At 35.2% G+C, this 65,666-nt stretch overlaps 2 protein-coding genes and 1 pseudogene across 2 annotated transcripts; all 3 read left to right on the plus strand.

The window, feature by feature from the left end:
• Positions 1 to 241: 241 nt before the first annotated feature.
• On the plus strand, positions 242 to 20,396 carry LOC129922753 (peptidyl-glycine alpha-amidating monooxygenase A-like; the record flags this gene model as incomplete). The annotated part of the gene is given in 19 exon segments (XM_056009703.1): positions 242 to 327; positions 532 to 617; positions 1,972 to 2,048; positions 2,519 to 2,581; positions 3,053 to 3,103; positions 3,218 to 3,270; positions 3,593 to 3,816; positions 7,584 to 7,662; positions 7,930 to 8,015; positions 8,396 to 8,447; positions 8,543 to 8,610; positions 9,206 to 9,224; positions 16,926 to 17,033; positions 18,338 to 18,410; positions 18,652 to 18,774; positions 18,776 to 18,792; positions 18,974 to 19,059; positions 19,222 to 19,410; positions 19,974 to 20,396. Coding segments are annotated over 19 exon segments (1,611 nt in total), but the record flags the coding sequence as incomplete, so codon positions are not given.
• LOC106071792 (peptidyl-glycine alpha-amidating monooxygenase A-like) lies at positions 10,376 to 14,633 on the plus strand. The gene is made up of 3 exons (XM_056010120.1): positions 10,376 to 10,432; positions 10,525 to 10,745; positions 14,590 to 14,633. The coding sequence occupies exons 1-3, from the start codon at positions 10,410 to 10,412 to the stop codon at positions 14,616 to 14,618; spliced, it is 273 nt and encodes a 90-aa protein (XP_055866095.1). The 5' UTR covers positions 10,376 to 10,409; the 3' UTR covers positions 14,619 to 14,633.
• A 2,241-nt stretch (positions 20,397 to 22,637) lies between the features above and the next one.
• On the plus strand, positions 22,638 to 45,126 carry LOC129922754 (uncharacterized; annotated as a pseudogene).
• The last annotated feature ends 20,540 nt before the right edge of the window (positions 45,127 to 65,666 follow it).

Consider the following 65,666-nt stretch of genomic DNA (forward strand, 5'->3'; position numbering starts at 1 on the left):
TAATCTAGTCAATTAATGTGTTTGTGAGATGATATTGTTTCTCTTGTCCTGTAACCTGATGCCTATCTATGTACAACCTATCCAGTTCTAGAAGAGGAGCTTTACATTTGTTAGTCATCTCCAAGTCTTGCTGACTAAACTATAGTTACAGTGGTGTATATGACATATACTGAATAGTTAATTAAAAAAAAAATCATATAATATATCTAATGCTATTCAATTATCTTGCTTATCAGATTAATTTGAAGCTCTGGCCAATGCTGCCACTGCACACCACATGTTGCTGTATGGATGTGATGGTGAACCTTTTTCTACAGACAGCATCTGGTAAGTAAGAAGCTTTAATTTTTTTCGGGTAAAGTTTTTTTTTTTTTTTTTTTTTAAATAAAATCCAAATAGTAATAAAATGATTCTAGATAATTAATATATTTTATTTGCGACAAAGTACTTGACCTTCTAGTTTGTAGCTAAAAATAAATAAGAATGGCCTCCAGCTTTTGCTGTATTAGAATTATACTTTTTCTCTTTCAGGAACTGTCCACCAATGTGTAAAAATGGTCAGCCTACAATAATGTTTGCCTGGGCTAAGAATGCTCCTCCAACAGTTATGCCTAAAGGTAACAAATAAACAGTTGACATGTTTTAAGCTTAACAAACTGACTAGAAAGAAACAAGTTTGTTTTTTTTCAAAATTCAGTGATGAGTGAAGACTTCTGTTTGAGCAATTCACTTGTTAATTGATGGTGGAATAGCATTTCTGAACTTGTTATTAAATGTTAATATCCTCTCACCCCATCAATATGTAACAATTTTTAAAAATTTAATACTATAACCTAGATATCTTTTTCTATGTACCCGAAATTGATTTTCAGATAGGATCTTTGCTTATGTTTTTGACAGTAAATGGACTTAAAAGAGCCTGGTAATGGTCCATTTTTTAAAACCTGCATAAAATATATTTCAAAATAATTTTTGTAAAAACGCTATATTTCTCTTCAGCAAGCTGACAATTTAAAATGATTACATAATATTCTAAGATCTTTGATAAACCATTTTAGTATTTTTTCTTCTTGGCACTTATGTGTTGGTGACTGCGCCTTGCCATTTTATTTCCAGAGTCTTGCACAAAAAAGACAGACACTTTTAATGTGGCATTCAAGACATGCATTCTTTTGTTTATCTCTCACTGCCACTGAGGCATGTACTAAGCATAAATGCAATTGGTGAAAACCAGCTGGAAAGGTTTAACATAGGTTAATGACCTGTCAAGAACTATGTTAGGCTAAGAACATTACAAGCATGCTGAAACTCAGATATAAGCTCTCAGTAGTCCTTTTATATTATCATCATCACATGATGACAGGTCAGAGGGATTTATCTGTGAAGAAATTGAGTTAGGCATACTATTGTTAAAATTAGAAGATTACTGAAACTTTACAGATCAGACTATGCCCACCTGCTCTCCATTGAAAGTATTTTAACACAAGTAAGGGCTCAAGGTAGCAAATGTAATTTCCAAGATATAAGCTGCATGATCTGTGATAAAGTTCTGAGTTGTGTTCTTAGGAACACCTGACCAACTTGGTGGTAAAACATTGAAAGGAGGTTCATTAACATATTCAGTGCAGTGAACAGTAATGCATTAAGAACATCTGGGTTAACATTGACAAAAGAAATAGAACACCTCAACAAGATACACTGAGTGTTTCATTGGGAACGTTTAAGTAGGGAGAACTTATTCTGCAATTCTTTCTATTAATAATCCATCATGTTGCTTGTATCACCTTTACAAAAGGTTCCTTTTCACCTATTCCTTACTATTGCTAAAAAAAAAAAATCTAGACTTTAAAGTCAGTAAAAAAGTCATTGAAGATCAGATTTCTCCTGTCTCTACCATTACTTGTCAATACTCACACACACAACATGTAGGAATTAAAATGTTATCAAGAATGTCATGTTCTTTCTTTAAAGGTGTAGGTCTCAGGGTCGGCAGGAAAACATCAATTAAGACTATTGTACTCCAGGTACACTATGCAAAGATTTTGAAGGTTAGTTTTATTTACTAATATATAAATGTAGATGAACCTATAAAATTGTATTCTATATAATTATTGGAAAAAAATTTAGACAATGTATTAGAATGCATTATGGGGGTGAGGTGGCTGAGTTGTTAAGTGTTTGGCTTCCAAACCTGGCGTCCTGGGTTCGAATCTCAGTGAAGACTGTGATTTTTAATTTCGGGATTTTTAGGGCGCCCCTGAGTCCACCCAACTCTAATGGGTATCTGACTTTAGTTGGGGAAAGTAAAGGCAGTTGTGCTGCCCATTAACCATTAGCCAGAGAAACAGATGACTTTATGTCATCTGCTCTATAGACCACAAGACTAAGTAGTTCATCTTGAAATAATTCTCTTGTATTAGATTATTATTGATATATTTGCCCCTCCTCACCCCCCCCCCCTGGAAAAACAAAAAAAAAACTGCATGTTTTGACACCTTGTATTTGTCATCTTCACTAGGCCTCAGTATGTTGCTGGTATATTTTTATTAGATTCTGGGGACTTCACCATTCTTCTACATACTAATTTACAAAATTTAAAATTATTACATTGTCTGCTTAACAACTAGTTTACTACTTTGAATTGTATTAGAAGATAGTGTGTGTGTGTGTAAATTATGTTAAACCTTTATGTATGATGATGACCAATAGATTACTATGAACATTGCCAAACTCATTTCTAACCGTAACAAAAATAATCTGAAAAAAAAAAGTAAACTATCTTCAACTCTGAAGGAACATCCGAAACATGTAAAACATTTTACAAACATCATATCTCTTCTAATTGTTATTAATTGTAATGTTCTTCAGGTACAGTCATAACTGGTTATCAATACAATGGAACGTATCATGAAATCGGTAAAGGAAATCCACAATGGCCCTAAGTAAGTCTTAAAGTGACCATATTTGATATTCAATTATTCTAACATTATATGATCTTATACAAACTTACACTTAAAGTGCCACATGTTTATGATATGAAATAAATCTAAAGGCCTTCTATCCAGTGAAGGAAGTAATTGAAGTCAAACCAGGAGATGCTGTAGTAAGTCTGATATAAATATTTACCAACTGTAATGTCAGCTTTTCTTTTTCTGAATTATTATTAAAGCTCTTATGGTGTTTTTTGTCTAAATTTGAAATGTAACTTATGTTCCAGGCTGTTAGATGCACTTATAACTCAAGCTCGATGGATCATGTTGTTGGTGTTGGGTGAGTTTCTTGAAGGTTTAGCTTTTAACTCTAAAATTTAAACAAACTAACTAGAGTAGTCAAAATTGCTGAAATGTGATTTCTGTTTACAAATTCTGTCATCAGCAACATAAATTTTTTTAAAATAAAACATTCATCTGTAATATGGACACCTAATAAATAATTGGAGAAAGAAACAAAATTGACTAAAAAAAAAGTAAAGAAAAATATATTTGTTGAAAAACTGCATCTCTAATATTAACTTTAAACATAAGAAAGATTAATATATTTCAATTAAACCAATTTAGAGTTGTTCACTTACTGATGATAGTTTCTGATGCAGGTCAACAGGCAATGATGAGATGTGCAATTATTACATCATGTTCTACACAGACAGTTCTGTGGCTGACCCATCAGGAGAATGTGCTTTCGATGAACTTACACAGCTGACTGGAAAAAAATTTCCCATAGATGTCAGCGTTCCTCTTCCACCCAATCCAGCCCTTGAAGAAGTAGCTATAGGATCTCATCACCATGCTGGCATGAATCATCCAGGTGAAGCCAATGGTAAATTTTTTCTCAAAAGCTTTAAGCACAACATTGCCAATAAGATTGCATAGTCTTGTAATGTTTTCAGTCTATTGTTTGTTGGCTTGTGTTGTGCATGAACAGAGCGAATTTTAAAATATTGTTCAGCATTTCTGATTCTTTTTTATCTGTAGTTGACTTTGAAGACAAATAACAAACCCCCAACCTATAAAAGGCACTGACGACATAATAACAGAAAACCTTAAAAAGGCTGAAACCTTCAACAAATATTTTGCCAGCATTAACAAGTCAAAGCCAAGAAAACAACTGGACCAGGCCTTCAGTAATATCTTAAAGAAAGAAGAAAAAGCTCCAACAGTCAACTGTCAGATCTTTGACACTATCTTCACTCTACATGAACTCAATACTGCCCTAAAAAGCCTCAAGTCAAGAAAATCCCCTGGACCCGATAAAATAACAAATGAAATGATTCGGGGACTAGGACCACAGGCCCAAAACTGTATACTTAACTTTATCAACCATACATGGAAAACTGGAGACATACCACAGGAATGAAGAACCGCAAACATAATACCCATTTTAAAGAAAAATAAACCACCTGGAGACCCAAAAAGTTATAGACCAATATCTCTAACATCCAACATTGGCAAAATGGCAGAAAAAATGATCAATAACCGACTTTATTGGTGGCTAGAAAGCACTTGCTCACTCCACAATGCACAAGCTGGCTTCAGGAAAGCAAGTAGAACAGAAGACCACCTCTTTCGTTTTATCCAGGACACAGTAGAAGGATTTCATGAAAACAAGCACACTACAGCAGTATTTATAGATTTGCAGCAAGCCTATGATAGAGTGTGGAGAAAAGGTCTATTTTTGAAGATGAAAAAAATGGGCATCCATGGAAAAATGTACAGCTGGATCAGGGCATTCTTAAAAAACAGAACCATCCAAACCCGATTCGAAGGTGCCATCTCTAGTAAAAAAAAGTTTGGAAGAAGGACTACCACAAGGTTCAGCCCTTAGCTGCACTCTCTTTCTAATCTTCATGAATGCCCTCCCGGACCTCATTTCGGTCAATAAGGCACTTTACGCAGACGACCTTTTAATTTGGACTACAGAGAAATATCCAGTGCTGACTAGATCCAAACTAAATAGAGCCCTCACAACTATCTCCACATATTCAAAATTATGGAAAATGGAAATAAACAAAGAAAAGTCAGTTTATTCAATCTTTAGCCACAGCAACAAAACAGCAAAAAGAAACTACATCCTAAAAATAGATTCACAGCCAATAAATAAAGAAGAAAATCCAACATATCTTTGTGTAAAACTAGACCAAAGACTGTCTCTAAAACACTTTATGGCAGTTTTGAAAGAAAAGGCATCACAAAGATTAAACATAATAAAACACCTAGCAGGAACATCCTGGGGAGCTGAAAAGAAAACCTTAAGACAGTTATACACTGGATACGTCAGATCTGTAATGGATAACTGTCTCTCCATACAAGTAGCTGCCAACAAAACCTATCAATCATCATTAGATACAATCCAAAACAAAGCCTTGTGGCTAATTAGTGGAGGTATGAGAACTACTCCCACAGCAGCCTGTGAAATAGACTCCAATATTGAACCTCTTAAGTTAAGGCACAACAGAGCAGCATTAGAAACTATTGAGAGATACAGGCTGGAGGACGATCATCCAAATAAATTACTAACACAGAGAAATAGGAAAAACAATAAAAAAAAACAAAGGACTCTGATTCAACTTACTGACGAACTAGCCCTAAAACACCACCTACCCAATAACAGAGAAAAAATTACCAGATTTTCAAACATTACACCCGGACTAAGCTACAATTAACCAACCATCAAAACACATTTACTAAATAACACCTTAACAAAAGAATCAAATCCACTGGAGCTTGAAACAATTAAAAGCTATCAAAAAACAGCTGTCCATATTTATACAGACGGATCGGCTTTCAAAGCCACCATCAATGCTGGTCTTGGTGCCTTCCTGGTCTTCCCTAAAAATAATCACAAGCCGAAATTGAGGCAATTACCATAGCACTACAGACAGTGGAAAACAAATTATATGAAGGAGTGCAACGTGCAACCACCATAAGATATTGTTGTCTTTACAGACTCCCAATCTACTCTGCGAGCACTTAACAGCAGCACCTCAAACAGCCCAAGAGAGTTGACAACACTCATTGTGATAATCCATCAGATGATATCAAAATTAAATATCAATATCACACTACAGTGGATCCCTGGACACATTGGCATCATGGGAAATGAAAAGGCAGATAAGCTATCAAAGGCAGGTTCATCTATGGAACAACCAGATAGACCTGTTAACTACCTCACCCTAAGGTCAATGTTAGTCAACAATCACAAAGAGGAGTGGCTCAACCAGTGGGCATCAGGAAACACAGGCAGAGCCATGTAGAAAGAAATGACTATGCCTAACAAACTGGACAGTATTAACTTCCTTCCCTGCAAAGAACAATCTAAAATCTTCCACACACCACTATTAAATTACCACCTGAACAAAATAAACTCCATACAACTACCCCTTTGCAGACACTGCGCCCACCCATTTGAAACCGTAAACCATATCCTCTTTGAATGCCCCTCACTAATCCACCTTAGGCAGACCCTACTTCCACTACAGCCCAACATGACCAACACCCTGTACGGCAGTGCTGAACATCTGAAGAAAACAGCACACTTTTTTTCCTTGGCAAAGTCTGCAAAAGAGCTCACAGCTCAGCAACAATAAAGCTGGCTAGAAGAAGAAGAAGAAGTAATTGTTCATGGGACATAAGAAGAGAGCGAAGATGCTTTCAAGGATTCTATTTTAATAATCAATTTAGTCATATTTCTATAAAGTACTAAGAAATTGAATAAGGAAATCAAAATGTGTAATTTCAAAACTGAGTTAGGAGTTGTCAACAAAAGAGAAATAGTTGAATATCTTAACAAATTGAGTTTCTGTTTTCATATTTTTAGTTTCTGCCTTTATAAATAAACACATATTTCTACAAAATCTTTATTGTGTTTAAACATTTTCAGCCGGATTCTTATTTATTCACAGCTTACCCTGCACAGGATTTGGAATCATATATTTGTGAGTGTATAATCCACATTTTTTTAATGATAAACATAGCCTCTTTCTATTCTTTAGAAGATTTAACTAATTTAATATAATACAGTATAGGCTAAATTGTATGTTGAGCAATACAGCAAACAAGTGACTGAAAGGTTATTAAGTACAGAAAATGTTATTAAAAAAAAAATCATGATGAAAGCAATTGACTTTCTTTATTGATGAAGGCATAAAGTCTGATTTGTTGTTGAAATAGAGAGTTATATTCAAAGTATATGTTTCTTTTTTCCTTGTTTTGCATTAACTTTTGGGTGCCTAAGTTTTTATCTTTGCTCTGAAGCCAGCCTTCTCCCCATCATTCCCATTTCTTCAACAAGAATATAAAACTTCTCTTACAAACATTTATTGGTATTCTGTATAGTAAAGTGCTTAAATCATCACTTGCCCTGAAGTTGCTGTTTGTCCAGACAAACCTACTGCTGACTTATTTTTTTTAAGTATAATAGAAACATCTTTCTTAGCGAAAATTGAAACAAGTATGTACTTAATATAGGATCTTATGTACATTATGTCATAGGCCTGTTTTGCTGATACCTCAAGTTAGTTTTGAAGACCTATTTTAACTCTGGGAACTCTGTAGTTACTGTCATGAGTTTGGTGCTTTTTATTTCAGATAAGTTTGAAGCTGTAGCTGACGCCAACAGAGCTCATCACATGCTGTTGTATGGATGTGAAGGTGAAGCCTGTTCTCAGTAGCCAGTTTGGTAAATATTTTCATTTGTGCATGATAGGGAATGCAAGGATAGTCATTGTAGTGTGTTGGTGTAGTGGTGTATTGGTTGTGATACGCTGGTGAAATGGTGGTCTGTTATATCTGTTCATTATTCATTCAGATTTTTTTACAATGTTTCTTTTAGGAACTGTCCTGCAATGTGCAAGAATAGTCATCCTGTGGTGAAATGGTACTCTGTTCTATCTGTTCATTATTCATTCAGATTTTTTTACAATGTTTCTTTTAGGAACTGTCCTGCAATGTGCAAGAATAGTCATCCTGTGATTTTATTTGCTCGGGCTAAAAATGCTCCTCCAACTATCTTGCCTAAAGGTACATTAATAAACTCATTGTTATTTTAATTATTAGTTATTGGTATTGAGAGAAATACATGCAATGGAAACTTTTTTTGGTTACTTAATGTTCTTTGTATTATCTTAGATGTTGGTTTGAGATTTGGCAACAGAACATTCATTAAAAACATTACTAAACATTAGTACTGCAAGTTCACTATGCTAGGATATTTACTGGTGAGGAAAGAGAATGTAACCATATACTTCACTATAGAAAACTTTGTAACATGTATTGTCTATACTTTTTATTTTGTATAGTTATACTGTTTTGTTTGGTGTAAAGAGATTTTATCAACTCTCTGTTTCTTAGTTAAATAACTGAAAACAAAAACCAAAATGTCTTTCTTATTAATTGAACAGATGCTGAAGATGAAGACCACTCAGGTTTGAAGATTTATGTCACACACAAAAAGTAAGTCAATCTGATAAAAATAATTATAGGCTGTTGTAATTAGAACTTTTTTTTAGAGCTAACTTGGCTGTAAACTTCATTTTGTGTTTTCACAGGCAGCCATATGTTGCAGGAGTTTTTTTCTTGGCATCTGCATCGTTTAGGATACCTCAAGGACATTCCTGTAAGTACAAGCCTAGTTTGTTGTGTCTCTATCAATATATCTCGCTAGTGGCATGGTTTTATCTGGTCACTTTAAACTTCTCCCATAATGTAGAATATCAGCATTAAACAAGACTCAGAAATGTACTTCATCATTGTTTTATGCCATTTTTTAGGCTAATCAGCCTCTGTAAGAAATGTAAATCCTCCCCCCCCCCCCCCCACCCCCCGGCTGAAAAATAAAAGTGAAGGATCACTGTTTTATACCATTTCTTAGGCTGTTAGTCATTTTTGACATTTCTACAAGGCTATCCACATGGTTGAAGTTCAAACAACCTTGACCCAACAATTACTTTACTCAGTCAATTACAATTACCCACAGTTCTCCACAGTAAATGACAAGAGACCTACAGTTAACATTTAACCCTCAGAGACCTGCAGTTAACTTTTATTCTTTTTTTTTAAATATTTAATATTTAATAATAATTTAATAATATTTAAGATTTTGTATAGAAAAAAAGGCTGTAACATTTGTATTAAATTTATTAACAGCCTTCCCTGTGGATGTCGGCTGTAGATTTTCAAAAGAAAAAAGTATTTTTCCATTTGCCTACAAGCCACATGCCCATGGTTTAGGTGAGAATATCTTTGTTTTTTAGTCTAATATAAATAGTTTAGGCAAAAATATAGTTATGATTTTAGTGTAAAATATGTGCCCATGGTTTTAGAGGAGAATATCTTGGTTTTTAGTGTACAATACATTCCCATGGTTTAGGTTTTCAGTGTGTACTAATGACACAATGGTGTTAAGTTTTTTTAGTCATGTCAAATTTTGTTATCTTTAAAATGACAATTCTAAATATACTTGTTCTTGTTTAACTGTCATATTTTGTTAGGCCGAGACATCACAGGCTACCAATATAATGGATCCTACCATGAGATTGACAAAGGACACCCTCAGTGGCCACAGGTCAGTACTAGTCCATTCACTTATCTAAATACTTCATTCAATGTATCCCTGTAAATTTGTAATAGTTTGTAAAAATTAACTATTTCTTGCAGTTTGTTTTAATTGAAACCATTGTCATGGGAAACTAAAAAAAATTACTTGGTGACCTTTTCAAATTGTGATAGTCAATTACAGTCTTTTTAGACCCTTATGTTGGACTGCTGTTTGGTTTGTTTGTTTAATATGTTTTAGACATTCCTTCAAAAATGAAGACTATTATATCTTTTACATCCTAGGTCAAACTTCATTTAATATAATGGGTTGATGGAAGGGCTGAGTTTGAGCTCAGGACCATTGTGATGATAGCCTGAAACATATAGCACATGACAACAATCATATGTATCTAGCACTATAATAATTAGGTTTCCAATCTTATGTCTTAAAATACAGAGAATATTTGGTCAATTTGAATTGTAGTATCAAACTGCTAATTGGAAGAAGCTGTGATTTAATTCTGAAAAAAAAGACTTATCCTATCATTTAGTTTTATGTTTGATTATTTCTCCTGCCACAAGATTTTTTTTCTCCAAGCTAACAGTATTTTAACTTACATTTATTATTGAGTCTACTTTCCTTCTTGCAGACTTTCTATCCAGTCACAAATAAAATTGAGGTCAAAAATGGTGACTATTTGGTAATAAGCTTTTTTTTAATTACTAATGTTTCAAAAAAACAATAGAAGTTTTTAAAATATAAATTTATATTGTATATTACATATTATTGTAACAATTTTTGAATAAAAAATTATTTGATTTTGTTTTGTTTTTTTTTCACTATTTTAGCTTTGAAGATGTACTTATGATTCAACATCCATGGATTGTCCTGTGAATGTGGGGTAGGCTACAACAATTTTAAGTTTATTTCAGAATCAAAAGTACCAGACAAAGATTGCAAATATAAACTGGGTTTTTTTATTTGCTGTTACAGGTCGACTGGCAATGATGAGATGTGTAATTTCTACATCGTGTTTTACACAGACAGCTCTGTGCAGGAGCCTTATGGAGAATGTTTAGGTAATTCAGAACCAGATTTAACTGGCAACAACTTCCCAGCTGATGTGAGTTTTCCATTACCGCCAAACCCTGCCCTTGAAGAAGAAGCCAAGGGTGTTCACAACCATCATGGTGGCATGGCAGGCGGAAACAATGGTGAGTTTTTATGATGTAGTGATTATTAATTAGTTACTCTATTTATACTGCACAGACCAGAAAACATATGAAGAATCGCGCTACTCTTGTTATTTAGATTCTTCTCAGGAGTGATCCAGTAGTCCATTTATTGATTTGCTATATTAATGCATTCATGGGCAAATTTGAATTATTGCTATAGCCATTTAATAATAATGTAGTTTACTAAAAAAGAAAAAAAAAAAAGTGGCTTCTTAATGTATCATACTATATTTTACATTTGTAAATAACTTTCTTTTGTACCATACAATATTACGCTAACAAGTGCAACTTTAAAAATCACTCTGATTAATAATGATCTACAGAAAGTGACTATTAGCTTGTAAGTAAATTAGATTTCATGAAAAACAAATAAATTCCTAAGTGTATGAAACTTTTATGAAACTTGAAGTATGTCAGGTAATTGTTTTGGTAATAGCTCTTAAATGTTCGTTAGTATGCATTGGACTGTATCCGTTGGGCTAAGGACTGGATCTAAAGGTTCTAGAACAATTCCAGAAGATTCAAATTATTACCTGAAACAGAAATTTGGATTTAAAACTTTTAAGCTGGTTTCTTGAACTACCCACCTTGATGTTATCAAGATCACTGTATCCTACAATGAGAAACAAGCCACACAATACATATATACATTGTCAAACTGTAGATTAAACCAATCATTTTACATTTTTCTTATTGATTGACTACTTTATCTTGAGAGTCTTTTATATGAGTATGTTTTGAAATAGTTGTGATTTTGTTGTATTCAATCTCCAATCTGTGTAAGCTCTGCTCTAAGACACAGTTCTGATGGAAGCTCTGCTCTAAAACACAGTTCTAATGGAAGCTCTGCTCTAAGACACAGGTTCTGATGGAAGAAAGTGAGAAAGACAAAATAAGATGGGAAGGAACATCTTGGACTGACTTGTGTTTTATTGAGTACTTGAAAATAGTATAGGATTGAAACAGATAACATGAAGATGTGAAAAAGTTAACATTGGTGCCCCAATGCTGCCCTCCGTCATGTGGATATAGGATAAATGAAGAATGTGTTATTTACATTTAAAAGTGGGATGGTCTTATGGATCTTTTCCTTTATCAATTATTTCCTTTATCAAGAAGCTATTTGAAATATTTCCGGTTGATGTAAATGCTACAAGAAAAATATTCTGTCAGGGAACCAGGTTTAACCAAACAAAATGTTGAACTGCTTTGGACAATAAGCTATTCAGGAGAAAAATCACTGTTTGAACATGAATACACTGTCAGGTCTTTGTTGAATGCAATTACTGAATTATTATGAATGTATTAATGTGTCTAGAAATTACAGTAATTTTGAATTACAAATGTGTGTTATATATATTACTTTGTAACTTGTAATATTTTCGGCCCAAGTTCAGCTTGACAGTCACACCATACACACTCTGTTATACATAAATTAATAAACGAGCTCAACAACAACAGCAAAAAAACTGTTATTCAATGGATACCAGCTCACATACAACTAGCAGGAAATGAGAAAGCTGACACACTCGCCAAAAGTGGGAGAACAAACTCACAAGTAAACTCTGCACGCTATCCAGAAGAAATGAAGAAATTAAATGTAGATAAAATAAATGAGAAATGGACGAGCTCCCATCCAAATTACAAGAAAGATGACGCTTACTTTAAGCTATCCCGACAAGACCAACGTCTAGTCTTTCGACTCAGGACCGGACACAACAGAATGCGACAACACATGTTCCAGAAGCTCAAAATTGGAACCAGTGAAATCTGCCCATGTGGAGTATCACCAGAAAATGCCAACCACGTCCTCCAAAACTGCTCTCTCTACCAAGAGGCCCGTATAAGACATTGGCCCCAAATCACCCCAATAGAAAGAAAACTATATGGAGAGCTCCATGATTTGGAAACCACTGCGCAGTTCATCTCATGTATTGGTCTAGTCATATGAACACTCCAACATAACAGAAGAAATAAACGAGGTGTATGATGATTTAAATAAAATTATGAATTTAATCTAATGATATATTTACAAATGATAATGACATCTGATCTATGAAATGATAAATAAATGTAAGTGCATATAATATGATATGAAAATTCACCTTAATTATATGGTTCAGTACAATAGTCCACATAGACTTTCAAGACAACGACTGGTAATCCCCGTAGATCTAGCTTCTGGCTCAGATACTGTTCACCGAGGACTATTTATAAAAAATTCATAGTTCACACTGTACCACCAGGTCTTGAGATAACGACCCGCAGTCTGGAATCTGGAACCTCAGACTCGTGAAAAACATACCTGAATGTCAGACAGACTAACCGAGATGAAGACCTCTGTCCTGTAGACTAAAGCTGAAATCTCAATATTGAAAAATTGAGACTGGAACTGAGATGACACTGAGACTGGCACTGAGTCTAACACTGAGACTTGACACTGAGTCTATCACTGAGATTTGAAACTGAGTCTTGACACTAAAACTAAGACCCTATAGAAAAACAAAAGAAAAGATTCTTCTAATCTTCTAGTCTATTTATAGAATTACAAATAGATCGAATCCAAATAGTAATAACTATACAATGGGAAAATAAACTCACCCTAAACAGGGGTCAAGATAATCCTTTAAGAATAGATCTATATCCAAGGCAAATGCTAAGGCTGTCCAGTAACATAAGCACAAGGAGAAATTCAAGAGCTCCCCAAAATACAACGTGTCTCTACAGTACAAGATGGAAAGAATGAAACAGACGATCTATGACGAAAGTCATATGCGCACTCTTTCTACGTCACAAGAAATAATGACAAGCAACAATGGGATATCATTCCACTGCACAAAAACTAATTATTGCAAATGACATCATCGTCTAGTGATGAACGCGGCGCTAAGCAACCAATTCAGTAGGTGCGACATACACCATCCTTATTTTTCAGGAATCAAATCTTATCAACCCCATATTGTAAAATGTTTTACATGTTTCGGATGTTCCTTCAGAGTTGAAGATAATTACTTCCTAGTCCAAACCTCCCGCAGGACGACGGGGGATGGGAGCGGACAGGGTTTGAACCCGGGACCATCGATAAATCTGAACGACAGTCCAGCGTGCAAACCGCACGACCAGGCAGCCATCCATATTGTCCAGTCTAGTTCATTTATTCATTACATCCAAATCTTATCAGTCATCATAGTGACAGCCCTGTACAGTTGATGAATACACCTTGGTTTATTTAGTTGAATTGAGTTGAAACATTAGTAAAAAATCACATTGTAAATGCAAACTTCATGTGCGAAAACTAGTTGGTGTGCGCAGCGGAAGAATACCCAGTGATGCAGCTGTGCATCACCCCAGTCGCTTTGTTGGCAACTTTGGCTTGCTGCTTTGTCAGTCTCTCTATCATGTGTGTGTTTTGATTTTGATAACCTTTTGCTCATTAATATGACTCCCAAGGTTACAGCCAACTCTTCTGATGTCTGTGCCCTCTACTTTAGCTGCCTCTCCAGATTCACCTACCCCAGTATCTTCAGCTACTTCCTCCTCTTAATAAGTCAGTCCCTTCTTTTTTTTTTTTATTGCTGTTTCATTTCATTACTAAATGTATATATTTTCTTAATGTGTTTTTTGATAATTATGTGGGATACTCTGTTAGGATTGGTTTTAGGATAGGATAAGTTCTTATTGTATTTACATACAGTGGGTATGCATTTTCCAACTTTACACCGAAAATTGTTTTACGACACAATGGATCAATGTCGAAACTCTAGAACCCCCTTGTATATTGCTAAAAGACAACTACTTTCTTTTTCTATTTCTCTTTTTTAAGGAAAATTTTTTTTTAAAAATAAAAACTAATTGAAAAAAGGAATAACAATTGAATAGTAACAATGACGCATGCTCAGGAATATTATGATGAATATGCTGCCAATGATATGAGAGAGAAAGGAATGTATGGAACTGCCACCTCTAGCGAGGAAGGACTCAGTCGGAACAGGAACAAGGGTTTTGAAGCCATCAGTCAACAGCTAGAGCATTTCCCTCGCAAGAACGCAGCTGGTCGGATCAATCAATCCCAGCGTTTGGATCAGAATCAAGGGAAACAGCCTCTGTCAGAGAACACAAATCATGCCTCAATCAACAGACAAAACAGTGAGCTCAGAAAACTCCCTAACTCAGTTAGAGCTATAGAAGTTGGTCAGTCAGAAGCAGTCCATAAACCACATAGTTGTGAGTGATTTAGAAGTTGTGTTCACCTCAACATTATCTTGTACCTTTTTTTGTTATTGTGGCCTGCACTATGTATGTTGTCATTGTGTGTTGACTATGTTCCCACAGCTGTAAGTGGCATGAGTAAGCAGCTGCAGTGTGCTCACACATTTATGTTTGCTGTATGTATAATGTAACTTACACAATATGTGTTGTTGTTTTATTCTAAGCTTTATATGAGTGTAGCACACCAATAGATCTAGTTTTTTAGTAAATGCATGGCAATAATAGCCACACTGCAAAGTGAATATTGTGGTTAAAAATTAAACTGGAAATATTTGTCTTTTTAACTTGTATAATAATGAGAATATGTAGTGATATGTTGACCCTTAAGAATGCTAATAACATATCTGAAAATAAAAGATTGCCCTTTGTTAGTCTACATTCAGAGGACATACATGTGTATAGTTTTAAGCTGCAACATAAATTCACTGAGTTATTTTTCTTCAAATAATTATTTCAATTAAAGTATAAATTCAGTTATTCCTTATAGTTTATATCATCTACATTTTTTTTTAGATTCATACATGCAGAGCATATTTCTAACACTGTTTATTTGTTATGTAGTAAATCTTTTCAAACCTTTAGCTGCTTGTATGATTAAGTTCTTGGACTCCATCTGTAAACAAATGTGCATTAAGCTTTTTGAAGATAATCGAAAGCTAAAGATTTGCTGTTTACCATCCACACATATCTCAAGGCATCTTTCTGCTATTCTAGCATACACTGATAGTGAACTTTATAGACATTCTGTATCAGCTAGTTCTTGTAAGACATTGGTGAAAGAAAAAATAACATGCAAGATTTCATTTACCTTGTATAAAACAGAAACATAATTTTTTCAAATGTGAAATATAGATTAAATAATGTTTGAACACATTACAATGGTTTACTGTGATATTAAATTAGCTAACTCATTGTGATATACTTTGATTCAATACATATATAATATAAATGATTGGATCAATCATTTGTGAACTGAAACCCTAATATTAATTTGTTGCCATTCGCCATTGCTGCATAGAAGGAAAATGAGTACTGACATGCATTTGAATAGCTTAATTTTGTTTTCCTTAGTGTCCTGCTTCAAAATGTGTTTGGAATAATATGTAGATTGGTGTGGTATTAGTTATATTCATAATTATCATTAGCTGGTAACTTGATGATAGACTAAGGCAGATAGTTTGTACACACTTTTCCTATAAATTTAAGTCCAACTTTAAGACCCTGTGATTTACTTCCTTTAGATATGTTACATGTACCTTTGTCAGTGTTATTAGCTTATGACTCTGGTGTCTCTCTCTCTCTCTTATTATAGAAATATTAAAAACTCACATGAGTTCTCCTTTATCTTTTGCTTTTGTAGTGTGATACATTTGTTTACTTTCTACATGTATTTTGTTTGGAGAGTGGATGTTTAACTTAATCCTTAGTCATGCAATCTTGTAAACAAAAAATATTTAGCACATGTTGTATGTAGAAGCTGCATAGTTGTGATCCTGTTGTGTAGATTTGTTAATTGCACAAGCAATAGAACTTTTGGAATGATATTTGTTTACTGTTTTCATTTTTGTGATTTCCTTATATCATACCTTAACATAGAATTTAAAAAAAAAAAGAAAATTAAGTAAATAAAAAATTAGGATGCAGTAAATGTTTAAAGTTACAAAACTTCATCAGATAATGGTAATAAGACAAAATATCATTTAAAATATAGTAAAGTAAAAAGTTGAGTTCCCCTTTCAGACCTTTGATCTATAGGGCAGATGGTGTTAAGGTCATTTAATATAAAAATGGAATAAAAAAAAAAACCACTTGCACTTTTGGTAGATAATAGATATAATGGATTATATTAGCTATTTAACTCGTTTCTTTTTAACTCATTCTGTTCTTCAGATGTTCATTTGGAGAAACCTATATTCAATTCATCATGGATAGAAGAGTCTATTACATTTGGTTAGGTGTGGCTATTGACACAAGTGGCTCTAGAAAATGGACTGCACAGTAAGTGTTGGAACCTGATCGTCTTTTCTTCCTGTCACAGATCTATAATGATCACATCAAGAGCTAAATTAAAGATTTCTTTATTTTAATGGGAGTCCTCTATTCTTTAAAATAAAAAAATAAAAAAAAAGAGAGTAATGCAAAACTGGTTTGTAGGCTTAACCTCTAAATCAAAGTTATACAGAGAAAAAGGGGGGAAATAATTAATTTGACTATAATGCAAAACTGGTTTGTAGGCTTAACCTCTAAATCAAAGTTATACAGAGAAAAAGGGGGGAAATAATTAATTTGACTGAGCTATTTGTTAAGGATTAACTCTTTCTCTCCATAATTATTTACCACATTCTGGTGGAATCAACGCTGGTATCGTCAGTTAGAAGAGAAAGAGTTAAGGAGTACAGGTGCAAGGTTTCTTTTAAATAATTTTTTATAGGAATGGAATATATCATCCCATTTTTCTCAACTGAGGACAAGTCTCTTTAGAACTAGATCTAGATTATATCTAGGTAGTATTTAATGATCCAAATTGAACTAAAAGTATTTTAATGATAGTTATTCATATTTTCACAAAACTTAATATCTAACACTTAAAATATATAAAACATTTAAATTAATTGTCTTGAGGTCACTATCCAAAATAATCACCCTATGAAAAATTAATATAGAAAAAAAAAATTTTTTTTGTTTACTCTTTAAAAACCTTTTTTTTTTTTGGTAAATGCATGTTGAAAATGAAATGAATCTATATTTTTTCCTAAAGGAAACTTTTAAAGTGGGAAGCGTGGTCGAGAGGTTAAGGGCTCTTGAACTTGGCTTGGCTTGGCTACCAATCAAGGAGGCTCGAGGTTCGACATCCGACTTAGGCAGAGTTGTGTTTATTGAGCGCCTAAAGGCAGCACAGAAAAACCTTCTCCTAGATACCCCCTCCTCCCCCACAACTGAGATTGGACCAAAGCGCTCAGAGCATGCTATAAGCATGAAAGTAGCGCTATATAAAAGCCATAATTTAATTTAATTCTAAGCAATTAAAAACATTTTGGAAGGAAAGAAAACAAAACAACTGACTTTTTAAGCTTCGACGAGAATATCATCATTAGGCTGCAGAATAGGGAAAAATCAACAATGGTATCCTTGATTAAGAGAGAAAGAGTTAAAACAAATGATTAACAAAGGGAATATGTATGAGACTAATCAGATATTAAAGAAACATCACAGATTTGAAAATTTGCCTTTTTTTTAAATATTGTAAACTTTGTTTCAATAGTCTGAATGAGCGACTGCAACCCAACTTGTATTATTTTCAGGTATTTTATGCCTCATGGTATTACAGCAGACCATCAAGGCACTATTTGGTTAACAGATGTAGCAATGCATCAGGTGAAACATTTCTTTGTTGTTCTTCTCAACATGTGTTAAACAAATTGAATTGATCTTATTGACAACATAAAAGCTTTAAAAAAAAAACACAAGAATTCTAACACTGAATATTATAGCACTTGATAGCAGATGAAAAAATGTAACAAAATAATTAATTTGTTTTAGTTATGTAAGATTGATTTCCTTCACTACTGTACTTTTTTTTTGGTCTACAAATTAATATAATTTTGTTTCTCTTTAGGTTTTTAAAACATCACCAGGTCAGACTGAACCAAAAATGACACTAGGACAGAAGTTCCAGCATGGTGAAGATACAAATCTTTTTTGTAAACCTACTGATGTAGCTGTTCTTATGTCTGGAGAGTTTTTTTGTATCTGATGGGTAATACTAGGCTTTGCAATTAATTGTTATTATATATTGTGTCAGCAAATATTGCTTTAAATAAATGAGTCCATTGATACTAATTAGGCATTAAAAAAGTATATTTAAATTTGTATTTTGAATTATGTAAAAATAATCAAATCTTGATTGTTTTATTACAAACCTACTTTTTGTAAAACAGGTACTGTAAGAGCAGAGTTCTGAAATTTTCCAAAGATGGAACTTTTTTGATGTCCTTTGGGAAAAGAAACGTTCAGTTTGGTGCAGGTAACTTCCTAAATATATATCTGATTCTTAGTTTGATGTGCATGATTTTCAAGTCATGTTTCATGATAACAATTTAAAATAATATCTGAGTTCTTAGTTTGATGTGCCTAATTCTCAAGTCATGTTTTGTTATAACAATTTTAAAAACTCTTTTGTCTTTAGTTCCTCCTGTTGTGACATTTGACATCCCTCATAACATCACTGTGTCAGAGGAGCATCATTTGGTTTGTGTGGCTGACAGAGAGAATAATCGCATACAATGTTCTGATCTGGATGGAAATTTCAAGCAGGTCATCAAACGCCCAGAATTTGGTCCACGGCTGTTCGCTTTAGAATATTGTCCTGCACATGGTATGTATGGGCTATGTGTCTGTAGAAATAGGTTTGGTTACCTTCTGTTCATTATTTGTAAAACTATATGTGCTTTGTATATGAACAGTTAGATTAGCTTTGTTTATTTCATATAAAGCTCAAATACTCTTTCCACTAACTATACCACTAGATATAAAACTATAAAACCAGATACCATATGAATTGTATTCAATAGCCACATTTTGTGGTATGCACTTCGAACTCATCAGGATTGTTTTGAGTTTGAACACTGCCATCCCCTGTTATCCTGCAGGAGGTTTGGGTTAGAACGTAGTTATGTTTAGTTCTGAAGGAACATCCAGAACTTAAAAAAAAAAAGCAAAATAAAGATTTTAAGCTAAATAAATTAGGTTATATAAATGTGCTTAGCTTGGTAGGTTTTTCCCCTTATCAGCGTTTTATAAAGTTCAAACTATGTTTCTACTGTTTCTTCATTATTTTGTAAACAAAGAAAAATGTTACAATATCACCATCAATATTTTATTGTAGATTTTGGTCAGTAGTTTGCTGCATTGTCAAACAGCTCATTTTTTGTTCTATAGGAGGTTTACTGTATGCTGTGAATGGTCCTGCTTTTGAGATTTGTTGGAAATGTGGAATGTACCAGATGTAAGGTTCTATTTCATGTGACAACAAAACTCAGCTTGGTTTAACTACAAATAGCTAATCTCTCTGTTTCATTGTATCATAATTTATCAAAGTTATGTTTTATTTACTTATTCTTATTCAACTTTTACAAAGTAAAAATGTTATGAATGAAAAAAAATGTATTTTTTGTAAATTTAGTTACAGTTATATTGAATAGAATTATTTATGTTAGCAACTTTTGAATGCATCACATAATTTTAATTTGACAAAGAAACTGAAAATCATTTCAATTAAAGATTGTTGACTGTTGTTTCACCTCAGATGAATTGATTACATTTTAAGAGGTTATCAGATATTTATATTTATGACATACAATCTTTTGGCTATGTTATGAGTTGTTTTTGTTTTTATTTTCTACATGTTTAGGGTATAAAGTTCTAGTGCATACATACGTAGATTTCAACCCACATTTTTTTAGTTCTTACTTATGTATTTATGTATTTACATACATGTACTAAGAACTAATGTCTTTTTTTATTAAAATCATTTGTATCATGAAATATTCCACTTGATCTTTGGCAACTGCATTTAATTTATGTAATTTTTTTATTTCTTTCTGGAAATGATCTGCTGTTTGAATATTTTAGTTTCAGCTCAAGGGCTGTGATAAAAGTTTAAAAAAAAATAATTTTTTTGATTATACACTGTCGCCTGAAATTACAACTTAATCATTTTTTGTGTGATCTTTATGTATTTGAACCAATTTTTGTTTTAAATTAGCACAAGTTAAATCTGTTGATCAGAATTTTTTTCCTCGGTAATAGTTATATTTATACTCAAACCCATTTGATGTTACTTCTGCAAAGATTTATAGACACTCAGAGGAAATGATAGCATGGTAGACACAGCTAGACTTTTAAGGCAGAGTTTTGGAATTCAAACTAAAATTTTAAAATAAATCAAAAACATTGATAAACAAGCTGTTTACTGCTAGTTCAGTGAATCAATCCATTGTCTGCCTTTGCTTTAATCTTTTGTTCTTGATTTCTATGCTGCACTGTGTCAATGTTAACTTTTTAAAGCAGTTCTATTAATCTCTTTCAAATACTATTTGCTTATACTAATCATAATGTAAGATTAAATGGGTTTGATATTTGTTTCAACTGGTGATGGTCCCCCTAAAGTATTGTATTAGTACTTCAAAACTTACTTATGTACAGTTTTATTAAGCCCGAGCCTTTATTTTTTACTTTTATTTTTTAGGCTGTTGAAGGTTTATCAATTTATTTATTTTTTTATCTGGTGGAGACATTTAACCATTTTGTTTTTGACACAAAAAAAAAATTCAACTTGTCTGTTGTGAAAAATGAAATCAAAAGTGAATGATCACCTAGTCTTTGAGAGTTCAAAATATTTGTACTACTTTATTGATGTCATGTACTCACATAATATTTGTGTGTTAGTGTTGGTCTTAACATGTTGATGTTTTGTGATATCTATATCAACATTGTCTCTTGTTGGTGGGGTATGCAAGACATTGGTTCTATGCTGTTGGTAAACATTTCTCATCCTTCATTGACTTCCAATGTACTCCACCTTGCACTTAGAGTGTTTTATGGAGTGCTAGAAATCTAAAACTTATCCCAGTCATAATAGAAGTTTATAGATTTTTTAAACTAACCACATTCAGAGCATTTCATTTTTACTTTGCTCTTTTTTTTTATTGTGTATGTTCTTAATTGTAATCAACATCTGACAGTGCTACATAATGTTTTATTTATTGACTGAACATAATGCTTAATTTGATTTTAATGTGGCTAAGATTCAAGAAACATGTTTACAAGTTTATTGCTAAAAACACCTGGTGCAGAGTCAATGTATAATGAATCTCTGAAATGAAATGGGACTAACAATGACTTTCAAAATAGTGATGTCATTTGTTTCTCAAATGTTAGTAGCATAGAAAACATGGACTGTGTGGTCTATTTATCTTAATGTGTGTTTGATGTATTGTAAGTGATCATATGTAACAGTTATGGGTATAGAGAATAAAATACAAAATATTTAACTCATTATGTTGTTTCATTTTTCTTAAATAGATGACCAGACTAGAATTAATCCACCATTATGAAACTGCCAATCATACCTGCTTAAGCACAATTTAAGTTCCCTCAGACTGACTTTATTAAAGCTAATCTTGAGATAAAAAAAACAACAAAAAAACTTGATCATTTAGCTTGAAAAATAATAATAAGGCTAGTCTTCGAGTCCGAAGATCAGTGAGGAATGCAGTATTTCACGTGGCTGCGTAGTCCCAGCTGTGACCTACATATTTTGCCACATCCAGGGCAAGCATAACCATTGTCCGCAGGTGGTCGATTTAGATTTTCTTTTCGCCGTCTGTTCTCGACAGCAGATTTTCTTTTGGTTTTAAAATGTGTATCCCGCGGCCTTCGTAAGTGACCTCCAGCTGTCTCGTTCTGAGGCCGCATGCAACCAGTGCTCTCATCTGTCAGCCAAGGAAAGTTGACGCCTAAGCTGGTCTTTGGAGCGTTTCCGCGGGGGAAAAAAATGGGGGTGGGGAGGATTTAGATCTAGTTGCGCCATAAATCTAGAATCTAGACTATATGTAAGAAGAATAGAACTACAGAAAACTGAAAAATATCCTTGGTAACTGATAATTTAGTTTATTTGATTTCGTGGCTTTTCAAAAAAAACTTTTTTAAGCTTACGTACAGTCAACTCATTTGTTTTGAAATCACGGAAATGGCAACACTCAATGTTTGTCGTAGAAATTGAGGGAAAATTGATAGATTTCAAATTCCCATATTGATATTAGATCTTATATATCAAGTCTAGATCTAGATGATTCTGTTGATTCTCTTGCAATTGAAATTAGTAAACAGATTCTAGATCTAACTGACGATTATCACATTCATGATTACCGATTTCGGTAACCTAAAATTTTTATAAATAGTTAAAAATACTTTAAATTTTTAATTTTAAATGAATCTGGTACTACTAGATCTACTTAACTAGTACTACTAGATCTAGTAGATCTAGAGTCTAAGAGTGCTACTAATAGTACTACTACACACTGAGTACTACTCGGAGTACTAGATCTAGTACTAGCTCAAGATCAAGAGACTCAAGACGTCAAGAGTTAGTCTAGAACTAAGAAATAAAGAATACTTATACTAATGAGTTATACTAGAGACAGAGACTAGAGAGTAAGAGAGATGTCTAGAGCTAGATCTAGAACTTATAGTTTAAGTAATAAGTTATAGAAGATGATATTGATATCTAATCTTAGATATTACCCAAATAACTAAGTAGTACTACTTACTAGATCTAGTACTGTGAGTGAGTAGTAGTACTACTACTAGCCTCATACTCATAATCATATTAAATATTACTAGTCTCAAGTCTGGTCTAGTTGTAGAAATCAGGGTTCATAGCGCTCCTAAAAACTCCTAAAATCTCCTAAAAAATGAAAAGTCTCCAAAAATCCTAAAATTCTCCTAAAAATTGCTGAAAGTCTCCAAAAATTTTGTCCACTCTCCTAAAATTTTTACCCTATTTATTGTTACCACTAAAGACGCGCTAGATCTAGTCTGTAGTGACTATTGTCTATAATTAGAGCAATTACCAGACTAATTTGTAGGCTACACCCCTCCGTGCCCTCCCTCACCTAAAATCTTCTTGTAAGTGTAATAGTGACTTCGCGTGGAAAGTCGGTTAATCTTCTAGATCTAGCTAGTATCTAGTAATAGTATTTAGATTCAGATCTAAGTTAGATCTAGTGAAGATAATTCGCACCTAACATGAAAAATCAGTGAATTTTAGTCAATTTAATGATCTTGATACATCTAATGTTCTAGATTACTCTAGAAATACGCTAGAGCTAGAGATTCTAGATTTACGCTAAATCACTTAGAGTCTAGTGAAGGTAATTAGCACAAAGAAGTGAAAAGCCCGCAAATTTAGTGACTTAGATCTAGACTCTAGATCTACGGTATATCCAGTGAAGATAATTCGCATACTGCCGCGAAAAGTCAGCAAATTTTAGTGACTTAGATCTAGACTCTAGATCTACGGTATATTCAATGAAGATAATTCGCACACAGCTGCAAATTTTAGTGACTTATATCTAGACTCTAGATTTACTTGAAATCACTAGAATCTAGTGAAGATAATTCTCACACAGCCGTGAAAAGTCCGCAAAATTGAGTGACTTAAGAGTTAAAGTCCGCAAATTTTAGCGAATTAGCTTTAGAGTCTAGATCTTCTGTAAATTTAGTGAAGATAATATTTACACAGCAGTGAAAAGTCCGCGAATTTTCTCGACTTTGATCTAGACCAGGGGTGGGCAAATTACGGCCCGTGGACACCTACGGAAATATGGTGTGTCCACAGTTTATACATATTAAAAATAAATAATTTTAAATATCTCTATAAATTATTGAAACTTCTGATTCTTATCACTTATGTCGAAAAGGCTAAATGTCGAAACATTCAGTCAAAGACACAAACTCAGGCCAGTATATATTTAATGCTTTGAAGAATTGTGTTGAGCACGAGCTTTGACTGAGTTTTTGTAATAAATAAAAGAATACTATTCAAACCATAAACTCAAAACGGAGTAATCGGGAAAGTTTGCGCCAAGCTGCATTGAATATCAAACATATTGTTGGCCCAAGTATGTCAGTGATCAAACTTATCAGAGCTAGGTGTCTTAAGTACAGGCAATTCCGAAAAGTACTTGAAGATGTGGAAACAAAACATTCCGATGTTCGGTACCACAGTAGTATCCGCTGGCTTAGCATGGGCAAGGTATTGAGAAGAAAATGGGATCACAAGGAAGAATTTGTTATGTTCATTGAAGGACAAAACTTTGTGACTAATATTTCTAATAAAGAGTGGAAGACAGACTTTATCTTTTTCATCTGAATTATTACAATGGGTTGCTTGCACTGGAAACGTACATGCATGTGAAAACTTTCAATCAAAGCTACCCCCCTTCCCATTTCTCTAGGCAAGCAATAACAGATTTTGCCATTTTCCTTTGCTGAGAGTTGAAACTATTTCTTGTGGAACTTGGAACTAGTTTTCAATACCATTAGCTCCACACTTAGTGCAGAAGCTGATTCAGCTCCAGAAAAAACCCTCCAAACAAATTATGACCTGAGAGGCTCCAGTCTTTCCTCGGGAATTGTATGGGTACCAGAAACTGTATTTCTACACTTTGGAAAACACTTTGGTGCTAAACTTTCACATTATTTATAAGAAAAGTTCGATGAAGACTACGTGTAATTTGACAACAGTCACAATGATAACAACTAGTAAGTTTCGGAACATTATACGCGATTGTAAACAGTTAAATACTTTACATTAGGTACAACTACACAATTGAAATAACGAAATTCAAACAAATATTTATAAAATTAGTTTTAGAAACTGCTAACTCTTGTAATACCTTAATTGAGAGTGTAAAAAATTTAAATGTAAATGTGTAATACAGTATACATGACAATTAAAAGTCATTATACAAACTTAGCTACCGTATTCGTAGTTTTAAAGTTATATATATATGCGGCCCGCCACTCCTAAAATTTTTCTAATGCGGCCCTCGATATAAAAAGGTTGCCCACCCCTGATCTAGACTTAAATGCTAAATCACTAGAATATATATAGTGAAGATATTTCTCTCACAGCCCTGAAAAGTCCGCAAATTTTAGTGACTTAGATCTAGAGTCTAGATCTACTGTAAATTCAGTGAAGATAATTATCTCACAGCCTTGAAAAAATCCGCGCATTTTAGTGACTTAGATCAAGAGTCTAGATCTACTGTAGATTTAACGAAAATATTTCTCATGCAGCTGTGAAAAGTCCGTAAAAATTATTTCACTCGTAAAAGCCAGGGAAACTATATGGTTGAAAAAGATTCTGCTAGGAAAAAAACGCGAATAGGTCTAATCGTGTGCCGCCGCCCCCCACCCCCCAATCCAAAAGCCATTTTTTAGTAAGCAAATGTCAACTAAACATTCAAATAGACCTATATTGCCCTATATATTACTGGCTCTGTTTATGAGAAGGATTTAAGTTAGCTAATAAAAGAATAAAACATTACCTCAAATGCACACCATGACTCAATAATCTATAAGATACACATAGGAACTAATAGTGTACATTTCCATCACAGAGAATACACATTATGATAGCATCTCTAAGAATGTTTCTTATTTTAAAAAATGGAAAAGCAACCATTTGTAATGTTTTTAAATAAATCTTTGAAAAAAAATGGTTGTTTGAGGTTTTGGGATGACAGTCAAGTTGTTACTTGATTAAAAGATAACTTTCATCACATTTTCTGTGGACATACCACAGCTGATAACATTGTTTCTGTGGCATATTGGCAAGATATTTATTATTTTTAAAATCAAATAACAATAATTGATTTGATAAATGCTTAGTTTTGTGTATGTTTTACTATGTATCACACAAACGGATAGGAAACAGACACACACATCATACATTTCATCCTTAAAAAAACCTCCTAAAATCTCCTAAAATTTTGTCATGGAAAAGTGCTCCTAACCCTGAGAAATGTAATCTAAATGATTCTAGATCTAGTAGAAAAATCTACAGTAGAGACTAGACAGGATACTCCAAGATCTAGGTCTGGATGATAATATGATAGTAGATTAATTTTTTAAATTGCAATTTTCATTAGATTTATTAGAAATTTTATAATTGAGCGGTGTGGTAGCTGAGATTTAATGTGCTTGGCTTCAAATCTCAGAATATAATTTTCATAACAGCCTACTTGACATTAGTTGGGGAAAGTAAATGTGGTTGGTTGTTGTGCTGGCCACCTGTCACCCTTGTCAACTGTTGGCCACAGAATTAGATGATACTTACATCATCTGTTCTATAGATCACAAGGTCTGAAAAGGAGTACAACAAACTTTATATTTTTACTATATTGATTGGGATTTTTTTATATTGTTTCTAAAATTTAGCAGATATTTTATTCTATTTTTAAGCTGTGAGTAATAATACTAATACGAGACTTTAAATTAATACAATCTTGTATTAGATAATTTCTCTTGAGTAAATTAAACCTTCATAACAATCATTAGCTACTTTGTGATGTATGGAGTTGAAACAACCATCATAGGATTTAAATCTTATATTTATTCCATACATTACTTTCCTTAAGTATATATATGCAACCATTGGATACTGTTTTGCAAATCAATATTTGATGAATTTCTCTCCTGAACACATGCTTTCATGCCATTGAGAGGACTGTTTGGTCATGGGCTCTGAACTGTCCTATCAATGGACCAGGTTTGAGCCCTGCCAGCTGCCATCCCCCACTATCCTGCAGGAGATTTGGGCTAGGATGTAGTAATCTTCAATTCTGAAAGAACAATCCACACATATATATAACAAAAGAGCATCACAATAGTTTAATGATTTTTTTTTTGCATTTATAATAATTTGACATGATCTTCAAGAAACTTTCTCTGTTCACAGTGTCAAAGGTTTTAGTTAAGTCCACATATATTGAAATAAAGGTTACTATAAAAGATTTACATTTACACAAGAGCAGACTTTATATATTTACATTAGGCAAAAAATTCACAGCCTTGACTATAGTAGTTGCCCCTTATACCAAAAAGATAAAGCTATGTTGATCTGTTGATTGGATCTCTGGGTACTTTAATAATCTCTTATGGTATAATTATGTTAAAAAATTAACAGGATCCACTTAAAACAAACAATAAATCAAGGAATAACATTACACACAGTAAGATCTTGAGGAAAGTTTATGAAGTGGGAACTGGTTATCATCTTCATTGCATTGTTGTAGTATATTTTACATTAATTTATTGCTTACATTAATCTATAACTATTATTCAGGTTTTTAATCTAATCAACATTTTATATCTTAATGTAAACTGTTCAAATGTTTTTCTTTGTATTTACTGGCAAAAATTTTTATGCATAGGTTACCACACTCTCTATATACATGAAATTTTAAAAATAAATCATCAACCTACTCCTTTAAAAAAAAAAGGGTCATCACCAAAGAATAATTTTAATGGAAAATATCTTTTTCTTTTTTTCAGGAGTGCAATGCCCAGAAATAGACCATCATTTAGACTAATTCTCATGCACATTGAGATTGCCTCTGCTGAATTACTTCGGTTCAGTCTGGAGGACTTTTCTGAATCTCAAGTAAGTCCTATACTGATTGACACTATGGGTTCTGTCATTATCAACAAGAAACTCTTAAGAAATTATCTGAGGTGTTCTCATTTTCCCAATTAAAATATACAGATGAAAAACCTGCCTTTGTGCATTATGCATATAATTGTACATTATTATTTGAGTAAAGAGCAGATGGCCTCCTGACTTGTCATATTCTGCTAGAAAATTTGTCTTTTTATGGCATTTAACGTTTAACTGTACATATTTAATACATCATGGCCTCCTTCAGTCACAAAGCAACTATGCATCATCTCATTGAAATAAGATGAATGCCTGGGCATCAGCTGTGGTCAGAATGATATTGCTTTCTCCATGCAGCTGATGTATCCAAAGGAGTGGCAAGTGCTGATACAGTTTGGTATCAGTGGTGATGCAGGCTCTGCAAACTGACTAATGGTTGCAGTCTCCTGATTTTTTCTCAGGGTCAACTCTCGAAACCTTTCACATGATTGGGTATAGCTGCAAGGCAGCAGAGGTTTCAATTCAGAAGTTTCCTTCTCCTAGGTGGGTACAAAGAATTGATATTACTCTAGTATCAGCATCTTGGTTTGTCATCTGAAGTTGGCTTTGTACTTAATGTAGCTGTGTGATAGCAATGCTAGAGCCAGAAGTGAACTTGTGCTTTGAATGAAAAAAAAAAGAGACAGCGTCTTATTTTCTAGCCTTCTTTTACACTCTGAGAGAGAAAAGCTTTTACACTGCAAGTATCCCTGCTGCTATATGGTAGTAATGGTGACCATCTTTCAGACTATTCAAACTTTTTATTCTGACCAAATGCAGAAATAAAGCAAATTTAACTTCTTTCTGTTCCAGCTCTGGCTTATCTTCTAATGTCATTAGTTCTTAAAGTGAACCAATTCCTATCTAAATATTTTTTCATGATACATTTTTTTTTCTACTATATATATAAAAAAATGTTAAGAAAATATTTAAACCTTTTTTGCTTAGGAAATTTGGAGGAAAGAGATTCGTGAAAATTTCCAAAAAATGAAAGCTGAAGGTTCCAACTTACCGCAGCTAGAAGAAGAGCTTATAAAAAGAAGAAAAGAAGAATTAAGGTATTTTGTATGGAGAAGATTTGTTTTTTTTTTCTTTCTCATGAAATTAAGATCATTTATTTATGCAACTGAATTTTTTTTTTTTCATTTGACTTTTAAGTACTTTGTTTTATTTTTAAGTAAGACATAATAGACTTGACAATTATATTTTTAATTATCTCATGCCGTGACTTGTATCTATATAGACTTTGACTAAACATATAGTAAATTTGGATATTTCCATTATTTGTTGCTATGAAGTGTTAACTGTTATGTTTCAATATAAAATTATTTTGTTTAGACATGCACAGGATGTCAGAGAGCATTATGAAAGCAAGTTGGAGCATGCTAACAATTTGTATATGGAATTAACAGCTTGTATGCTGCAACTGGAAAAGAGAGAACGGGAGCTCATCAAGTAAGGACATGTTCTTTGGTGTTAATGTTAGTCATGCTTTACAATGTTTTAGGGGTGCTTTTCTCAACCTGTGGGCCATATCACAAAAGGACCCGCTGACAAGGACTTGACTTATTCCTGTGCACTCCCAGTGTAGCATAGGGCCACAATCACCACCAAACTCTCCACTAAACTCGGTTCTGAGCACCTTCCTTCGCCTGTCATTCAAGTACCCTCAGCTTCACTGATGACTGACCTCTTCCAGGTTTGCGTGGGTCTGCCCACTTTCCTCTTTCCTTGCGGATTCCAATCAAGTTCATACCTTGCAACATTGGTAGCTGGTTTTCGCAGCTCCACTTTGGCTTTTTGATGTCTTAGGCTATGGGCTTTAGTCTAATTCTCTCCCACCAATTGCTGACAAGGAGCAGTCACATATCTGGTCCCTTTTTTTTTTTTTAAACTTTCTTATGGCAGTATTAATAAAATTAATTTATATTGTACAATTAAATTTTACTAAGTTTATATATCAGTTATATTTATTTATATTATATTTATGTTAATTTTTGTTGTAAAAGTTCTTTTTCAATGGATACACATTTAGATACAAGTAAAATAACTTTAATGTTGCGTAAACTACCACTTTGGAAAGCCTTACTATTTTACTATTGATATAGATGTTTTGTATGAACCACAGCATAAGCACAGTATATTCTATTATAGATGTATCTAAATAAGTGTTTCCCAAATATTGGAATATAAATATTGCACATTGGAAAAAAAAATTTAGCTGAATATTTATCTTATTTTTAAGGTAGAATATTCCTTACATGTAAAATATATAATTTGTAAAACACTTTCTGTTTTGTATTAGAATTTATGCTAAGATTAACTGTTATTATAATTAACCCATTAGCTCCTTCTGCAATCTGAAACGTTTTCTCCTGTCATTGTTGTCGTAAACTGTTGTAGAAAGTTTCTAAAATCCCCTTTTCAATATAGGCCTACTTGCTTTAAACTTTTTTTAAATAGAAGATTTCTCCTAGTCTCGATGCAAGCATGACAATAAATCATTGTGAAGATTATCGATTCTATTTTTAGTAAAATCTGGAAGATTTTTATTGTTTAAATAATTTTTCAAATGAAATGGCCCATAAACCCCAGTGTATAAGCCCCCACCTGAGAAAATGAGTTCTTCTTCATCGTTCTCATTGTTATGTTGTAGTGTTCATATGACTAGAGATGAACTGCGCAGTGGTTTCCATATAATTTTCTTTCTATTGGGGTGATTTGGGGTCAATGTCTTATACGGGCCTCTTGGTAGAGAGAGCAGTTTTGGAGGACATGGTCGGCATTTTGTGGGAAGCATGGTCGAGGGGCTAAGTGCGCTTGAACTTGGCTTGTCTCGGCTACCTAGAAGGAGGCTCGAGGTTCGACACCCGACTCGGGCAGAGTTGCGTTTACTGAGCGCCTAAAGGCAGCACGGAAAACCAACTTTTAGATACCCCCTCCCCCCACCAGTCCACAAATGAGATTGGACCAGAGCGCTCTGAGCATGCTATAAGCATGAAAGTAGCGATGTATAAAAGCGAGTGTGTCAGCCTTCTCATTTCCTGCTAGTTGTATGTGAGCTGGTATCCATTGAATAAGTTTTTTTTGCTGTTGTTGTTGAGCTTTGTAGGTGCTGTTCTGAGGTTTTTAATATAAGGGGAATCAGAGTTTTGCAAGCTTTGGAGGGTTGTTTTCGTGTCTGTTAGAAAGACAATCTGACTGTGAGGAGAACTTGGATGATTTGCTAGCATGGTAGCAGCTAGTGCTAGTGCTTCCCTTTCTGCTCTGTGACTGTCAGAGAGCTTTTCAGTTGCAATGGATTTTTCTAGTTTTCCTCCATCTGGCCATTCGATAAGTATTCCAGCTCCTCCATTTGTGGTGGCTTTATGGGATGAGCCATCTGTGTAAACTCTGATCCACTGATTGCTAGGGTAATTGGTATGTAGAAAACAGTTCACTATTTCCTTGAGCTCTGTTGGTCTGTAATCAGATTTTCTTTTTATGTTTTCAATATGGTCCCTTATAGTAGGAAGAGGGCCTTCGTCCCAGGGTGGAGATTCATTATAGTGTATCGAGGATTCCAGAGTAATTTTTTCAAGTTGGTGTTTCTTTTTTAGGCTTAGAGATTCCTGTATGAAATTGGTTCTTTTGAGACGTTTTTTTTTTGCCAGTTTTGTGGATTTTTGTTCTGAGTGGGTGCTTCTTCAAGGTTTCCAATTTAGTGAATTGGGAAAGGATTTTTATTTCTCTTCTTTCATTTAGAGAGATCAGGGCAGCGGTTTCCTCCATAGCTCTTATGGGTGTTGTTTTGATTGCTCCTGTCATTATCCTTTGACCAATATTTTGAACCTTGTCTATTTTTCTTAGGTTGGTTTGGGCTGCTGAGCCCCATGCTGTGGCACCATATTCTAGTACAGGTCTTACATAACTGGTATAGGTCTTTTTCAGGATGTTGTGATTAGCTCCCCAATCTGTGCCAGCTAATTTTTTCAAGAGGGATAGTCTCTGGATGCCTTTACTCTGTGTTTTATCTATTTGGTTTTTCCAGGTTAGTCTTGGGTCATAGGTGACTCCAAGATAAGTAGGGCTGTCATTTTTTTCTAAAGCTTCCTTATCTAATGTTAATTTTATTGTTTATTGTTTTGTTGACAGTGAGAATATGGTATATGTGGTCTTTTTTGTGTTGATGGACATGCCCCAGTCTTTGGACCAATTATTGAGTTTATCAAGAGCATCTTGTAATCGAAATTTCGATGTTCCTACATATTCTTCTGTGCTAATTATGGCAAGGTCTTCTGCATACATGCTGCTTTTAACTTTTCTTGGTAGGTTTTGATTTAGATCGTTTATGAATATTAGGAAAAGTGTTGGGGATAGGACTCCTCCTTGGGGGACGCCATTTTTTATACCCACTGTGTGGCTTCTTTGTCCTTGCATGCAAACTAAGGCTTTTCTATTATTTAGATATTCCTTTATCCAGTTGTACATTCTGTGGGATATGTGATGCTGGATTAGCTTGAGCAAGAGACCTTGTTCTCAGACTTTGTCAAATGCTTTTTCTAAGTCAACCCACACAATTGTTGTTGGTTTCTTTTCTTGAAAGCCGTCTTCTATTTCTTGTGTGATGAAGGCAATTTGATCTTCTGTAGATCTGCCTTTTCTAAAGCCAGCCTGGGCTTCAGTGAGTAGGTTATTTGACTCAAGGATCCATGTCAGCCTTCTATTTATCACTCTTTCCATCAGTTTGCAAGTACAGCTAGTGAGGCTGATGGGACGGTAGCTATCCAGTTTATTTCTTGGTTTGCTTTGCTTTAGTATAGGGATTATTATGGCTTTTTTCAGATGTTTGGAATTCTGCCAGATTTCCAGCTAGCATTGAATATTTGTAGCAGTTCTCTTTTGGCTTGAGGACCCAAGTAAAGAAGCATGTCATTTGATATTTTGTCCGAGCCCGGGGCTTGTTTTGGTTTGAGGACTTTTAGGGATTCATCTAGTTCCTTCATTTTAAGATTAGTGGTCATTCCCAAGGAGTAAGCTGGATTGTTTTCTTTAATTTTATCTTGTATTTCTGAGCTTACATCTTTATTTCTACTTTCATTAATTTGTATTTGTCCTACGCTTTGGAAAAACTTAATGAATTCATTTGCTGCTTCTTGGCCTTTCAGGGGTTTGTTGTCCTTTTCTATTACTATAGGAGTTGTTCTGTTTTCTTCCTGGTTGAGACATTTGGCTATACACCAGAGTTTGTGACCATCTCTATATACGTTTAGTTGTTCTCTTTTTTCATGCCAACTTTTCCTCATGGCGGAAAGGTAATTTTTCCTGAAAACTGCGTTAGCTGCTTTTAGATTTATGTTATTTTCTATACAAGGGTTATTTTCTACTGTTTCTGGCTTCAATAGTGTCATTGTGGAGTTGTTGAAGGTGATCAGACCAGTTGGGGATATAATCTTTTCTTGCTCCTCTAGGAATTGATTCCTTAGCTGCTAGGAGGATTGCTTTGGAGAAAGCTGAGAATGACTTATTAACCTGATTTGATTTGCAGTTTATTGAAGTTGTGTATAGGTCTGTGAGCTTTGAGAATAGGTGCCAGTTGGCTTTTTTGTAGTTGCATCTTGGGATGGTGGAGTTTTCTGATATTTTGAAGGAGGTATCGATACTGATCAATATGGGTCTGTGGTCACTGGTGGCTAGCTGGTCTGCAACTTCGCTGGTGCACTTTTTGGATAAGTTGTCAGTTGCAAAGGCTAGATCTGGAGTGGTTGATGTTAGCCAGGCTCTTGAGAAAAAGGTTGGTTTATCCTCAGGTTTATTAAGCAAGATAAGTCTGTTCTCTGCTTGCCATTTAAGCTCTGAGAGTGACAAATCATATCTCCTAAGATTAGACAGTCTTCTTGGTCAGGTATTTGTATCTGGTCAATCTCGATTTCCTTGTCTGGTGGGAAGTAGCAGTTAAATAGATAAATATTTCCATCTGGGAGAATTAGCTTAGTTCCCATTATTTCTGATTCTGAGGAGTTGGGCATAGTTATGTCTGTGGTAGGAATATCATTTTTAATGAGGGTGGGGATTCCTCCTTTGGGTCTGATTTCTCTATCTTGTCTGATGCAGGTGTAGCCTCTAATGGAGAAAAGAAGATTACTGTTCAAATGAGTTTCTTGGATGCAAGCTACATCAATTTCTTTCTCATGCAGAAATATTTTTAGAGCTTCTTTTTTCTTTTGGATGCCCTCTGCGTTCCATTGTAAGATTTTTAGACTTTTGGTCTTGGAGTGTTGGCCAGTAGTATTTACTTTCTTGTCCCTGCTCCTGGCTCCACAGGCAGAGATAGAAGAACCACCAGCTCGCTTGTGTGGGCTCCTTTGAGGGGGAGAGCCCGGCCCCCTACCTGCGAGGCGGGATTCCACAGTCAGGACGCCACATCTATTAGAATCGTTACTGAACTCCAACATAGATGAAGTTGCGTGTCAATGTGTTATGCGCCAGGAGGCCCATTGACTCCGACTTCAGCCTGCTTTTCTTTCTGGGTGTGCTCCCATAGCCTTTGATCATCCAAGATCATCTGCAAGGAAGCAGGTGTTTATTTTCGGAGTTTTCTCTCCTAGATGAACTGCTATCCCTAGCTAATGGGTTTCATCTACCCGGGTTTAGAGTTAGAGCGCCCTATACTCGCTTTTTGCAATCATTTCCCTGGATTTCTCAGATGTTTTTAGTAAATATTCTAACCACTGGAATACTTCACCTCATCCTCCATGACTGCAAACCAGTTGGTCCTCAGCTGTTTATTTGCTATTCACAGCTAACCCTTATATCTAAGGGTCTTTCCCCTATCCGCCACCTGGGGACGCACTTGGTAGAAGGTGGTAGCTCCCCCAAGAGAAAATGAGTATTTTTGAAGCTTTTTTATCTTCTAAAGGTATTAAAAGTATATACTTTTTTAAACTAGACATATTGTTCTATTTTTTTAAAGTTGTTTGTTTATTTAGTATTAGATATTAAGTTTGATTACTTTTTCAAAATATTTATTTTTTAGGATTTTTTAAATTCAGGGTTATCCCTCTTTGCTTAGGGCCTTGAAAGTTGTTTTTTTTCTAACTGGAAATAGAAGTTATTGGGTTAAAATGTGAAAAAAAAAATTACTACATGATTTTGGGTCCTTGAAGTGCATATCTTATTTAAATCAGGCCCAGTATTGGTAAGTTCAATGCTAAAAATGAATTTTGAACCCAAGATTGATTTGAAGTTATATAAAATAATTTTGGATCATTTTCACCTCTTCATTCATTTTTTTTTTTTTGAGACTATCTCTTGTTACTTATGCATGATGTTGATATTTTCTGTATGATTATTTTGTATCATGGCGAACATTCAATTTTAATCATGAAATATTTTTTTTATCAGACGAGAACAACAACTGACTTTGAATAATAAATATAGAAAGAGTATCGTTCGACCAAATATAAAAGCTCAAGAAAAGTTAGATCGACTTGGTAAAAAACGTACACATAGGTCAGGGTCTGAAGTCACGATGTAAGTAAATTTTCTTGTTGTGTGAGTGTATCTTTATATCCACAATCTATAGCTCACACTCCACTATCATACTGCAAGGGATCCTTGGCCATGTAGACATAAAGCATAAAGAGAAATGAAAAGATAGAATTTAGGTATAGAATGAAATAAAGAGACAGACTTATAGGCAAAAAGGGAAATGACAAGGCACAGTCTTTTGAGGGAAATGACAAGGTAGACCTAATGTCAAAGTAAGGGTCATTAATTGAGGAACTGGAAAGACTTGTAATCTATAACACTGTTAAGTAAATATTAACTAGCAATCATAAAGAATATCTTCACCAAATGGTATTAAGATGCACAGGCTGAGTTATGTACAGATAAATGACCTGCCATTAGACCTATATGAAAATGGTATTTAGAAAAAGAAAAAAAGAAATTAATTTTAGAATATATATGTGGTTTTTAAAAGATGAATAACAAGAGATGGAGATGAGATAATAAAAATAAAGACAACATTAAGAAACATCAGGAGTGTTGTAACAAAAACTCATCCACTTCTGTCACCAGGCACTCGCCAATCTCAAAACACTCACCTGTAAGTAAACACTTACCAGCATCAAAACAGAACTCTTCATCCTATCAAGACAATAACATTAATGATGTCTGCTTTGGCTGTGATGGTGGCTGCAGTGATGCTACTTGTAGCAGAAACGCTCATCCCAGGTCATTGCAGATGTGGAGAGCACATGTGACCTATCCCCTCTGTCCAGCCCAAAACAGAACTATGAGTGAAAAATCCTCTCTGGATATTGACCTCTCATCCCGACCTGAAACTGGGTCAGGTTCATGTTCTTGTTCACCGGTTACCTCCCCTGCTGACATACTGGAGGATCAATCAAATCCGGTGCGAGAAAAAGGCTCGTATGAAAATTTAAATTACCCAATCAATAGCTCAGCCACTGAAAGTTGTCATTTAACATCTGGTCAACTTGAGGAATCTCTCCAAGACAGTCCTACTACCAACTCTAACAACACACAGTCTGTGCAACAATACAACTGTCAATAATCAACTTTTGGCTGTCAACTCTGGCCTTAAACGTGTACATAGCAGTCAGGATATGAGGGGACAGAAGAATAGAAGCCCCTCCAGAAGGATTCTTGAATCTGATTTGATGGAGGGAAGGAGTTATGAAAACATTAGAGGATACAATACGCTAGGAAATTTAGAGACCAACTGTTCCCAAAGTGGAATAGAAAAAAGAAATGAGTCACCAGAGAAGACCAATGCTCCGAAGAAGTTTAGAAATACAAAGGTTAGTATAGTAAAATATTGTATCAATGTTAAATGACCATTTTTGTTGTGTAGTTATGTAGGTCTTATCTACACTGATCTTAGTAAAATCCTGACTTACCTGTTACTTTGATCCACACTGTGTCAGTGGTAGTCTTCCAAAGTTGTAGTTTGATCATGACTCAAGTATTTATTCCACACAGTGTCAGCGGTAATAATCCCCATCTTGATAATAAAAGACATAACCATATAAATTTCATTGAACCGAAGGTTAAACACCAGTCCACTAATCAGGACTGAAGTGCCAAAGTGTTCTTGTATCACATAGAATAATCATTTAATTGGTTCCAGGTCACTTCATCCCCTGGTCACTTCATCCCATGGTCATTTCATCCGCTAGTCATTTCATTCTCTAATCCATCAAATTATAATTGTAAAAAGTATGAAATTAACAATATTTCATATATTTATTTTTATTATTACACATTATAATATAATAATTATAATAAGTATAATAATAATAAATATAATAATTACACATTAATAAACAAGAATAAAGTATAATGTCAATATAAAAATTGTTTTTGCTTGTTAATTGAAATCAATAAGATAGGCTATTGATAGTAGGTACAGAAGAAGATCTTTTGATTCCTATTGCTGTACATTGTTCCTAATTTCTCGGCCAGTGTTGCATATGTCTTGAAGTCAGCGTTTATTAGAATAAATAAAATGTTATATATTAGGGTTTGAAACGCACATATTTAAGAAAAAAAGTTTGACAATGAAAGATAAAGTGAAAGATGGCAGTCAGGTGATACTTTATCTGCGGTATGGTCATAAGTATTCTAACTATTCTCATCTCTCAAAAGATTTACACTACTTCCACCACACCTTGGCCTTTGATGATAAAATTATGAGAGCAGAGTGGCATGATCATAATTATTCAAATTGTACTTCTATTTCTAAAAAGATTTTCCCCACTTCCACCACGCCTTGGCCTTTTGTCATTACATCACGCAATATGCACAGGATAATATTGACATCCCTACAACAAACAGAAACTATATTATAACTAAATACAAACCCTGCATTACAATATATAGGGGGAACACTATAAACACTATAATAACATGTTCAAAACATAAAAAAAAATATTCTAAATAAGAATATTTATATATTATATGAAATGAGTGCTTAAAGGCAAACCCTTAACAAAACAATTATACAATGACTAAAAACATTTTTAATTGGGAATGTTCTGACCAAAAGTAAGAGGGATGAAATAACCAGTCACCGTGTAATTGGACCAGCCAGTTATTAGCACCAAAATGATCATTTCCTGGTGCGGTCAGATTAAACAGACTCAAGTCTGTAAGGTTATACAGCCTCATATGAATTTTTATCTTCAGCCTATATATATGGTTTATTAGTGGGATACTTATAAAATCACAGATGATAGATTTTTATGTTTGTATCATTTTTCTTATTTCATCTGGTTTGTAAAAAACAACAACACTTGAAATAAAAAAAAACTGAAGGTGAAAATGCTCCTCATGAGTTATGAAAATATGAAATCAAGATTAATTTGTTAAATATTAAATCCATTGCCATGTCTTTTCAATTGTAGCAGGGATATCAAGGCGAATTATTGCAAATGTATGTAGGCTTTGCTGCTCCCACCCAGAAATGAAACATTCTATATTTTCTTGCCAAATTTTTTAGTGTTCAATGTACAGTGGATATGAAATAATAATAATAATCTTTGTTGTAAATCTGTAAAGACACTTGTCTTACAATTTGTGCATTACTTCAAACAAAACATTATAACTATAGAAAACCAAAATGTACATTCACACCAGACTCACTCATAATTTACCTGTGAAAAGTTTATATCAGATAGTCTCTGTAAAGTAAGATTTCATTCACATAATACTTTGTTCTAGTTATCATCATTCATTATTTTTATAAGCTCTAGCTTGGGATTGCACTAGACAAATTGTTAACAATCTGGGCCAACTTAGGAAATGTTTTGACCACTTTCTGAGCCAGGAAATTATTTGATGAAATATTTTTAAAATCTTTCACATAATTTAGATCAATTATAAGTCTTGGGTTAGTTTTGTTTTATATATTATATATTTTCTTCAGAAATTTAGCATATTACCTCCTAGTTCAAACATCCTGCAGGATGACAGGTTTGAACCCAGGGCCATTGTAATGACAACCAAAGCAGAGACCACACTGCTAAGAAGCCATACTTACTTAGTAGCCAGTTCTTCCATCCATCCATCCCAGTGGCGCTACAGCCCATGGAGGGCTCTGGCCTGCTTTAACACATCCTTCCATTCAGATCTCTCCTGGGCCTTTCGTCTCCACGCCCTAACCACAAGCTGCTTCAGATCTGCTTCCACGTCATCTATCCATCGCATTCAGGGTCTGCCTTTGGGTCGCCTGCCTTTTGGTTTCTGCCTGTATACGATTTTCGCCCCTCTGTTATCTGACATTCTTTCAAGGTGACATGCCCAACGTAGTCTGTTCTTTTTTATTTTGTTCACTATTGGTGGGTCTTCATACAATTGATATAACTCATGGTTAGTGCGTGTCCTCCACCCTGTTTCATCCTGTATGGCACCATAGATTTTCCTAAGAATTTTTCTTTCCCAAGTGTTAAGTAAATTTTCAGATGTCTTTGTCAGTGTCCAGGTCTCACTTCCATACATTGCTGCTGGTCTTATTATGGTTTTGTATATTATTTTCTTGGTTTTCCTTGAAATCGTTTTGCTCTTAAGTAAATGGTGGGTGCTATAAAATGCCCTGTTGCCTGCTGCTATTCTTTCCTTTATTTCTGTTAGTAGGTCATTTTTTAAATTAATAGTACTTCCTAGATATTTGAAAGTTTGGACGTTTTCAAATTCGTGGTCTTTGATTTTGATATTTTGTCCCTCTGTTTGATTGTCTCTTGTCATTGTGATGTACTTGGTTTTACTGTCATTGACCTCAAGTCCTGCTGGTCGAGATGCTTCTTTTAGTTGTATGAAGGCTCTAGCGATGTCAGAGGTTTCTTTACCCAATAAGGCAATGTCATCGGCATAAGCAAGGTATTGTTGAGGTTGGCTGTATATCGTCCCTGTTGGTTGTGGACCCATGTTTTCTCTCCTGAAGTAGTTAGTAATAGTTCCCCTTGTGTTTATGTGTATATTTCTTATAACTCTCTCCAGTGTTAAATTGAAAAGCATGCAGGAAAGTGCGTCTCCTTGTCTTAATCCTCGTTTAATCCTAAATTCCTGTGAGTGTTCTCCTTGTATTATGACTTTGCTTTTTGAGTTGTTTAATGTCATATGTATAAGTCTTGTCAGCTTGTTGGGTATTCCAAAATCCTGTAGAGTGTCATATAGGTATTTCCTTCTGATACTGTCATAAGCCATTTTATAGTCTATAAAGAGTTGGTGGATTGGTATGTTGTATTCATGGCATTTTTCTAGTATACATCTTAGTGTGAAGATGTTGTCGGTTGTGGATTTGTTGGGTCTGAAACCACATTGGTAGTCACCTAAGATTTCTTCTGAATATTTTCCAAGTCTCTTAGTTATAAGCCTAGACAGTATCTTATAAGTCACATTTAGTAGAGAGATTCCTCTGTAATTACAGCACTTTAACTTGGATCTTTTTTTGTGTATTGGGGTTATAAAAGCCGTTTCCCATTCTGTTGGTATTACTTCTTCTTCTCAAATGCTTGATATTAGTCTGTGTATTTGGGAATGTAAGTCTTTCCCTCCATATTTAATTAGTTCTGCTGTGATTTGGTCCTCTCCTGGTGCTTTGTGATTCTTCATGGTCCTAATTATTTCTGATGTTTCAATGAGTGTTGGTGGGTTCACTAAGGGATCTGGTCCCCCATGTGGCAGTTCATATTCTCCATTGTCTCCATCTTCAGTGGTATTTAGGACCTCCTCAAAGTATTCAGCCAATCTCTCAATGACCCTGCTGTTTTCTGTAATAAGCTGACCATCTTTGTTCTCACACATGTGTGATCTAGCTTGAAATCCGTTCCTTTCATCTTTAATTTTCATATATACATTCCTCTCATGTCTCCCTCCTTTGCTAGTTCCTCTATTTGAGTTATCTTGGACTTTTCCCATTCCCGTATTTTCTTTCTTACAACTTTTGTGGCCCTTCTTCTTGCTTCATTGTATTGCTGTCTAGTGTTCCTGGTTTCTCTCTGTAGCATTATCATTCTGGCATTGTTCTTCTCTTCTATAGTTTGTCTGCATTCATCATCATACCACCCTATTTTCTCATTCTTTTGTTTAAGTCCAACTACCTCTTCTGCTGTTCTTTTGATAGCATGCTTTATTATTTCCCAATGCTCATTTATGTTATTTTCGCAGTCCTTTTCTAATGTTGTCAGTTGCATTTGGAGTGCCATTCTATAAGTTTCTGCAACAAGTGGATCCTTTGTGCGTTTTTGACTATCATATTGCTGTGCTCTCTTTCTTTGGTAATTGTGTATGGTACTTATTCTTTGTCTAAGTTTAGCTTTTACTAGTAGGTGTTCTGAGTCAGCATTAGCTCCTCTGAAACTTCTAACATCTAGTATGTCTGATCCATGTCTCTTATCTATGAGTATATGATCTATTTGATCCTGGGTGTTGCCATCAGGTGAGATCCAGGTTACCTTGTGAATATTCTTATGTTGGAATTTTGTGTTGCTGATAGACATTCCTTTTCCTGATGCAAAATCCACTAATCTTATGCCATTATTGTTGGTCTCTTCATGTAAGCTTTCTTTGCCAATTATTGGTCTGAATGCTGGTTCCTTTCCAATTTTTGCATTGAAATCTCCTAGGACTATTTTGATGTCATGCTTCGGTGCTTCATCATAAATTCTTTCCAGTCCATCATAGAAGGCTTCTTTTGTGTTATCATCTGCATCTTCAGTAGGGGCATGAACATTGATAAATGATATGTTGAAGAATTTTCCTTTCAAACGTAGTGAGCAGAGTCTGTCACTTACAGGTTTAAATCCAATGACATTACCTACCATTTCCTTTTTAACAGCAAAACCTGTACCTAAGTTGTTAGTGCTTCCACCACTATAAAATATAGTATACTCCTTGGTTCTGAGGATGTTTGAGTCTTTCCACCTGATTTCCTGTAGGGCTACAAGGGGTATCCTATATTTCTTTAACACTTCAGTAAGTTGGGCTAGCGCACCTGCTCTATAAAGGCTTAGCACGTTCCATGTCGCAAAACAAAAATCATGTCCTTTTCCAGGCCTAGGTCATTTTCCGTTGAGATCTGTCCGGGTTTTCTTGTGTGTATTAGCTTTCGTAACAGTATTTTTTATATGACAGAGTTGTTAGCCCTGTGCATAACCATCTGGGGGGCTGCCCCTTTCAGCTCTCTGGATAGCTGCCTTTATTTTCAGGTAAGGTGCCCTAGCCTTTGTGGATCCCTCCACTTCCTGCAAGGCAGCAGGTTTGATTTTGGTCCACCCCGGGTATTTTATTTCCCCGGTACCCACCATATCTGGAGGGCATTCCCCTATCCGCCACCTGGGGAGGCGCTCGATGGGAGATCAAAATCTCCACACAAGAGTCAGTTCTTCTCTTTAGATAAAATCTGTGAAGAAAACTGATGAGATTTTAGGTTTAAAGACAAATTTAGATTAGGTTGAAAGACAAATTTAGATTAGGTTTAAAGACAAATGTTAAAAAAATAAGTTAATCCACAGTAATTATAACTTCAAACTAAATGACAACTGTATGTTTTAATCACACCATTTTGAACTCTCCCCACAGCACTCTGAAGATTCATGCTCAGAAGAAGTAGGAGACATTAGTGAGGATGATGAATCAAGTACCCACCCTCCCTGTCGTCAGTCTCTCTCAACTCTCAGTTCTGAAGGTGTGTTGTCTGAGGAGGACATGACTAGCAATCGCTCTGGTCATCAAGATGGCAGTGGTGATAATGGCTTGTTGTCTACGGGTAGTGCAGAAAATTTACAAGCAGAGTTGACAAAGTTTACAAATATACCTGATGGGTTGTCCGACAGGGAGAAGACTCAGGAAGATGAAGAATAAAGTCAACTCCCATGACAGAATATTTGAAGTAAGTAGAAACTATTAGTCTTGTTTGTTTTGGATGTACCTTTAGATTTGAAGATTATTTTTCAAACCTCCTGCAGGATGATGGGGTATGGCACCGGGCAAAGTTTGAACCAGGGATTATTGGAATAACAGTCCAGGGCGCATACCACATGACCAGGCAGCCCTGCTTTCCACTCCAACCAGTTGTTGATAAATAAATTTGAAAAACTAAATAAAATAGAAAGAGGCATTATCTCTGAACATCAAGAGGCTACACTAAAATGGCCTGGAACATATACTGCATATTTTTCCTCAAGTAAAAGCACATGTTAAAATGTGAAAGGTTGGGGTATACTAACTTGTGCCATCTCTACTTCTCTTTCATGAAAACTTTCCTTAAAGAGATGTACAGCTATGTCTGTTGTAGCGTACTGCTCAAAAGAAAATAGAAGAAATGTGGGGAAAAAGAAGGAAAACATTCATGCAGCTAATTAGAGAGTTTAAAAGCAAACACTGCCTCAGGTTATAGAAAAGAAAATTAAGAGGGCTAAAGTATAGATGGGGGGGGGGGGCATGGTGGCAGAGTGAGTGTTTGGCTTCTAAACAGAAGACAGTTGGTCATTGTGCTGGCCACTTAACACACTTGTTAACCATCTGTCATAGAAACAAGTCGACCTTTATATCATCTGCCCCAGCATGGTTCAAAGTGTGGGTGACTGCCAAGGGCCTTGTGGTTTTAGGGGCCTCACACCTCCAAGGTTTATCTATTGCATGAAAGATGCGCATCTAGTAGAACAAAATCATTTGAAAAAATAGCGCTGTTAACACACATAATGTAGGCTCAAGGTGCTGTGATAACATGGCTTAAAGAAAAAAGTTAAAATGACAAACCAATTTTTTAAAAGGTTTGAGCAGACAAGTCAAAATTTTCTTTTTGAGTGTAATGAAGCATGTTGCTTGTCTAAGGTCAATGCTTGCATGCACTGAAAAAAAAAACCCTCAACTTTTGAGGAAGAAACTTGGCAAAACTAGAAGTGTTTAGCCCAAAGCAAGGCTCTTAGAGGGTCACATGGAGTGATCAGTTCACTAAGTTACAAGGGCATATCTTTGTTCTAAATGCAAAAATGACAAAGTATGGCCACCCTGTAGTTGATCTTGTACTCACAGAAAGCCAATCAAGTGTATGCTAGAGTGTACAGAATCTCATGTTGTTTTGTTTCTGAATTCACTGCAGCTTATCAGTTTTACATGCTGGCATTGCATTTTATTAGTTAAGCCAGAAAAGTACGAATGCCAAAGCAAGCTTTATTGATGACACACTTGTCAAATATGGTAGAATCTTGCCTAATATGTGCAGCTGCAGACAGAGATGCTTACAGAACTGAATTATGTGTGGGTCAAAAGATACAGTTGATTCAAGAAAACTCTGAGATTGCGAACTACATGTTATGCAGATTCAACAGTGGATATTTAATCACATCTGTCTCTTCTGCCAGTCAATTCAAGTGTAGTTTTTTTTTTCATTATCTGCCCCATCAGCAGCAGGGGGGGGGGGAGGTCTATAATGTATGAGCTGCTGTCTCTGTAAACTTGGAAAAATTTAAGTAATTCTGCAGTCAAATAGCTGTATATAAAAAGTATGAATAATTTCAAATATTTTTTATTATTCACTATTAGCTTTAAGTAACTCTAATTCTGCTTCACTTACTAACTATATTTTTTTTTCATTTTAGAAATGTGATACAGAAACTAGTTCAAGTTCTGATGAATGCTCTGACATGACTGTCTCATCAACTATACACAAAACCAGATCTCTAGAAACTAGTACACACTGGTAGTAGTTTTTCTCTTAGTTCTATTTCCTCCAGACAGAAGTCATCAGTTCTATCACTTACATTTAGTGTGTTCAGTGAACTGTGCTAGATAAACATCATTCGGACATCTATACAAATGGTTAGACAACCATTTACAATGTTTTGTTTGGACATCCATCAAGTTTGATAGACTACCATTTACGCTGTTTTGCCATTTGTTTAAATCAAGCAGTCATGGATTCAAAATTTCACTATAACAAAAACATCTTAAAACACAAAGACAGCATCTTTGAATTGCATTACTTGGAGGATGTAACCAATGTTTTCACTGCTCTTGGTCTGAGACCACCATCAATTGCACATAAAAGGATTCATTTATCATTGTGCACCATCTTTAGAAATGAGGTCCTTCATGGAATGCATTCAGTTTAAATCTGAATTGAAGTCATGTAACAATCTCAATTTTAAAAAAACTCAACAATTGACATGTCACCACTACAGCAAGTCAGGAGAAACAGAATTTCTGTGAAAATGTCTTAATTTTATATCTTTACACTTAAATAAATAAATAAATTATTGCTTTAATATAGTGCTACTTTCATGCCTATAGCATGCTTATAATGCTATGGTCCAATCTCATTCATGGACCAGTGAGGGGGTATCTGTGAGAAGGTTTTCCGTGCTGCCTTTAGGCGCTCAGTAAACACAACTATGCCTGAGTTAAGTGTCGAACCTCGAGACCCCTTTATAGGTAGCCAAGCCAAGTTCAAGCGTACTTAGCCTCTGGACCACGCTTCCCACTTAGAATAAACTTTAATTGTATATTTTTACACTTAGAATAAGCTATTTAGTTAGTTTGGCTACCATACACAAACTGTCTGTCATTGCCACTGATACATCAAGACTAAAGAGTTTTGATTTTCCCTACTTATGCTCATCTTCTTTGCATTGATGCGAATATGTAATTTTTTTTTTTGTGGCATGATTCTAATTATCTTATACTAATAGTAAAACTTTAAATGTTTATGTAAGCATCACCTCACCATATCCTGATTGTATTATGCTTGTCACATATAGAAAAAGTAAAATGCATTGCTATTAGGGAAAATCATATTAAAATGATGGCAAATTTGTGCATTTTCTGCCAATAGAAACTTGATCTAAACTAAATAAAAGCATACACTAAATCAATGAATCAAAAGTTGTCATTTTATATAAGATTTGTCAATGGTTTATACAAGTCTAGAATAACTTTTCAAAGCTAACACTGGGCCATTGATGCGTTGTCTGGAGGAGGATGAGCTGTATTTTTTTAAATTTAATTTTTGTTGTTTTATGTCCATTCTAACAGTTCTGTGAACTCATCCTTTTTAAAACTACCAGCTGTTTCAATTGAACTAACTACTTACTGGTTAATAGATTTTTTTTTTAAATTGCATTATTAATTATTTTGATCGAAATGAGATTTGATCAAAGGACATTTTACCTTTAGATTCTAATTTTGAAATGTATTTAGTTAAATTATGCTACAAATATTAGTGATTTTCACACATTTTTCCATTTCTCTGATTTTTGCTTCTTAGATAATGTACACTTATGACATAGACCTATTTTTCTGTTTCTAGTATAAATAATCGATTTGAACAAGTCAATGTGAATCTTGTGCATATGAAATTTACCTTCCAAAATCCCCCTCAACCCCCTCCCTTTTTTTTTAGTTTTATCAGGGGAGTCAATAATATTTAAACTTCAATGAGTTACCAAAATCATTGTAGATCAGTTTTATAATTAGTACTGGATCCACTACATCTGTGGGGATATGATCATTTTGAATGGTGGCACTTCATATGGGGATAGAGCCAATGATAGAATCATCAGATGTTTGTGGGAACATTTGGAAATAAAACTAAGTGGGCCTGTGAAGAAGGGCATCTAAGTGTATGATGCTTGCTATATATTTTAATTTATTTTTAAAGTGAACTAACTTTTGAACTAATGATTTATTTCCTTATGCTAAACCCAGTCTAGCTTCAATTCATTGTGATTGACCTATCTATAAGTAGGCCATCTCTGTAGTCACTTTCCCCACTATGTAGTTTTAAAATGTTGTAAAATGTTTTACATGTTTCGGATGTTCCTTCAGAGTTGAAGATAGTTTACTTCCTAGTCCAAACCTCCCGCAGGATGACGGGGGATGGGAGCGGGCAGGGTTTGAACCCTCGACCGTCGATAAATCCGAACGACAGTCCAGCACGCAAACCGCACGACCAGGCAGCCATCCATTTTATTTTTATTTTATTAGTTTTATTACTTCTTTCATCTTAGGGAATCCTATTCAATATGTCATTTATTAAATGGCTTCACTTCTGAAATAATTTCTTTATATGTCTGGTAATTATTAATACCAAATCTTCAGAGATCAGCTCCAACAGCAGAAATAGCTTATACCATCAACAACATTTTAATACTAGTCATTTTGTTTAAAAATTACACAAATTGTTAGTTGTATCAAGTCTTACAACATTGGCAAGATGTCACAAATTATACATTCAACAGTGGTGTGCCTGGCTGTCTGAAATTGCATGAGTGTTTTTGTCTCTCATTGCACTTTGTTTTAAAAGTTTTTGTACCAGACTCTCCAATGAGACCAATTTTTTTTTATACACTAACTTCCTTCTATTGTCTAAAGGCATTGACTGATACTTCTAAACAAAGATATTTATTTTCTCTCTTTGTTCACTTTTTTTTCTCTTTCTTTACTTTTGGATTATCTTACTTTTCTTGTTTACATTTAAGCTATGGAATGTTATATTTTCCTTTGATTTAGAATCATCTATTTCTGACATCAGCACAAATTTTAGGGCATTCTCCCCTTATGAGTATTTTATTGCTAAGCTCTTTGTTATGTCTTCTTCACTACTTCAATAGTGATATGTCAAAGGAATTTGTTAGGCTTCACTTGTTTACAATATCAAATTAGGCAGATAAAAGTTAAGTTTTTTTTTGTTTTGTGTATTTTGAGTAAGTTTTTATATAATGACAATAATGTCCTAGTAAAAACAAAAGAGTTTGATATGAAATGAAAACAGTTCATAATGCTAGTGTCTTTGGAGACAGTCAAGTTTTGTTTATCAAGAAGTTTTGGACTTAATTATTTGGTTAGTGACAGCGATGACAGACAGATTCCCTTCATTATTAGATTAAATGTTTGAACCGCCAACACGCTTGATTTTCTCATTATATTGTTGGCATTGCCTCTGTGTTCATTTGGTTAGTTGAAATTAATTGTTAGAATACTCAAAACACAGCGAAGAAGTTACCATCCACATGTACATCTAGGCCTGACCACAGTTTGAAATGCTAAGATTGTCAAAAACTAATAGTCAAATTGTATGAAATGTTTGTAAAATGTTTTACATGTTTCGGATGTTCCTTCAGAGTTGAAGATAATTACTTCCTAGTCCAAACCTCCCGCAGGACGACGGGGGATGGGAGCGGGCAGGGTTTGAACCCGGGACCATCGATAAATCTGAACGACAGTCCAGCGTGCAAACCGCACGACCAGGCAGCCATCCTTGGTTGCTTCTTGGTAGAATGAGATGTTAGCCAATCTTGTAGGATGTTAGTAAAATCTTGATTTTTTTTTCCCTCTTCTATTATAAATAAAAAGACAATTATACATATTTTTATCTATCAGTATTAAACTTTGAATTTTCCTTGGAGAAATAAAAGCCATTTGTTGTAGCTTCAGGTTCTTGAGTGAATTCAAAAGTTTCTGCTTCTAGCTGCTATGTCCCTTCAGATGTCAAGTAGCCATTGGACTTGAAAGAGTGTCAACAAAGTATCACTGAAGCCTAACCTTTATTGATTAGACTTGAGAGAGTTCTTTACTTACTTACTTAGACTTAGGTCCTCCCGCGCCGTTCGGTGCATTGGGCAGCAAGCTGTCTCCATAAAGATCTGTCACTGGCAATGTCTGAAGCCTCCTCCCACCTGGTGTCCACTGTTCTGAGGTCCTCCATGAAGGTATGTCGCCAAGTAATACGAGGACGTCCCTGTTTGCGCTTTCCACGTTTTGGCTTCCATGTTATCGCAACTCTTGGTGTGCGTAATTCATTTTGACGTAGAACATGTCCCGCAAACCTCATGGGACGCTCAGTCACAACCTCACTAAGTGTTTGACTCCCAGTTCGGCATAGGATTTCCTTGTTTGAGACCCGATCTGTGTAACTGACTCCCAAAATCCGTCTCAGCCATCTCTGATAAGCCACATTTAGTCTTTTCTCAATTTTGACATATGACTTCCACGTCTCACATGCATATGTAGCAGTTGGAATGACCTTTATTTCAATGCTGACATAACAAACAGACAGTTTGTTATTATTGTATTTGAAAAACATAAATGTCTATCAAAATTGAGGCCTACTTTCTTAAACTCTTTACAAAGGTAACCTGTTAATCATAAATACTGTATGTTAAAAGATGAAGTTAGTGATAGGCTTCTTCAAAAGCTGGTTACAAGTTTCAATTGTGATTAAAGATCTGCTTGTTTGTTTGTTTTTTATGGTTGTTTTCTTTTTATTGAAAATAGTCAACTTTTTATGTGTGTGGGTGTGTGTGTTTGATCTCAAAACACACAATAAAAATTAAACTGAGTGAATTCATCAGTATGAATTTTAACCAGGTGCAGTAGTTTGTATTTCAAATATCTAATAAGTCCACTTGGGCGTTGTTTGCTTATTGGGAGCTCTGTTTAATTAGCCAGCCACTAGGAACTTTTGTCTCTTTAAAAAAAAATGAGCATTTCCTTTAATTTCATTTGAACTTTAAGATGACTCATTTTCAAAACCTGATTGCATTCAAGGTTTGCGTGGCCAATTGCTGCACTTAGTGTAGCTATATTGGCTTAGCCAATGTACAAGGAACTATTGCATATTGGTAATAAGCTAAAGCACAGGGAAATAGTATTTATTGATGACTATTGCTAACAGCCAATATGAAAAGGATTTTCAGCCAGTGCATGTTTTCAAGAGGGGAAAAGTCCTCTTAAATAACTACAAACAATGATTTCATTGGCAGTTTTCTTTGCTTCTTTTCTCCTCATTTTCATCTTTGCTAATGTTACATTTATTTGTTTAGCTCAAGTTTATTTATTTAATGACAATATTTTATCAAATCTTTAAAATTTCAAAAATAATTTAAAATTAACATATCACGTTTTTAAAAAAGTTGTTTTTTTATGTATCTTATAACATGGTAACCACTATTGTCATTCCGAGACAAGAATAAAAATAGATGCACATTTTTTCAAGTCTATTTTTGCATTCCTAAAAGCATGTATGCATCCAAAATTCAAAATAGTGATACCCAGCATAGGGCCTGCAGGCCATATCTGGCCCATGGTGCAGTGCTGTTTGGCTTTTGAAGCTTCTGCTCATAGTGCATAATCAAACTGCAGAGGCAAATTTCATTTTGGTTTTAAATGTGGCCCATGACCTGTATTAGAAATTCAGCCTTCAGGCTGGAAAAGGTTGGGCAGCGCTGATCTAAATCATTCCTTGTGAGATTTGTCCACATCTTTCTTAAGCAATGCATGATTTTATTTCATGTCCAACTTTTCATAGGCCAAAAAAAACAAACTTGTAGGCTTTTTAAAATGTTGATAGAACAGAAAGAAAAAAATAGATTCAAGTTTTCTTTTCGGGGAGGGGGGGGTGCCCTCTAGTTATTAGAAATACAGCATTCGGTTTTACAAAAAAAAATATTTTTTGTTGAGACTTAAATTTGTTTTGTTTTTTTAATAGATCAATTTTCATTGTCATCATCTCTAAATTGAATTATTCTCAATCTGAAAAAAAAAAATTTGTCATAGAAACATTTATTACTACATAACCTGAAAAAAAAAAGTTAAATATTGTATATTACAATATCTTATTGATTTTTACTAATGAATTTTTTATGTCAGTTTTTCTGTGTCTTATTACTCTTCTTTCATACATTTGTAAGTGTTTATTTCTTTGTATAGATCCTTTTATTTATTTTAACACACACATTGCTTCGTTTGTCTGGAACTGGTCTTAAGGTTTACCAGTGACATTTGTATTACATGCCCAGATTATAATTGTTTAATTTGGCCACATAGTTTTGTCACTATTCCATTCATTAGACAAACTCAAGTTTTGCTGGATAAAACTTGCTTCATCAAAACATTGGTTTCGCTGGCTGGACTATCACCTTGATTCTACCTCTTATTGAAAAGAGTTCATGTTATTTGTTGCTTTTGTTTGACTTTTGCACTCTCAAATATACAAAACATTAATGACAGGAAAATCATGAAACAATTGGGTTTTTTTTGCCATATCTACTACTGTTGTTAAAATTTTAGGGGAAAGGGGGGGGGGGGGGGACAAAAATGTCCTCTGTGGACCTCAAATTAATTTTTTTTTTATGTTTGCTTTTTGGTTTGTTTTATTTACATTTAGTTTGTCTTGCTTCTCATTTTATAAGTCTGAAGAAACCAAACAAGCTGAGTGAACATCTGTTTAATACTTATTTTTTACAAATTATATTTGGTAGCACTCTTTGGCTTTTTTTTTTTTTTGCTAAAGCCTTTCTTGTTGAGTAAGTTTTAAATTTGCTGTGTGATTAGTACATTAAAACAAACAAAAAACAGTTTTGTATATATTATATTACATTATTATTCATAATTGTTACTAATCCATTCAAACACTTGTACATTGACAGTAGAACTCTTTTGTGTTCTCCTGATTCCTACAATCATTTTATTTCTTGTTATTTGTAGGACTATGATTCAGTTGTTATTGTTGTCAATTAGTGCTGCAAATGGTTATTATATATTGTGTGTATATGGTTTTAAAATCTTTTATGATTATTCTAAAGACAATCATTAATAAATGATGGGTTTCTAGGCATTGAACTTGACTTGTTATAAACTAATAGGCCTGTAAGCTAATAAACTAGAAATGATTGAATTTAGTTGTGATGTCTTTTTTTCGTTTCATTTAAGAAATGTGCATTCTAAAAATAAAATAGACCCCATGTTTTAGAAAGTAATTCAATGACATTTAGGTGGGGTAGCTAGGTCTTGTATTCCTTTTTGGCATTAAAGAAACTACATGTCGCCCATAAATAAGCTAAATACAAATGTGAAGGTAACTGCTGAACCAATGCATTAAGAAGTTGATAATCGTCTTGCAAGTACCTCTTTCACTCATGCTGCCTACAAATAAATGACGTCTACCAAGCAGTGGTTGTCACCACTATTTTGAATAGTTCTTCAATCAAAGGGGCCTCCGTTCTTAAATAGGCTTACTTCGAAAGGACCACCTTACAAATATAACTGTACCAGTGACTGTCATATAGTTATGGACTAGGCCGTGACAAAGCTAAACAGACACCGTAAGAGTGAAGCAATAAAAAATGATATCTCCTCATGAACTCAATGACCTCTTTGGCGCACCACAACAAACACATCACCATCACATCTATGAGATCCAGACTGCGGCCCGTCTCCTCCTTCCTGGTGAGTTGGCCAAGCACGCTGTCAGTGTGGTAGCCAAGACCATCACCAAGTACACCAACAGCAAAACAAGTTTTGTAACGATAAGTCAAACAAAAGCCCTTTTCATTTAACACATGCCATTTTTAGCGCCTTTTCTTGTTCCCAATTAGATAATTGCCTATCCGATCGAGTCTCTTTTGATTTATCCACGTCATACTCTGTTAAAAAAAAAAATAAGAAACTTGGTTCGAACTCTAAAAATAGAACTTTCCCCAAATGAAAATTATAGATCTATTGTATTAATATATTATATTTGTCGAATGTCATAGACACACAAAAGGCCTTCTTAAATGCTGATAGATATTTTCTCAAACATATATTTTATTGCCTTGCAGATTTAGATATTAGTAAATTTATTTGAAAAAAAAAATGTGTAGCCACTTGGATGTCTTTGTTAATAGATGGAAGGTCAACTCTTTTTTTTTTTAAAGATTATATCAACTCACTCTGTCTGTCTGGTAAAAAGCCTGCACACGTTAATTCTCACATATATTTCTAATCGCTTAGAATTATTATTATTATTAGTTTAGAAAAATCTAGATCTATTACAAATTGGATTACATGACTAATACAAAACAATTGATACAATTATTCTAAATATAAGCTTTATTTTTTTTAAGTGATTTTTTCTCTTTTTCTTGTTATGTTATACTTTCCCACCCCAACACGAATTAGGTCAATGTCATCATCTTCCTTATTTCCAGCATTAGCACAGTGTAATAAAAGTTAAATCACGTGACAATAACGTGTGTAGTCTACAGGGTATTAAGGTCAACGACTTCTCCCTAAAAAAAAAACAACTTTGTTATTGTTACACTTTTTGAAATGGTCATACACAATCCTCAATGTTTCATCTAGACTCAGCCAGCAAATTGTCTCTTCTAACACAGTTTTTCCAAAGTGTGGTAGCCTACGCGAATCCCAATGGATGCTGAAAGAGTTTGAACAGAGTGCGCGTTGCATTGCATTATTAATGATGTTTTAAAATACTTATTTATTTTGTTCAGTTAATACATTAAATTAAAAGCTAATAACTTTTCAATCACATTTTATTACATATATTAAAAACTAAAACATCGAATGTAGAGTGAAGAGTGTGAAGACTAGAAAGCAAAGATAAGAATGTAGAGATGAAAAAATGAAGATAAGAATGTTAATATGAGAATGTGAATATACGAATGTGGAAATGAAATTGTGAAGATAAGAATGTTAATGTGGGAATGTGGAGAAAAATGGCAGCTGCATCTGAAAAACGCGAAACAACTTTAGAAGACAAAGGCATAGCCCTCAACAACAAAAATTCAGACCGACACGCTCCCTGGTCACTGCCGCATTCTTATGTGTGTGAATCTTGGATGCTGACTGCGGAACTAGAGAAGAAGATCCTAGCAATGAAATTGAGATGGTAAATATTGAATATACAAGGATCCTAGGCATCTCACACAAAGACAGCATCACAAAAGAACCGCTAAGAATTAAGATCACAACGGCGATTGGACTCCAAGACAACCTGCTAACAACTGTAAAAAAAAAACTCTAAACTTTATGGCCATATCACAAGGTCCCATTTCTTGCAAAGACCTTCCTTTATTAAACAGTACCAGAAAAAAAGAAAAAGGCAGATAGAGAAAGCGATGGGACTCTGGGAAGACAACGTAAATGAATGGACGGGCCTGTAATTGAAAGAGATTCTAGCCAAGGCAAAAGATAGAGAGGAATGGAGAAAGATGGTCGACAGATCATGTGTGGTATCCCAGCGGTCCAACAGTCTAGGGCACGTGTACTGCTTGGTCTCTTCAATTATCAATTTTTGTTCTGCCTCTCTTAGTTCATCATAGAACCAAAACATGATTTTGTTCATAAGAAATAATTTCATTTGTTCGTATCTGTGTGTGTGTGTGTGTGTTTGTATTTGTGTTTATGCGCATGTGTGTGATGATCCTATACGGTCAAATGTTTCAAGTCGCCATGTCGACACGTGTATTTTGGGTCGTGTTTTTATTATTATGTGCTATAGGCTAGAATTTTAGTGCACGAGTTTCGCTTGCGTGGCTAGCATTTAGAAACTAGCTGTGTTGCTGTACATTAAACTTGAAAAAAGGTGACTAGTCAAGCATTGTTATTTCACATAACACTTAACTCAGTGTTTTTCATACTGTATTCCCGGGATCTCAAGGTTCCACGTGACGAAGGAAGTTCCACACAAAGATGAAAACTATACAATTAAAATAAATTCTTCTCTAAAAGCCAGTTTATACAATAGGATAACTTCAAAAATAATCGACTCGTCCCTCACTACTGTTTAATATGTCTATTACTATTCTATAAAGACCTTCACAAAAAATTTTGCATTGCGCGTTTTTAATGTTATAACATGCTTAGTGCACTAGGGTCCAATCTCATTTATAGAATAATGGAATGGGCAAAGGGAATACATGTGTGTAAGAATGTTTCCAAACTAACTTAGGGCGCTCAGTTAAAGGAATGGACCTTATTCGCCAATCGTAAACATACAATATTTAGCCACGTGATTCTCTATCTCTTCTATACAAATTACGTAATACACACAGGCTGACAGTTTTTTTCAATATTTTATCAATATTATCACGTGGCTAAATGTTGTTTGTTTACGATTGGTAAGTGAGGTCCATTCTATTCGACTCAAATTTTAAATCCTTCGAAAAAACAATTTCCTATTAAGAATGACCTCTAGCTGCTGAACTAAGCGGTGTGTATGACTACTTCTAAGTCACACAGTCTACAATAGAAATAAAACTTCAAAAGCAATGATTAATTGTAAGATTATTATATTTTTAAAAATTATAACGGTCCAACCAGAGTTTTCATTGTCCACACACACACACACCCATTAAAGGGACATTTCCCCTGGCCATGTTAATCGTTAGTGTTACGTTAGCCCTGTTCATGTGTAACTCCAGGGGATAACACCTACATTACCTTGCTACTAGACCTCTACAGAAGAGATAGTGACTCAATGTGTAATTTTAGTTTTTAAAAAAATATATACATATTTGTGAGTTTGTGTAGCACAGCCGTAAATTCGGAGCTCGCGATAGGGGGTGCGAGCTCTTGACTAAATGGGGGAGGTGGAGCAAGTCATTTTCTTTTTCAAGTGAAGAAAAAAAAACGTAATATTTTTGTATAGTTATCAATCCATGCCAGATCCACTCGCATGCCAGATGGAAAAATCCCTAAAGACATCCTGTACGCTGAGCTAGCAGAGGGAGCCAGACCCAAGGGCCGCCCAAGACTAACTTACAGAGATGTCTGCAAGCGAGACATGAGAGCCATGGTCATCGACCAAAGTATGTGGGAAGAGATAGCCCAAGACTAACTTACAGAGATGTCTGCAAGCGAGACATGAGAGCCACGGGCATCGACCAAAGTATGTGGGAAGAGATAGCCCAAGACTAACTTACAGAGATGTCTGCAAGCGAGACATGAGAGCCATGGGCATCGACCAAAGTATGTGGGAAGAGATAGCACAAGACTAACTCACAGAGATGTCTGCAAGCGAGACATGAGAGCCATGGGCATCGACCAAAGTATGTGGGAAGAGATAGCCCAAGACTAACTCACAGAGATGTCTGCAAGCGAGACATGAGAGCCATGGGCATCGACCAAAGTATGTGGGAAGAGATAGCCCAAGACTAACTTACAGAGATGTCTGCAAGCGAGACATGAGAGCCATAGGCATCGACCAAAGTATGTGGGAAGAGATAGCCCAAGACTAACTTACAGAGATGTCTGCAAGCGAGACATGAGAGCCATGGTCATCGACCAAAGTATGTGGGAAGAGATAGCCCAAGACTAACTTACAGAGATGTCTGCAAGCGAGACATGAGAGCCACGGGCATCGACCAAAGTATGTGGGAAGAGATAGCCCAAGACTAACTTACAGAGATGTCTGCAAGCGAGACATGAGAGCCATGGGCATCGACCAAAGTATGTGGGAAGAGATAGCACAAGACTAACTCACAGAGATGTCTGCAAGCGAGACATGAGAGCCATGGGCATCGACCAAAGTATGTGGGAAGAGATAGCCCAAGACTAACTCACAGAGATGTCTGCAAGCGAGACATGAGAGCCATGGGCATCGACCAAAGTATGTGGGAAGAGATAGCCCAAGACTAACTTACAGAGATGTCTGCAAGCGAGACATGAGAGCCATAGGCATCGACCAAAGTATGTGGGAAGAGATAGCCCAAGACTAACTTACAGAGATGTCTGCAAGCGAGACATGAGAGCCATGGGCATCGACCAAAGTATGTGGGAAGAGATAGCCCAAGACTAACTTACAGAGATGTCTGCAAGCGAGACATGAGAGCCATGGGTATCGACCAAAGTATGTGGGAAGAGATAGCCCAAGACTAACTTACAGAGATGTCTGCAAGCGAGACATGAGAGCCATGGGTATCGACCAAAGTATGTGGGAAGAGATAGCCCAAGACTAACTTACAGAGATGTCTGCAAGCGAGACATGAGAGCCATGGGCATCGACTAAAGTATGTGGGAAGAGATAGCCCAAGACTAACTTACAGAGATGTCTGCAAGCGAGACATGAGAGCCATGGGCATCGACCAAAGTATGTGGGAAGAGATAGCCCAAGACCGGACAGCATGGAAACAGAGTGTACGTGCTGGTACGAACTTTGCTGAATGCACAAGAAATGAAGCTGCATCGGTCAAGAGAAAGAAAAAGAAAGCTGCCCTGTCAGTGAGCCCTAGGACAGATGAATATAAATGCTCGAACTGTGGCAAACTCTGCCGATCCAGAATTGGCTTGATCAGCCACTCCAGATTCTGCCACGTCTCAAGACGTAACCAAAGCCATTGACTCATCTGGGCGCATCCATTGTCTTACGAGACAGAAGGAGCCATGTATATCAATCCATGTTTTGTTATTAACCAAGCCAAATGATATTTCATGTATTACAAATGTTTTTATTTTAACTTCGTTTCATCTTTTAAAAAGAAAGAGCAATTCGGGTGCTGGTCCTTAAAGCGTGTGTAAAGATGCGGATGAGCTGAGTGTATTGTGTAGACAAATGGCTTTGTGTGGGTGAATGCAACAACACACTGGATAAAGAGTAGGATTCTGATAGCGGTTAGTACATATAAATGTGAAAGAGATGGTACATGGGTTGACCATTCTAGATTGCTTGAATGTGAACGACGACTATATCAACACTCCCCAATGGAGTACAAACTTAGATTTAGTTACAGATCAGCCGATTCACATATACAAGTAGGCCTATCTCATTAAAACCGATAACAAGATAGTAAATACACCCATACACATATAGTACTCGGGCGCCTAGGCTAATATTGCAATTTATGTAATAATATTTTAAAGTATAACAATTTGTCAACAGACCTAATCATTACCAGTAATAAGAACCAAACTAAATAAAAGAGAAAAAATAATATCCCTTTCATACTCTATAACAGAGGTTCTCAAACTTTTTTGATCCGGGGACTCCTTTGAATAGTCAAAATTTGCCCTCGAATCTTAAAGTGACAAAGCTACAGAACTACATAGTAGATAATTTTTAAAATGTAGAAAAAAAAAAGTAAAGGGGAAGGATTGATTTATGAAATTGTAACTTTTGTTAAAAGTAAGTTTTAAAATAAATACTTGGATAACTGTCACGAGATTTTAGGAGTGTATTTGTGTCCGGGTCAATGTTTTTATAAATAGCAACCGCAAATTTCAAGTCCTTTTTTTTTTTAATGTCATGAGATTCTTGGCGGCAATGTATCCAAATAAAAGACGGGAAATCAGCCAACAACTTTGTACAATGATCCATAATGCAGGGTATAAAATTTGAATTATTTTTGAAACCAGAATCTTTCATATCATTGTTCAAACATTGGTTGTAAGTTCCTCTTTTTGTGTGTGTTTTTATTGTGTGTGTGTGTTGATATCTCAATTAGCTGCTCCTGCATTAGTATGGATTGATCTGTGTAATGAAATGATAACGACTAGAATACCAATAACATGGCTTTATTCGACAAAATTAGACTACAGTAAACAGTGAATGACACCAGCACGTCTAGCATACCACTGATGCAGTCTATACACACATACACAATGGCCATGACCTTCAGACACGCTGGACGCACGCAGAAAATCAACTCAGTTACACTACAATCTGTTATTGGGATCTAGAGTTTGTCTACGCGCTAAAGAGTTCAGTAGAGTCCAATAGGGTATATCAGGTGAAGAGTGTCTTCAAATCTGTTGCCTAGGTCGTCATAAAATAGTTCGTAAAAGACAATAAACAATAGAGATGGGCGAGTCGATTATTATTCGAATTATCCGATCGAATTAACTGGCTATCAGCGAAGAAATTATTTTAATTGTAAACTATTTTCTTTTTTTTTTTTCGGACCTCCCCACGGTCGTATGTGGACCACAGTTCGAGAACCACTTCTTTATAAACAAACAGAATCCCGCTCCTAACAAAAAAAAAACCCAGTTTGAGAACCACTTCTTTATAAACAAACAGAATCCCGCTCCTAACAAAGACCAGCTTAGCACTCGAACTTCTGGCCCAACACACATAGTCTCCCCTGAATAAAAAAAATGTTAACAACACAATTCTCATGTCTCACAATAAAAAACAACTTGCACACAGTCTCACATCTTACACCCCTCTCTCCTGACATACTGACTCTGTCCGTCTGGAAAAAAATCTGAACACGTTAATACTCCAGCACCTATTTTCTGATCAAGTTGAAACTTCACTACTGGAATTCTGTCTCCCCGCACCTTCGATATGGAGTCACGGAGGTCATGGTCTCACGCGTGACGGCTGGGGGATTGGTGGTCTCAGGATTCGAGACCAAGATCGTCTAGACCAGGGGTTCTCAACCTGTGGATCGCGACCCCTTTGGGGGTCGATTGACGACTTGCCAGGGGTCGCCTAAGACCATCGAAAATATGGATTGTTATTGTCTACTCTTCTATTGCTGTGTGTGTGTAAGGGGGGAGGGGTCGCGGCAAAGTGAGGAATTGTAAAAAGGGGTCACCGAGCTTAAAAGGTTGAGAACCGCTAGTCTAGACGACAGTGTGGAGCGCATAGAACATGACCGAGCAGCCATCTATCTTGTGTGTAATAATAAATCTAACCAATCTAGTTAATTAAAACTAGTTTACATTGATAATTAGCGATGTTTATTTTAATGTCTATCAATTAATATTAGATCAATCTAACATTTATTTACTTTTTTTTCTTTTGGTATTCTAATGAAATAATTCAGAAACCAGTGAATCTATTTCTAAACGTTTGCTGTTTTTCGCTTGTGCTAATATGTTTATATTACGTCAATGTTTGTTGTGAATGTTTTTGTGAGAAAGTACTGGAAAGGATATTACGAAATAAAAAAAAGGAAAGTCTTCTATGTCTACTTGTATAAACACAAAGTCTCTGTTAGTATTATTGTTATAATTGATGTCTACAGTATTTTATTTATTTATCTGTGACAACAGAACATCGCTCATGGATAGAACAGCAAGTGAAGTCAACCTGCTCTGTGTCCTAGAACTTGTTATATACTTTTTTACTTCTCTCAACTTCGAGAATGACCGAGGCCATTCGTTATAAAAAGCCTCAACACTGACCTGCAACGTCACAACCTGTGGACAGTGCAGATCAATAGCTAGTTGTCACGTCGGAATGACCACTCTTCTGAACAAACGGTAACAGGCTTTGACAGTGTTTGGAAAACACAAAATGCGTAGGCTATATATGGTATAGAGTAGTATAGTCTATAGACCATGTTTGGGGAACAACTGAAGCATCAACAAAAAAAAAATTACAGATCTTCATCAACAGATGTCTGAGAAATATCTTAAAAATATACCTGTACGACAAAATTTAAAAAAAAACACCTGTGTGAGATTGGTTGACAGAGAAATTAAGATATGCAGATCTTAGAAATAAAGTGGAGATGGATTGGTCACACCCTTACAAAAGATACCAACAACAGAGCTAGACAGGCTTTAAGAGTGGAACCCCCAAGGCATAAGACGTAGAGGGAGACCAAAAAAAGACGTGGCAACGCAGTGTACTAGATGAAGCCGAGAGGACCGGCAAGAGCTGGGAAGCCAATCAAAAACTAGCAAGAGACCGTGGATGTGGTGTGCTTTTACTGAGGCCCTAGGTTCCACGAGGAACGCAAAGGAAAGATGATAATGATGATAGACCATAGTATCACTTATGATCTAATGGGGTGTTTCTTCCTAGTCACGTCGTGGTTGTGTTTACATCTCACCCCGTACTTAGTTGTTGTTTGTTTAGAGTGGGAATCTGAAGCGCTTTATGACAATATTTAGTGGTTTTAATTTTTAATTAATTAATTAGCGCCAAACTATAATTTGTTAATATTTTAAAAATAGGAAAATCTAAGATATACATCTTTTTATAATTTCACTTAAAAAGATAGTTAAACAATTGGTTGGTCTATAGGTCATATAGGTCATACTCTGACTATACTAAAGTTATATGCCCAGAGCATTCAGGTGATCAAACCAAGAAAAAAAAACAGTAACACTTTCATCCACACCCATCCCTTTCTGCCTTAAAATAAACAGGCTAGAACGCTAAACGGTGGAGAGTTGACCGTTAGTTTGTGTTGGATTGGTCAGATAGGCCTAGTCTAGCGTGTAGTCGGTGTCTCGATATGTCGACTAGTTGCTATAATGATGAAAAGACTGCCGTCTCCTTGTGCATAATAGGGTTGATTGTCTAGCGAATAAATAGCACATCTGAAGGTCAAGGATAATTATAGATCGACTATAACACAGGCCAAATTTGTCTTACCCCATCCTTTCATTGTTACTTGCCAAGTAGGCCTACAATGTCTTGAGATCTATTTCGTCTACGCATTTTTTAAACTTTGCTGTAACATTTCGTATAAAGTAACTTACTGAATTTCTAAAAAATGCAAGAACATTATAGGGCCTAATACATGTAGGAATATACAACACACACTTTAATAATTCTTATTATGTCATTTATATGCATAATATATGAGGAACTATCGGTATGAGAAATACATAAGTTGAACTAATAGCTGAAGTTTATAAAAAAAAAGGGTATAGGACCGGAAAAACACACACACACGCGCGAATATATATATATATATGTGTGTGTGTGTGTGTTGTGTGTGTGTGTAGCTTACAACCAGCCTTTTTTTTTATCTTGCAAGATCGTTTGTAAACATCGTATTTCTGGATTTATTGAATATAGATTTCACAAAAAATATAAAATACATAAAATAAAAAAAAAAAAGAACTTCCATTCAAATAGATTAACTGGGTTTAGACCAAATAAGCTATCGTTTGTTGCATCAGTAGGCCTACTTTTGACAGAGGCTAGTTGGCTTATACTGCCTACATCTCAATGGTAAAGTGACATTGAGATATACCAACAAAAAAAACTAATTGTAGGAACAGTTGTTCCTTCTTTAATACGCTTAAAATAATTGAACTATTCATACATTTATTCAGTTGACTTTAGCATGTTATATATTATGATATTAGCAGTTGAAAAGTAATGGAAATAACAAGGCCTAGCCTCTGTAAACACGCCACAGAGTGACTTTTTGAAAAGTAGATCGAGATTCGGAACAACCCCATTACAACCAAAAATGTTTAAGATACAATTCCATTTTATTAACATGAACAAGAAGAGGAAAAAAAAACTAACAGAAGATTGCCAACACACTAATAACACGTGAACACACTGAACATTTGAACAAAGGAGACTACAAGAACCCCCCCCCCTCCCCCCAATTGCGGTAATACCATCAATTATTTTATCAAAATGCAGGGGAGGGGGAAGTCATACCGACGCACGTGTGCAGTGTGATTAGGGCTAGCCACTATTACGAAAAACCTGATTGAAACATTTCCTCACACCAAAGAAGTCCAAACCACTGGTAGGCCTATACAGCTTGGGATCAACATTAAGAGGTTTGATATAGTGTAGCGCTGTGTGCTACAAACTGCCTAATGGTCGCCTACGCCTTCTCCTTATTTTTCCACAGGGTGACCCACAAAACCTTTCCCACGTTTGGGTATAGCTGCAAGGCAGCAAAGGTTTGAGTTCTGTTTTCCGTCTGCTAGGTGGGTAGCAAACCAAGGTTAATGAAAACAGTTCCGCAGATTCAATATTTGTGCCACACGTGAAAATCAAGAAATACATAAGAAACTGCTCTTTGCGAAACCTTTTACAATGATATTTCAAGAAAATTAACTAATTAATATTTAATGTTGGAAGGACTACTTCATAGAACAACAAATTCCTATATGAAACATTATATTCATAGCAACGGAGGATAAGCCTTAAAAAAAATAATTTCCAGTGTGTTTAGTGATTCCAGCAATACATATAAATTGTTTTTTTAATTGGTTTAAATTTCAATATAAATGTTTGGTTTATATGTTTCGGATGTTTCTTGAGAGTTGAAGATAATTACTTCCTAGTCCAAACCTACCGCAGGAAGACGGGGGATGGGAGTGGCAGGGTTTGAACCCTGGACCATCGATAAATCTTGAACGACAGTCCAGCGCGCAAACCGCACGACCAGGCAGCCAGCAATAGTTCTATATGACTTCATATGTAGTTTTAAAACTTTCACTCTTCAACTAACAACATTTAGAAATTATTTTTAAAAAATGTTTATGAATTTGCAAAAAATTTGCAAGTTAAGCAATGGATCTACCGAAAACCAGAAAAAAATGGCAAGGGGTCTACGAGACAAAAAAGTTTGGGAACCACTGCTTTATATCTTCTGCTTTAATCACATAAACTCACTCTCAAATGATGAATTGAATGGGAGATAGGTGTGAAATATAATCATGTGTGTGACCAGAACTACACAAATCATTTAGAGAACAGAAAAATTGCATTCTACGTGGATTCCTAGGACGCCCCTGCTGAGTCCAACCAACTCTAATGGGTGCTTAACATTAGTTGGGGAAGGTAAAGGCGGTTGACCGTTGTATTGGTCATATAAAACCCTCGTTGAAACAGTCGGCCATTGAAATAGATGAGCTTTAACATCATCTACACCTCCCTATCAATAGCAAGGTCTGAAATGGGTAGGCTACCTATTAGTTGTTTTGCAATTTAAGATTGAATGACACGTTTCATTAACTAAGTTGCAAAACTTTTTTTTTTTAAGTTTTATTTTCATTGTCCCCCTTTTGAAGGCTTTGTCCTTCTTTCTGTGCTCCTTGGGCTTGCATGTATAAAGTGACCCTAATCTAGCCGGACACCTTATAAAAAAGGACCAAAGTCTTACTATAATGAATTGGGTTGCTATAAGAATACTTCTTATTTTATCTTATGAATTACAGACGTTTCTCAAAAATATAATTACGTCCTTATCAAATACATGTGTTAATCTAGTTACGCATGTTAATTAGGGACAACCGCTAAACTCTTCCCACCGTCACCATATTGTAGTAACTTTAGTGGCGGACTGAAAGGGTTAATGTGTGTGCGGCCTACTGACATACATTACTCGTGCCAATCACACAGGTCAAGGGCTAGTGCACGCAAGTATGACCTGTGCTGAGGTCATGTGACAGATAGCCTTTACGGGGGAGAGACTCGTGTGTAAAGAAAGACAGTTGAGTCCAAGACAGCAAGAGAAAGACTGTGCAGTACCTTGAGAGTCCTCTAAGATGTAGCTGTGCGAGCTAGAGAGACTTGTAGGGATTAGTTAGGCAGTTCTGTTGTGAAGAAAAGCATTTCAGTTAGTGTAGCCAATTGTGTTTATTGGCTGTTGTTGATGTAATTTGTCATTAAACCGCCACTTTGTTTATTGAAGCTTTTGTAGTCAAGTTGTTTTAGATGTGTTGTGTTGTTGGCAGTGTTTGCAAAAGGCCTGATAGAGAAGATCGTAACAATATAAACACACACACATACACAATCCATATTAAGACTACCAAGTGAAAAAAAAATAAGCGAAAAGTTTCGCTAAATACTCAGAACGTGCGAAGTGTTCCTTTAAGGAAAAAGTTTGGGAAACATTGCACTAGAGACACAATAGCGCTGACTTTTATCTAGGTTTTCTTTCAGTGGACAGTGACTTGAAATTCCCATCGCTTAAAAATTAATATATGAACAAGAAAATTTAAAAAAAAAATACTTTTAGAAAAAAAAAAATACAAACTTTTTGACCAGACAGACAGAGTTGATATAAGCTTTGTAAAAACAATTGGGGAAGGGGAGGGGGAGTATTTGAAAATCCCCACGGACCCCCCCACCCCAATTTGGAGGGCAACCAAATTAGTGTGTTTTTTTATATAAAAAAAAATTTTACGCAAAATGCGAAGGCCTCAAAAGAGGTCAAGCCCTGGGCCCCCCAACGATGAAAAATTCCTAGCTACGCCCCTGGTGGCCCCCTGTTCGAGCGATATGCACTTCAATGCTCGTCGTCAATGACGTCATCCCCGACGTCACGCATGAGGTTTGGCCTGGAATGAATGATCTTCATTTCGAAAGAAGTGTCCGAAACTTTAAAAAAAATTCCACATCACTTACACAATAGACCTGTTTTTTTACAAAGCGTATACCAAATCTTGTCTGTCTGGTAAAAAGTTTGAACACGTCATTTCTCCCATTCCCATTCTTGGATCAAGTTGAAACTTTAGCACAATTATTCTTTGGCGAAGAAAATACACGAATCAATAACAAAAAAAATTAACAAATTTGTACTGGGGAGGGGGGCGCGGTGGCATATTGGTTAAGCGCTCGGCTTTGTGAAGACTGGGATTTTGAATTTCGGTCCACCCAAATCTAATGGTGACCTGACTTAATTTGGGAAAGTAAAGGCGGTTGGTCGTTGTGCTGGCCACATGACACCCTGCTCGTTAAAAGTTGGCCATAGAAACAGATGACCTTAACATCATCTGCCCCATAGATCGCAAGGTCTGAAAGGGAAACTTTCCTTTTACAATATTGAAATTTATAGTTGCGAATGTCCAAAAAGTCCGTCACGCCGTTCCACAAGGGGGCCGTCATCAGTGTCTCGTCAGCTGGAGTGGCGGTCCTTGCA

The sequence above is a fragment of the Biomphalaria glabrata genome, chromosome 14, assembly GCF_947242115.1.
Source record: "Biomphalaria glabrata chromosome 14, xgBioGlab47.1, whole genome shotgun sequence".
Classification (NCBI taxonomy): Eukaryota; Metazoa; Mollusca; class Gastropoda; family Planorbidae; genus Biomphalaria; species Biomphalaria glabrata.

What these genes read in the sequence shown, in the direction of transcription:
- LOC106071792 (XM_056010120.1), top strand. Translation starts at nt 10,410, where the DNA reads ATGGATTGTCCTGTGAATGTGGG. An exon ending in GATTGTCCTGTGAATGTGGG is followed by an intron (nt 10,433 to 10,524) that starts GTAGGCTACAAC and finishes TTGCTGTTACAG; the next exon opens with GTCGACTGGCAATGATGAGA. An exon ending in CATGGCAGGCGGAAACAATG is followed by an intron (nt 10,746 to 14,589) that starts GTGAGTTTTTAT and finishes CTCTTTTTTAAG; the next exon opens with GAAAATTTTTTTTTAAAAAT.